This window comes from Aulonocara sp. 'chitande type north' Nkhata Bay, linkage group LG22, assembly GCF_057382095.1.
Source record: "Aulonocara sp. 'chitande type north' Nkhata Bay isolate Kocher_YH1m ecotype deep benthic linkage group LG22, A_spYH_male_GT1.1, whole genome shotgun sequence".
In the NCBI taxonomy this organism is placed as follows: Eukaryota; Metazoa; Chordata; class Actinopteri; order Cichliformes; family Cichlidae; genus Aulonocara; species Aulonocara sp. 'chitande type north' Nkhata Bay.
In genome coordinates, this window is record NC_141364.1 from 30,441,000 (window position 1) to 30,501,947 (window position 60,948).

General features: G+C 42.9%; 1 long non-coding RNA gene and 1 pseudogene across 2 annotated transcripts; both read right to left on the minus strand.

Annotated features, from left to right (window-relative positions):
* Positions 1-38,384: 38,384 nt before the first annotated feature.
* Positions 38,385-46,642, minus strand: LOC147304443 (histone H1 pseudogene; annotated as a pseudogene).
* A 7,234-nt stretch (positions 46,643-53,876) lies between these two features.
* LOC147304444 (uncharacterized) lies at positions 53,877-57,595 on the minus strand. 2 transcript variants are annotated; one of them, XR_015126887.1, is made up of 12 exons: positions 57,512-57,595; positions 57,130-57,293; positions 56,924-57,036; positions 56,802-56,849; positions 56,638-56,721; positions 56,462-56,527; positions 56,214-56,305; positions 55,334-55,394; positions 55,186-55,236; positions 55,051-55,095; positions 54,724-54,832; positions 53,877-54,604 (listed from the first exon to the last, which is right to left on the minus strand). It is a non-coding gene; the product is annotated as an uncharacterized LOC147304444 (long non-coding RNA). The 2 variants fall into 2 exon arrangements; XR_015126886.1 differs by lacking the exon at positions 56,214-56,305.
* Positions 57,596-60,948: the final 3,353 nt, after the last annotated feature.

Here is a 60,948-nt window from a genome sequence, read left to right on the forward strand (position 1 = left end):
AAGAAGGCATAGTGGTGCAAAATAGGCAAATAGTGCAAATGGAGATTTAGTAGTGTACGGTAAGAGATAGTGTAACAACAAAGTCTTATGAGGTAATGGCAGTCCAATGCTCCACAAAGTGACTGGAGCAGGCCAGTGAGTGCGTCAGAGAGTGAGTGTGTGTGTGTGTGTGACAGAGTTCAGTGAGTCCGTGGTGGAGAAGAGGGGAGAGGGGGGCAGAATCGGGAGGGAGTTTAGCTTCCTGACAGCCTGATGGATGAAGCTGTCCTTCAGTCTGCTGGTCCTGGCCTGGAGACTCCGCAGTCTCCTCCCTGACGGCAGCAGCTTGAAGAAGCTTTGCATTGGGTGCGTGGGATCAGCCGCTATGCAAAGGGCTTTTTTAGTGAGACGGGTGCTGTAAATGTCCTGGAGGGAGGGGAGAGAGACACCAATGATCCTCTCTGCAGCTCTCACTATGCGTTGGAGGGTTCTATGGCAGGACGCATTGCAGGCTCCAAACCACACAGTGATGCAGCTCGACAGGATGCTCTCGATGGTGCCTCTGTAGAAAGTGTGCATGATGGGGGCTGGTGCTCCTGCTCTTCTTAGTTTGCGGAGAAAGAAGAGACGCTGCTGTGATTTCTTGGCCAGTGCTGTGGTGTTGTACGTCCAGGAGAGATCCTCTGTGATGTGCACACCCAAGAACTTGGTGCTGCTCACTCTCTCCACAGACGCTCCGTCAATGGTCAGAGGAGCATGTTGGGTGTGCATTCTCCTGAAGTCCACAACAATCTCCTTCGTCTTCTCCACATTCAGAGAGAGATTGTTGTCAGCACACCACGTGGCCAGGCGTCTCACCTCACTTCTGTAGTCGGTCTCATCCCTGTTGCTAATGAGACCCACCACCGTTGTGTCGTCCGCAAACTTGATGAAGAGGTTGGAGCTGTGTGATGGAGTGCAGTCATGGGTCAGCAGAGTGAAGAGGAGGGGGCTCAGCACACATCCCTGCGGGGACCCCGTGTTTAAAATGATGGTGCTGGATGTATTACTGCCGACCCGTACTGCTTGAGGTCTTCCGGTGAGGAAATCCAACAGCCATTTGCACAGTGAGGTGTTGAGCCCCAGCTGGACCAGTTTTTGAGTGAGCTGTTGGGGGATTATAGTGTTGAATGCTGAACTGAAGTCTATGAACAGCATTCGAACATATGAATCTTTTTTGTCCAGGTGTGTGAGTGCTGAGTGGAGTGCAGTGGAGATGGCATCATCGGTTGAGCGATTGGGCCGATACGCAAACTGGAAGGGGTCCAGGGAGGGGGGCAGGACAGTCTTGATGTGTTGCATGACTAGTCGTTCGAAGCACTTCATCAGGATGGGAGTAAGTGCAACAGGACGGTAGTCATTAAAGCAGGAGGGAGATGACTTTTTTGGGACCGGAATGATTGTGGTGGCTTTAAAACATGTGGGGACGACAGCCTGGATGAGTGATATGTTGAAGATGTCTGTGAAGACATCAGTGAGTTCCACTGCACAGTCTCTCAGTACACGACCAGGAATGTTGTCAGGACCCGGAGCTTTACGTGCATTGATCCTGCTGAGGGATCTCCTCACGCTGTCCGGGGACAGAGTCATCACCTGGTCACCAGGAGGGGGTGGGGTCTTCTGTGCAGTGGTGCTGTTTCGGACTTCAAAGCGAGCAAAGAAAGTGTTCAGCTCGTTCAGCAGGGGGATAGTGCTATCACAGGTCTGTGGTGGGGGCTTGTAGTCTGTGATGGTCTGAATGCCCCGCCACAGGCTCCGTGAGTCTCTGCTGTCTTTGAAGTGATGCGATATTTTCCTGGAGTACTGTCTCTTAGCCTCTCTGATGCCACGGGAAAGGTTGGCCCTAGCTGTCCTCAGGCTTGCCTCGTCTCCATCTCTGAAGGCAACATTCCGAGCTTTCAGCAGCCTGTAGACCTCTCCTGTCATCCATGGTTTTTGATTGGCCCGGACAGTTATGGTTTTCGTGACTGTTACATCCTCAATGCATTTGTTGATGTAGGCTGTAACAGTCTCTGCGTACTCCTGGAGGTCAGTGGTGTTGTTGTAGGTGGCAGCCTGCTTAAACATGTTCCAGTCTGTGGTGTTAAAGCAGTCCTGTAAAGCCTCTGAAGACCCTTCTGGCCACACTTGTATCTGCTTACGAACCGGTTTGGTGGCTTTAACGAGCGGTCTGTAAGCAGGCATTAGCATGACAGTGATGTGGTCTGAGGCGCCGAGGTGGGGGAGGGGAAAAGCTTTGTAAGCTCCTCTCTGGGTGGTGTAAACAAAGTCCAGTGTGTTATTTCCCCTTGTTGGAAAGTCTATGTGTTGTTGTATTTTTGGAAACACGCACTTTAAGTCTGCATGATTGAAATCCCCAGCCAGGATGAGAAAAGCATCAGGATGGGCTGTCTGCTGCTCACTGATGTGCTGGTACAGTTCATTCAGTGCCTCGCTCCTGTTGTTGACATTGGAGGAGGGAGGGATGTACACAGCGCACAGTAGTATGGCTGTATATTCCCTCGGTAGATAGAATGGCCGGCACTTAATAACCATAAACTCCAGCACTGGTGAGCAGTGTTTCCAGACCGCAACAGCATCGCGACACCAGGCGTCATTGATGTAAACACAAAGTCCTCCCCCGCGGGTCTTACCTCCCGCGACGATGGCTCTGTCAGCACGGTAGCATGTTAGCTGGTCGAGCTGAATGGCGCGGTCCGGGACACTGTCGCTAAGCCATGTTTCCGTGAACACAAAAGCACAGCAGTCCTTTACATTCCTTTGAGATGAACGTAGCAGTCGGATGTCGTCCAGTTTATTTTCTAGCGAGCGTACGTTGGCCAGAACGATAGAGGGGATGGCGGGTTTGTGTGGGCTAGCCGCTAGCCTAGCTCGGATGCCACCGCGCTTACCCCTCTTCTGCTTCCTCTCACACCGCTTGAGGCGCATCCATTGTGGGCGAAGTGCAGGAGTGGGGGTCGGTGATTGAGTAGGCCTTCGGAGCAAACCCAGATCTTTCAGCTTCTCGATGTCCACAGAGTTTAACTTAAAAAGTTTGTTTCTGCCGATGTCGAGAAGAAGTGTTCGGGCATATCCTCGCTTGCACACAGATAGACGCGACAAAGACTTACAAAAACACTGCAACTTACAGGACGAAAAACACGAAAAAGTAGTTTGTTCGGGAGAGAGAGAAGCCGCTGCGTGTGCACGCGCCGCCATGTTGATGTTAGAGCACATTGCTGTTGTGCTGTTCAGCTATATTTGATGGGCCAAGAATGTATCATACTTGGTTTGCAGCTCTTTTACACCACTGTTGTACTTTGACAACTTGTAGGTATAGTGAAGGCCTGGTGAGGTATTATTTCCTTTTTCCCTGTAAAAACCTGACTTGTCAACCATTTTTTCTAGTGAATATACTTTTAAATACAATCACAATGTAAATTCGATATAAATGACATTGAAAATACACTTAGTTACAGCTGTGTTATAATGTATTACCTAATATTCTCATCACACTACAGGACACCAACAGAATCCCCCAAGTAACCTAGAAGAAAATATAATAGGGTCAGTATCCATGGGTACATTTACAACTGTACAATCTCCTTAAAAATGCCCTGCCAAGTTAGCTCTGTAGCTGGCATGGAGTTTAGCTGCAAACAAATGTCCTTGCATGATTTATGGAGTTTAGCTGCAAACAAATGTCCTTGCATGATTCACCTGCGTGCTCCATCCCCCACAAAGTAGTAGCACACCTTTTTTGGCTGTGTGTCGACAGCCATCATCTCCGAATTCCTCGGTTTAAACAAGTACACGTATTGATTCAAGATCACACACCGAAAGAGGATTTTTAAGGTTGTAGTTAAGCGCAGGGTTCAGCAGTCTTTGTGAGAACATGCACATTGAAAAAAGAGAGAGAGAGAACAACAACAAAAAAAACCCAAAACAGGAAAGACCAGAAAATGCACGAATGGGTATTTGTACTATAGTCACTCGTGTTATTGCATTTGGCAAACTAGAACACTGTGTTCTAACTTTGACATTTCCCATACGGTAAAAAAACATATTTTAAAATACATTTTGAAATATATTTCAATATATACAAAAAATGGCCAAAACATATATGTGCTAAAATACATTTTAAAATATATTTATATATTTTGAAATATATTTAAAAAATATATTTATAATATATTTTGAAGGAGCTGGAGGAGGTGGCTGAGGAGAGAGAGGTCTGGGCCTCTTTGCTTAGGCTGCTGCCCCCGCGACCCGGCCTCGGATAAAGCGGATGAGGATGGATAGATGGATGGCTTCATTTAGCAAACAGATATTTCTGTTTATATAGATACAGATATTAATACAGATATATTTTACGCATAATTTTACCTCTTTTTTCCCCCCTAGATGGAAAGTCTATCCAGTTCACATTACAGTAATGCTAACACCCCCTTTGGTCGTCTCTCCTTACCCTCCAGCATTCATAAATCTGTTGACCTTCTTTGTCTGAGACCAACCACTACAATGCATCATCACCTATTTGTATTGGTAACTTACTTTACAACCTATTTTAATAGTTGCAAAGTAAGTTACTTGTGCTGTATGCAATTTTAGATACACAGAAGTCTTCACTTACTATATGTGGCTGTCATAGTGTCCTTATCAAGGGCAGTTCTTCACTCTGCGCCGATGTCCGTTTTGCTCTGTCCTCCTATAAAAAGCATGAACATTTGAGTGTTTGACTAGTTTTAGATTTCCAAAAATCTGATATTTGTACAACTAAACATTTGAACAATGATATGCTATTGAGAGATACTTTTATGGGTACTTTTTGGTAAAGAAACTGGTGACAGAGGTGTAGGCTTTTTAGAGTACTATTAGCTAACCATTTGAACTAACTTTCAAAGCTGTTTACCTTTTAAATTGCTGTGGATCAAAACCTCCAGTGGGAAGGCGGCCATTAGAAAAACATGCACCATTGAACCTGAAAATAACAAAAACAAACAAAAAATAGAACACTATATGAGAGTCAGGTAGGGTAATAAATCTCTTCTGAAGCAATATAGTTCATTTTTGGTGAAAAACAAAACATTCCTCTAAAATATATTTACTGACATCAGCAATGAACATCATGATTGTAATTATTTCCTTTTTAGTACATCTACTGCTGTGTGCATGTGTCAAGCACTACGACTGTATCTATGCATATAAATTCACCATATATATCCTGCAAAAAGGTTTTGTTATAGTCAGAAAAGGCAAACAAACAAAGGCATTCAATCAGAGGTGAGAAATTAATTGGGAATATCAATTATAGGTGAACTATTCTTTACCTACTAGCAATCAAGCTTCTTTAACCAAGAAGCTTGAAATATTTGAATGTAAAATAAAATAAATAAATAATATAATATATATAGCCCCTCCTGCTAGCCCTCAATGTCTACGAGTATTAAAAATTGAGAGGTGGGAAACGACGCCAGGGGTGAGGTGTACACCCTGATGGCCTTTTGGATTCCGTGTAGCGTGCCCACCCCCAAGGTCCTATATGTATGTGTTATGAGAGTGTGAGTAATGTGAATGTCTAAGTTGTGAGAAAAAATTGAAGCACAGGCAGCCAGAAGGGGACAGAGGGGGGGATGCCTCCCCTGCACCCTGGTGACACACCTTTACCCCAAGGCCCTGCATGTGTGGGTGATTGTGGTGGAGCGGGAAGAGGGAGGCAGCTGGAGATGGGGAGGGAAGGAAGGGAGGGGCAAGTTACCCCTCCCTGGGCCCAGGCCCATCTGGACCGTGGCCCAGTACGGCAGCACAGAGCCCGGGACAGCCCATCCGACCCCACCACAGAGAAAACTGCACCCACCCCGTCATCCACTCATCTTCCAGACTACACAAGACAATAGATGCCCAGGCTGAGATCTTCCTCCACCTCTCCTGTATCTCCCCTCCTGCAGAGTGAGTTCCTGAAGAGAGGAGAGCTCCTGCAAGATGTCACAACCTCCCCCACCAGTTGAAGAGCCCCCCAGGTGGCTCGATGCACCAGCGGCACCCTGCGCCAGGACTGGGCCCCCATACACCCACCCGCCCACAGCCTCGGCAACACACCACCCAGGACCCAAGCCCCCGAGGCCAAGCTAGGGCCCCAGCCCAGAGACGGAGCGCCCCCAGAACCTCACGCCCGTCCCGGACCCACCCAGGGGCAGCCAGGCTACCAGGTCAGTAACCCACGTCCGTCAGCACAGACCCTCCCCTAGCCCTGCTGCACGCAGCCACGAGGAGACCGTCACCTAAGAGCCAACAGAGCCCTTAATAGGCCATGACCGCTACCCCGGGTTGAGCCCTCCAAGGAAGATGCTCCTGGGGAACCCCCCAACGCCCTAAGCCTGTCCCTACCCCCACACCAATCACAACAGCGAAGGTGGGACCAAACTATGACCCCCCACCCCCACTAGGTGATGGAGTTGATCAAAGGTGCCCAGAGCAATTGATCTGATGTGGTGGCAGAGGCTGTATCAAGACTAATGTAATCTAATAGATAATTTCTATATTGGTTAGAATTAAGATTATTTTTATTTTTCCAGTTCATGAGGACTGTTTTCTTGGCTATGCATAGGGCAGTGAAAACCATATGGGCTATATTCTTATCTGTAGTGACATTATCTAAGCTGCCCAACAAACACACTAAAGGGGAAGTTGGAATGTCACATTTCAGACACTTTGATAAGTCTTCACATATCTCACGCCAAAACTTCTGAACTGGTGGACAGAACCAAAGAGCATGGATATAATTGTCCGGTGAATTGGTTTGACAGTGTGAGCAGTTGTTGGTAGATGTAAAGCCCATCTTGAACATCCGATGACCTGTATAGTGTACTGTATGTAGTATTTTGTATTGAATTAATTGAAGACTGGGATTTCTAATTAGATGAAAGGTTTTTAAGCAAATCTGAGACCAGAAGTTTTGGTCTAAGTTAACTGATAAATCCGCTTCCTATTTTGCAATAGGAAGTGATATTGATTCATCTGTTTTAGAAAGCATTCTGTATATTTTGGAAAGTAATTTGGGGGTTTTAAGAGTAAGAAATTGAGCCACACTTGGTGGTGTTTGTAGTTCAACATGACGCAGTTTAAATTTCTTTTTTACTATGGATTTAATTTGTTGATATTCTAAAAATCTTTTCTTGTTGATCCCATATTGTGTAACTAGTCTGTCCAATAAAACAAATTCTGTTCCTTCTAATATATGTTCTAAATATTTGATTCCTTTACCACTCCAATCTGAAAAGTTTATCATATTATTGTTTTGTAATATGTCGAGGTTGTTCCAGATAGGTGTACGTTTGCATGGGATTAATGAAGACGCCGTCAATTTTAGAAACTCCCACCATGCTGTCAGAGAAGAGCTGATGCTGACGCTTTTGAAGCATTCATGTCGTTGGATGTTTGAGCTGATAAATGGTAAATCTGAAATCTCTAGATTATTGCAAAGTGCTTGTTCTACATCTAGCCAAGGTTCATCTAAGGGGGTATGTTTTAGCCATCCTGAGATAAACTGAAGCCTGTTGGCTAAGAAGTAGTGCTGAAAGTTAGGCAGTTCTAGTCCTCCTTTATCCTTGGTCTTTTGTAGTGTTTTTAAGCTTATACGTGGGGGTTTATTTTTCCAAAGGAATTTGGACATACATGAATCTGGAGATCTGGACCAATCTTGTGGCGGTTTAGTTGGGATCATTGAGAATAAATAATTTATTTTTTGTAAGACCATCATTTTTATAGCGGCAACCCTTCCCATGAGTGATATGCGTAGACATTTCCATCTAGCCAGATCGCCTTCTACCTTCTTTAAAAGTGGGATATGGTTTAATTTAGTTAGATCTGCAAGCTTGGGAGAAACATTAATACCTAAATATTTTATATTTCCCGATTGCAGTGGTGCAGAAGAGGAATTATGGAAGGAGCAATTAATCGGAAGGACTGTAGATTTTGACCAATTAATTGAATAATCTGATATTCTTGCAAAAGAGTTTATCAATGCAATTACCCTAGAGAGATTGGTTTATGAGGTTTGGAGAAAAAGTAACACATCATCCGCATAAAGGCTGATTTTATGTTCCACGTTTTTGCATTTTATGCCCTTAATTACTGAATTCTGTCTAATTGCTGCTGCTAGTGGTTCAATAAAAAATTGCACACAGTGAAGGGGAAAGTGGGCATCCCTGCCTGGTGCCCTTCAGGAGACAGAAGCTGGAGGATGTTTGGTCATTTGTTTTGACACAAGCTGTTGGGGAATTATATAATATTTTTAACCAGTTAACCCTTTAAAACCGGTCAGAGTGGGCACGCTCCGTTTTGCTACTATTTTTAAATCCCGTTAGCACTGTAACCACGTGAGCTAGCGCAATAATTTTTTTTGCATATGAAACCGGAGGAATTGTACTTACATCTTATGCCATCAGCTTGTCCTAGGTCACAGTTTCCTTCCACATATAGCTTTGCAAAAACTGCATAAAAAGCACTTGCAGCAACAAAAACATAATATTCCAGAAACACGCTTTGCCGATCCGATCAGCTGTTCATAACACTTCCTACGTCCATCAACACGAACTATCGCACATCCGCCATGACCTGCCCGAAACCGGAAGTGACGTCATTTTCGCGGAAATGTAGTTTTTTTTACCATCAAGGCCTCATGAGCCTATACTGGTGTTTTTAAAAGTTATGTTTGACTTTATGACTTTCTGTGTCGTTTCTGGGATGCTTAGGACTCATATTGCACTACTGGAAATAATTTATTTTGATGCATATGCTGCTTTTTTGCAAATTTGCACTATAATATTTATTTTCATTTTTCCTGCAGTGTATAGAAATTGGTGTATTTAAAAAATAAAACTATGAAGACACTCAAAATAAATTTCCTGTGGTGGTAAACTATTTTGTGCAACTGTTTTGTATTTACAGTTTTGAGGGATAAGCCTCTTAAATTTCTCTAACTAGAAATATATGTTAAAAAACAAAAACGATTTTCAATTTTTTTGTAGTTTATTGCACTTTTTTGCAATTTATGTAATTACTATGCACTTAATGCATGCATATTATTAGGTTGTAGTGGTTGTATTGATGTATAGCAACTTGAAATGCTCCCAAAAATGGCTCTACAACATGTAAAAATATAATATAAGCTCTGGCAGACTTGGTTCTATGGTAGGTCTTAAAGGGTTGAGGAAAGAGGATCCAAAACCAAATTTGTGTAAAGTTGCAAATAGAAATTTCCAGTTAACTCCGTCAAATGGTTTTTCTGCATCTAAAGAAAATATTGTAGTTTCAAGGTTTTTACTGTATGAGTAGTCTATCAAATTAAGTAATCTACGTGTATTTGTTGATGAGTGCCTACTTTTTGTGAAACCAGTTTGGTCGGGAAGAATTAAGAGGGGGGTTATTTTCTCTAGTCTCTTTGAGAGAGCTTTGCAGATTATTTAAAGGTCTACATTTATAAGGGATATTGGACGATAGCTTGAGGGATATATGTGGTCTTTGCCTGGTTTTGGCAGGAGATTAATGTTTGCATAATTCATATTTGATGGAAGTCTGCCCTTTTCTTTGATTTCCAACAACGTTCTCTAAAAAACTGGTGCTAGAATCGTCCAGAATTCTTTGTAGAATTCTGCAGGAAAGCCGTCTGGACCTTGAGCCTTATTATTGGGCATACTTATCAGGGCTTCCTGGAGTTCACCTGATGTCAGTGGGGAATCCAGTGCCATTGCTTGAGTGTCTAATAATTTTGGAAGAGTTATGTTGTCTAAAAACTGATCAATTTCCTTTTTAGACGGGTTTATTTATGGTGAATACAATCTTTTATAAAAATCCCTGATTCCCTAATTTTGTAAGCGTAGTCTTTGTACTAAGAATTTTGATTTTTTTTAATCATATCTCATCCCCCTGACCCACTGGTGTCAAGACAACCATCTCACCCTCAACGTCGCAAAGACAAAGGAGTTGATAGTGGACTTCCGGAGGTGCAGAGAAGTACACACCCCCATCACCATCAACGGCGCTGCTGTGGAGAGAGTGAGCAGCTTCCGGTTCCTTGGTGTACATCTGGCTGAGGATCTTACGTGGTCAGTACACACAAACAAAACAGTGAAGAAGGCGCAGCAGCGCCTCTTCTTTCTCAGGAGACTGAAAAGATTCGGCATGAGCCCCCGCATCCTCAGGACCTTCTATCACTGTGCCATTGAGAGCATCCTCACTGGATGCATCACCACCTGGTATGGCAACAGCACCGCCTACAACTGCAAAGCTCTCCAGCGAGTAGTGCGGTGCTCTGAACAGATAATTGGAGGTGAGCTTCCCTCCCTCCAAGACATCTACAGGAAGCGCTGCCTGAGGAAAGCGGGGAGGATCATCAAGGACTCCAGTCACCCCAGCCATAAACTGTTCAGACTGCTTCCATCAGGAAGGAGGTTCTGCAGCATCCGGTCCCGTACCAGCAGACTGAGAGACAGCTTTTTCCATCAGGCCATCAGACTGCTGAACACGTCATAGACACCTCAGCTTCACTACTGGAACTTCAACATTATGCACTCCACACTGTATATAAATGCCACTTGTTTTGCACATATTCAACTCTGTATATTTTATATATTTTATTATTATTATTATTTTTTTTTTTTTATTTTTTTATTTTTTTATTTTTTTTTTACAATTTAATTTGTAAAAATGTGTATACACACACACACACACACACACACACACACACACACACACACACACACACGTAGGAAAATATTTAGTATACACATCCAGAAATGCATACACTATTATATATTGTACATATATTTATTAGTTTCAGGTTGGCCATTCTTGTATTTTGCTCGTTTGTGTTGTTGTGTTTGCACATCTCTGTTGCTTGTGGGGCTCGCACACAAGAATTTCACTCGCATGTGCTGTGCCAGTGTGCCTGCACATGTGATGTGACAATAAAAGTGATTTGATTTGATTTGATTTGATTTAATTCCAGTTTTGTTTTACGTATTTTGTTTAATGTTTCCTGATCTTGGTGGGACACGTAGGCTTCTTCTAGTGATTTGATTGTTTTTTCTAATTCCTGAATATTTTTGTTTTCTTCTTTCTTTTTATGTGATGAGAAAGAAATTATTTTACCTCTCATCACAGCTTTCCTTGCTTCCCATAGAACAGATGCTGAAGTTCCGGGATTGTCATTATAGTCTAAATATGAAGTCCACTCTTTTTAAAAATATTTAATAAAGTCTTCATCTTTAAGCAGTGATGTATTAAATCTCCAGTTTTTACTTGCCGTAGTATTATTCTTGTGCATTAGTGTTAAAGATACAGGAGGATGATCGCTGACGGCTATAGGGTGAATCTCAGTGTCTGAAATGCCACTCAGCAGTGAGCTGCTGACCAAAAAATAATCCAGACGAGAGTAGGAGTGATGAATATGTGAGAAAAAAGTATATTCCTTACTGGTGGGGTGAAGCAATGCCAGTGCCCACGGATGTCACGTCTCTACAGCGCTTCCTCGGTATGGTTAATTACCTTGGGAAATACATACCAAACCTTAGTGAGATTGCCGCACCCCTAAGGAAACTAACCCACAAGGAGACTGCGTGGTGCTGGTTCCCACAGCATCAGGAGGCTTTTGACCACTTCAAATCATGCCTCTCCAGCCCGCCAGTATTGGCGTATTACAACGTCAAGGAGCCAATCACACTGACATGTGATGCATCATGCTATGGACTAGGTGCCGCATGTTTGCAAAATGGCAGACCAGTGGCCTTCGCCTCGCATGCTCTTACTGACACAGAGACGCGATATGCTCAGATAGAGAAGGAGCTCCTCGTGGTGGTGTTCACGCTGCCCGGTTGAATACACTGATTATGAAATGATGACAGTGAGCTACATTTCCACTGCTCGCCTGGAGGAGCTAAGACAGCACAAGATGATGTGCTATAAGCGCTCAGCACAGTCATTCAGCGAGGATGGCCCAGCAGAGAGAGCCAAGTACAGCCCGCTCTAGCTCCGTTTTTTCTATATAGAGATGAGCTCACCATGGAGGATGGGATCATCATGAAAAGCCACAAAACTGTCATTCCCCAGTCCCTGCACAAAGAGTACATCAACATCGTACACATAGCGCATAGCTACGTGATAGGTTTGTAGCTTGAACCCATCCGCTGGAACGTTGAAGACAATATAATTACACTGCAAAGCAAGACACAAGTAGGCAAAGTTCTTCATGTTACTCATGCATGAGGGAGTCCTGCCTGGAGCCGAGTGTCGTTCCACCACTTGACCTCCGTCAGACTCTCAGCCAGGCTCCCCATAGCACTCCTTTTATTGTGGTTACGTGAATATGCATAGGGTCATTAACATATGACATCTTACATAGGCATACATGTGAACAAAGAATACTGTGTATGTGTGTGTGTGTGTGTGTGTGCGTGTGACGTCAAGGTGTGACCCTGTGAAGACTCCCCAAACGCTAGTGCCAGGAGCGGGTCCATCTGAACAAAAGGCTCTTATACTTAAACAGATATACGTGTGTTTGCTATACCATATATCAGCAAGAGAAGATACGACCTCTCCTAGGAGGTGTGTGATCTATGCCAGAACACTCTGTAGAGGGAGTGAACGCACTCCCCCTTCATGCTACTCAGAGCCGTTACAGACCTCCTAGGATGAGACATTCTTTCAATCTACAAATGATTATACACTTCTAAGCATATGTGGGTAAATATTTCTAAGCATAAATGACAATCAACAATACAAAACCTAACACTAGGAGTGTCATCCTTTGGCCAGCAATGTCAAAAACAATGTCAAAACATCGCAGAAGAACTGCTCTCTTGCACTGTGTGTAACAGCACTAAGATACAGCAGCAGAGAGAACCGCTACAACTGCACCCTGTTCCAGACCTCCCATGGTCAACGGTGGCTGCTGACATTTTTACCTGGCATGGAAAACAATACCAGTTCCTTGTAGATTCCTATTCAGGATGGATTGAGATTGACCTTCTCCGTGACTTGACCACAGCAGCGGTCATCTCCAAGTTAAAGAGACACTCTTCAGTTCATGGCACACCGCACACGCTCCTCACTGACAATGGCAGACAATACACTAGTCAAGTTTATTGATTTTGCAAAACAGTGGGACTTCACCCATTCGACCAGCAGCCTAGAGTTTCCACTGTCAAACGGTCTTGCTGAGAGAGCGGTGCACAGTGCAAAACAGCTCATGGAAAAATCTCACCGAGATGGAACCGACGTGTTTCTTGACCTCCTAAAACTTAGAAGCATTCCCCGTGACACACAACTAGGCTCCTCTGCTGAACGCCTCATGTCTCTCGTCAGACACGCGCGGGCATTCCTGTGTGCAGCAAGCTGTTGGCATCCATTGCAAAAGACACAGGACAGATATGTGACCGGCTTTGCGACAAAAGACTCAGACTGAAACGTCACTATGGTAAGTCCAGTCGCACGCTACAGTCGTTGCAAGAAGGACAAGTGGTCCGTGTCGATGGAAGAACCTACAGGAGGAATTGCCGCCACATCCTCCCAGTGGCAGAACCGCCGCCGCCACCACTCCATGACTATGACCCTGAGTGCCAGGGCAATAACCATTCTACAATGGACAGTTCCACACTCACACCGCAATCACACACACGCTCAGATGAAGATTCACAAAACACATCCTCTCCTCAGCCCCAACCTGCTGTGCAGGTGCCCGGCCAGACCATTGTGAACCAGACACCATACACTACACGTGCAGGTCGCATCTGGAGACCCAACCCAAGATACATGTAAATGGAAAACACTAGGATGCCTTAGGTGTAATCAGTTTGTTGAAATATGATGCTTGCTGGCTATTTGCATTATTCATAATGTTATGTTAAGGTTATGTTAAGGCCTCTGTCAGTGCGCCCCAGGGCAGCTGTGGCTACAATGTAGCTTGCCATCACCAGTGTGTGAATGTGTGTGTGAATGGGTGAATGACTGAATGTAGTGTGAAGCGCTTTGGGGTCCTTAGGGACTAGAAAAGCGCTATACAAATGCAGGCCATTTCAAGGTGTGGGGTTACTCCGAGCAAAAAACATTGTTAAGTTAAAGTTGTGTTAAGAAGCACTGTTTAGAAACTTGTGAGTGAATTAGTTTTGTTAGGTGCTACCAGCTAAATGGGGAGGATGTAGATCATTGGTTAAATGATCACCAAGCAATATTTGTTTGTGCAGACCTGCCATAACTGTGGGGGACGAGTCCAACCGGAATAGTATGGTGGGGGGAGTTTTGTCCTTCTGGTGCGGTCAGTGTGTTTTGTCGTGTGCTGAGTACGCATTAAAGTTTTACAGCGGACTAACATCGAAGGTGATTATTGGCTCGTCGCATCACACGAGAGTGCTACAGAAAAAACCCCTGAAACATTCCAATCAAACCATTGACGGAGAGTGACGATGTTAATTCTGCTATGATATCACACTTAAGATGCAATTTGATACTGGTAAGTTAGACAGATGTTAATGCAAGTTAGTGTGAGTGGATAGGGAAAGAGTGTAGCAGATTCTTATCTGATGTGAAGTTAATACAGCCACGGACTGATGTCGGGGTTGCGGTAAAGTTGTCCGTACACGTACAGCCGGTCCACAGCGATGACAGCGCGGGAGCCCTTCTGGATGAAGCCGTGTCTGATTGGGAAGAGGACCCTGCGTCATTCCAGGATCTCTTTGGGGAACTGGTCGTTCACGCGATGTTCTTGACCGTGTCCTCCAGCAGCTTCAGGTGGGTTTTGATGAAGCTTTTTACCTTAGTCTCCGCGTCCTCTCCAGCGGCTTCTGGAATACCAGAAAATACGAGATTATCACGCATGCCACGAGCTTGTAGATCAATAACTGTTTCTTTTATTTTTTTATTTTCTCTGTTTAGCTGGGTAACATTGTCTGTGAGACATTTCACCGACTCCCTTAGCGTGGCATTTTCAGCAGTGAGTGTTTCCACCTGCTGCTGGCTGAACTCCAGGGATTTTCGCAAGGATTTAAATTCCCGGTGAAGAATCTCCACCAAGGAAAGCCTTGCATCAAAACTGGACAATCGTTGGTCGATTGACTCCAGTATGTCGACAATATCTGTGCCGGCTGGCGATGTTGTGCCGGGGGAATCTGCTGGGCGAAGTCTTTTCGACGACGGCATCTCAGGTTTGCTGCACTCTGGGCCTTCTTCATAGTGATGGGATTTCCGGCTCTTTTTAGGGAACCGGCTCATTCGGCTCGGCTCACTAAAAAGAGTCGGCTCTTTCGGCTCCGAACCGGCTCTTTAGGTTGTTTTGTTGCTTTAATTAATTTGTTATTAACAACAATATAAACTATAGAATGCTCAGACCTCTACATTAGAGAGACCAAACAGCCACTTCACAAGCGCATGGCACAACATAGAAGAGCCACCTCCACAGGACAAGACTCAGCTGTCCATCTGCATCTTAAGGATAAAGGACACTCTTTCAAGGATGCAAATGTTCACATTTTGGACAGAGAGGACAGATGGTTTGAAAGAGGAGTGAAAGAAGCCATCTATGTCCACTGTGAGCGACCATCTTTGAACAGAGGCGGTGGTTTATGACACCAACTGTCTGCCATCTATAATCCAGTTTTGAGATCCCTTCCCAGACGCCTTAACGCCCACTCACATCCTGGGCCATCTGACCTCAGGAATTCGCATGATAAGGTGGGGCCAGGTTTCACAAGGAACTCACCCAAAACTCTGGCTGATTGGGAGCCACACCCAGTTTCACACCTTGGCTCAGTTGATTAGAGGATCATCAGGGGGTGCTTTTGTCCCTCTGTGGGGGGATACTCCCACTAGGTTTATATCTGGGACTCTCCACCATTTGACCTTAGAACTGAAGAAGCTTCTCGGATGAGAGGTGAAACGTTTTCAAGCAACTTAAAGAAGTCCAGACGCTTTTCTTTGCAAGCTCCTTTGACTACGATGACCTGGATGACTGAGAACCTTCACAGAGATATTTGTGAATGATTATTCTACCTGGACCAGCTCTTTATCCTCTCCAGGATACTTGAGGGTGCATGGGAGTTTGCCCAACCAGTCTACATGTGTTTTGTGGACTTGGAGAAGGCATTCGACCGTGCCCCTCGGGGTGTCCTGTGGGAGGTGTTGCGGGAATATGGGGTGTCTGGCCCATTGCTACGGGCCATTCGATCCCTATACAACCGTTGCAAGAGCTTGGTTCGCATTGCCGGCAATAAGTCGGACTCGTTCCTGGTGGGTGATGGGCTCCGCCAGGGCTGCCCTTTGTCTCCGGTTCTGTTCATAATTTTTATGGACAGGATTTCTAGGCGCAGCCAAGTGGCGGAGGGCTTTCACTTTGGTGGCCTCAGAATCTCATCTCTGATTTTTGCAGATGATGTGGTTCTGTTGGCTTCATCGGGTGAGGGCCTCCAGCTCGCACTGGAACGGTTCGCAGCCGAGTGTGAAGCAGCGGGAATGAGGATCAGCACCTCCAAATCTGAGGCCATGGTTCTCAGCCGGAAAAGGGTGGAGTGCCCACTCCGGGTCGGGGATGAGTTCCTGCCCCAAGTGGAGGAGTTCAAGTATCTCGGGGTCTTGTTCGCGAGTGATGGGAGAAGGGAGCCGGAGATCGACAGATGGATTGGGGCTGCAGCTGCAGTAATGCGGACGCTGCACCGGTCCGTCGTGGTGAAGAGGGAGCTGAGTGTAAAAGCGAAGCTCTCAATTTACCGGTCGATCTACGTCCCTACCCTCACCTATGGCCACGAGCTGTGGGTAGTGACCGAAAGAACGAGATCGCGGATACAAGCGGCAGAAATGAGCTTCCTCCGAAGGGTGGCTGGCCTCTCCCTTAGAGATAGGGTGAGAAGTGCGGCCATCCGGGAGGGGCTCAGAGTAGAGCAGCTGCTGCTCCACATCGAAAGGAGCCAGCTGAGGTGGTTCGGGCATCTGACAAGGATGCCCCCTGGGCGCCTCCTGGGTGAGGTGTTCCAGGCATGTCCCACCGGGAGGAGGCCCCGGGGAAGACCCAGGACACGCTGGAGAGATTATATCTCTCGGCTGGCCTGGGAACGCCTTTGTATTCCCCCGGATAAGCTGGAGGAGGTGGCTGGGGAGAGGGAGGTCTGGGCCTCTTTGCTTAGGCTGCTGCCCCCGCGACCCGGCCCCGGACAAAGCGGATGAAGATGGATGGATGGATGGATGGATTATTCTACCTTTCTAATGTGACGTTGTTGTCCCTGGCTCTCTTTCTCTCTCTCTCTCCCTCTCGCTCTGTTCCTGTGCTACTGCCACTGTAACTACCGCCCCTCCCCCCTCTTCCCAGCGCAAGCACAAGGCTCGCGTGCGGAGTGAAGCGGAAAAAAGTGCGAGAGAGGGTGAGAGAAAGAAAAAAAAACATTAAAAAAAACCACGGCTCGCGATAAGGAGCCGGCTCGTGTCGTTCACGTCAAAGATCAGGCTCTAAGAGCCATTTCGTTCGTGACCGACCCATCACTACTTCTTCATCACGAGATCCTGGAAGCACTGATCAATGTAATCTTGGAGAGCCTCTAAACTCTCCCCGTTGTTCTCCAGGGTTTTGGAGATGATTTAGACAAATGTTGTTAGTTATAAGACAATTGATAAGTGTATTTGGTAATACTGAAGCTTAAAGGAATTTGTTCAAATGTAAACTACCATTCGCTTTAATTTACCGCCCAAATTTTCTGGCGTCTGACGTCAGTTACAACATGAGTCGCTTACCTTGTCTGTCACTTCCGTCACTTACCTCTCACTTCTTAAATGTGATTTAAATTAGTGTGGTAATTCAAGATTCAAGAAGTTAATTGTCATCTACACTGCAAAACACAAATGGTTACGCTGAGCGATGAAATTCTTACTTTGCGAGTTCCCTTCACACAACTAAATAAACAACTAACTAAAGAATAAACTTAACTCTAACCATAAAAAGAATAAAGCGGGTGCTATGTACACAAGAGTAGGGTGTAATTAAAATTTTAAAGGGCAAGTAGTTATGCAGCACTGTCACAGTTATTAAGATATTCCAAATGTGATAATTGCTTATATTGTATGAAGTTGTATTAAATGTTCAATAATTGCAAATGTACAGGTCAGGTTATTCAACAATAGTCAGTGGATAACAATTAGTCAGTGATTCATTATGCCAAGGTCCGACGGTACTCACCAGTCGGCCTGCCCGTGATGTTGTGTTCTCGCTCCCTCTCGTTTCTCTCTATATGTTTGTTTACGTCCGAGAGTGAAGCGTTTTCCCGCCAGTCTGTTTGGGATGACGGTGTTCAATTCAATTCAATTCAATTCAATTCAATTCAATTCAATTCAGTTTTATTTATATAGCGCCAAATCACAACAAAAGTCACCTCAAGGCGCTTGTTGAATGCTGAACTGTCTATAATCAGCATTCGAGGATCTAATGTGTCCGGGATGGCTTTTTTGATATGGGACATGACTATGCTCTCAAAACGACTATGACTATGCTCTCAAAACACTTCATTACAGTTGGAGTGAGTGTGATGGGGTAATAGTCATTCAAACCGGTTATGTTGTTTTTCTTTGGGAGGGGCACTATGGTGGTGGACCTGAAGCATGTGGGTACAGCTGACTGGGTGAGGGACAAATTAAAAATGTCTGTAAACACCTCAACCAGCTCTGAAGCACATAACCTCAAAGCATGGAGGTGTTTTCAGCGCCACAGTGAAAGCCTGGTGAGGTAGCATTTCTACCTCACCAGAGAGAGAACAACAGAAAAAACCCCAGCAAAGACCAGAAAAGACAACGGATGGGCATTTGTACTATAGTTACTCATCTTATTACATTTGACAAACTAGAACACTGTCACGGCCCAGCGGCACGAGGTAACAGAGATGGACACAAGTGCAGAAACCAAACCGGAAGCAAGACGGTAAGTGAACAGAAGGTTTATTTCCCCCCACAGTTAAACACCAGCAAAACAACACGACGGCACCACACTAGAGGCACGCAGAAAAACCAAGTTAACTAAAGGTGACCTAGACAACTCTAGGGTGCAGCTGAACAGCTGAGGCAGTGGAGAGGTGGAAACTGGGCTATGAAGTGGCCGGGGCACTGTAATAAGAGGAGAGCACAGTCAATGGGATCCAGCAGACAATCGGCGATCCTCCACAGTTAAACTGAGTTGCCTTACTTGGTTTCAGGTGGAGGGGACAGGTGGGGTGGAAGGCCCGGATGCGGTCGAGGCGTGGGGAGGCAGGCAAGTGAGTGGCGGGCCAGTTGGCAACCTCGTACCAGCAGCAGGTGCCCCAGGTCCAGGAAGGTGAGGATGCTACCTCTGAGGACAAGAAAAACAGGTAAGTTGTCACACGGGTTCTGGACAAAGCAATCACACTCCACTTGACTAACATGGGGATAGCAGATACTCAGGCGATGAACGGTTGAGTGCGCAGGTCTTATATGCTGCCGGAATAATTGCCCACAGGTGGTCAGCCAGGGAGGAGCAGCCGCTGTTGGAGACCTGCAGGTACCCACCCAGACCATGACAAACACTGTGTTCTAGCTGTGTTTCTGAGACCAACACTAGCACTGTCAGCAGATGAAGATCAGGGTGCAACATCACAGCAACAGGCTTTGCATTTTCATTTTTTAAGAGTTGCTAATACACTGAAAAGAAGAACCTAAACATTTAAATGATCTCTTACTGCAGTCAAAATATGACACCAAAATGATCACTAGTGATACAAGTTAAGTTGCAAGTCAGTTAACTAATTTAAAAAGTTCTCTCCTCTGAGGTGTTGCTGTAAGCACGCACACTCAAACTCAACAGAAAACCATGCTAAGCCCTTGGGCATCTTGCTTTCATACAGAACTTTCTACATAACATTCTACTACACCTCTAGCATGTCACTGTGACTGTGATGTGATACTACACTATCATGCTTTATGCTATCAACCTAGAACAGTGTAGGTATAAAACAATATCTTTAGTGATGGTAATTTTTAAAGTCAAATTATAGTACAAATATATGTAATCTATTGGTATCACTTGACTGGTTTTCAACAGTAATACATTGGAATAGTTTTATGGTGATTGTTTTATACTTTCTGTTCTACACTACAGGATACTCCAGTGTACACACAACTGAAGTCACACAATTTTTTTTTCATATTTTGCATGCAAGGAGCCAGACTTTCTTGCAATTCTTAATCTGGAATCTGGTCTTGCGTGACCCTAGCTCAGGGGTCGGCAACCTGCGGCTCCAGAGCCGCATTTGTCCTTTTAGTGCGGCTCCGCATGGTTTGGGAAAATAATTTTTTTTTTTTAAGTATTTAGCTGAAGTGCATTTTATTTATGTTAGTTCTTTTTTAACTTGTTGTTCTAAATTGGAAGATTATTGTGATATTGAAATATAAATATAAAATGATATTCTATTATTTTTTGATCGCTCAAAATAAGCGTCATACTTGTGGAAGCTGATATACCCGCCGAAACGCCGTGCATTTATTGAGACTTTCAACCTCAGGTAAGACAATTCTGGATCTTCGGATCCACATTATGTCAGCAGCTCCACCGTGAAGTATGTTAAAAACAAACACCGCTCACGCCGCTCACTGACAGCTTACAGTCCTGCGTAAAGATGAAAGTGACTTCGTACTGCCCCGATTTGCAGACGCTGTGCACAGAGGTTCAGGAGCAAAAGTCCCATTGTGTCATGGTCCTGAGTCTGCGCAGCCGTGACACATTGTAAACATATCACGCCAGACCCGACGATGTTTCCATGAACATGCTTTTCAGCATCTCTTTATTGACCACTTTTCACACATGGTTGCTGTACGTATACAGCCGGCTGTAGCTTTTCAGCTCACAGCTCGACATACACCAACACAACAGCATAGATAGCACAGACATTAAGGCGGCGAGGCGCAATTGCGGGTGCCGCTCAGGTGCGTCCGCCTCCCCTGCAGCAGCGCTGCAGATCACGCCCCGCCACACACATTAACCAAGTAAAATACATATTTAGGCAGAATATTGCAAATATCTATTTTTCATTTTTCAGCAGCATAGTGTTTTTTTTTTCCCAATTATTTTTTTAAAAGTCAGGTCAAGGCTCCAAAAGCCTGTTTGTTTTCTCTCTTGTTTTTTTTTTTTTTTATCTCCATACAGGTGATTCAGGTGTTTTGCTTGTTTTTCTTTTTTTTCTTCCCCCCTTTCTCACCATCTCTTCTCCCCTCTATTTTTCTTTCTGTCCCTCTCTTTCTTTCATTCTTTCTCCCTGTCCTATTCCCCAGAAATGTCTGTCTCGTCTTTAAAAAACGAAAATAAAATAAATACATAATTATAATAAAGGTCAATCAAATGGATGATTTTTTTTCCATATTAAAAAAAACCACCCTCAAAATGACATATATTGAAATTCCACAAAGGACTGTCTACTTGAGGCAGAATAAAACAAATTGTTAAGTTAATGAATAAAAAAGATTAAATAAATGCAAATACTCTTGCTTAAGAAATTCAAAAGCATGTAAATTCAATATGCATTATCAGTAAAATGATTAAATTAAAAACAAAAAAAAAAAACAACAGGTAGATCAGTAAAGAAAAACTTGCATGACTTAATTATCAAGCTATATATGACGCTATCAACAAATAAGGAACTGTTCAAAGCGAGAGGGAGGAACGGCTGGTGGATAATGTGCAAACTGTGATTGGAGGTTATATCTGACTTGTGTATTGCCAAACAGAAAAGTTGTGACACTGAGTAATATTTTATTACAATATCCCACACAAAGAAAACATACACACACATAGTATAAATAAAGAAAGTAGAAAAATGATGAGTGTGATGCAACTCAACTCAATTCAATTCAACTTTATTTTTATAGCGCCAAATCACAACAGCAGTAGCCTCAAGGCACTTTATATGGTACAGTAGATTGTACAATAATACATACAGAGAAAAACCCAACAATCATATGATCCCCTACGAGCTAGTTATGTGTTGGTCACGAACGAAACGCCTTAGGGCCGAATCTTTCAAGTGAAGGACGCAAGCCGGCTCCTTATTGGGAGCCGTGGGTTTTTTCCTTTTTTCTTTCTCTCACCCTCTCTCTCGCACTTTTTTTCTGCTTCACTCCGCACGCGAGCCTTGTGCTTTGCGCTGGGAAGAGGGGGGAGGGGTGGTAGTCACACTCACAGTAGCACAGGAACAGAGCGGGAGGGAAAGAGAGAGAAAGAGAGCCAGGGACAACAACGTCACATTAGAAAAGTATAGTAATCATCCACAACTATTTTCAGTTGCGGATGATAAAGGATTCAGAAAGTTTATTCATGCAGGTCCATATGACAGAGAATATGCATCTTCTTTTTGTTTTTATATTTTAATTTATATTTAACTGTGTTGTGGTTTACAGTGTTTTGTGTTGTTTCACTTTAAATTTGTTTAAAAGGAAAAAGCTGAACATTTAAATAGTTAAAAGTTGAAATGTAAATAGTTGTTTTTTTTATTATATAATTTATTTATTACATTTTATGTGGAGTGAATACATAAAAGTATATTTACGGTGGCCCCTAGAGACAAAGCATGTACAAACCCCGAAGCATGTACAAACTCCAAAACACGTAAAAACTCCAAAACACGTAAAAACTCTGAAACACCTAACTCTGAAGCACCTAACCTAAACTACAAAACACAACAGAAGTGCTCCAGGATGCTAGGGGCAGTGTTGAGCTTTTGTTACCTAGTGGCTACACAAGCCAGGAAGTACCAACGACCGGATATGGTGTGTGTGGTAGTAACAGGTAAATTAACTTTTTTTTTTAAAAATTACTTGAATATATGTGAGTGCCTGTGTATAAGTACACAAACAATACACATATGCTTTCAATTGTGTAATTTAAGTGATCTAGGTAGCTCTGTTTTGGAAGTTCAGTTAACACTAGAAATGGGTTTTGGAGTTTGTACCTGCTTTTTATCTAGGGGCCACCGTACATATTTATATATAAACATATATAAATAAAACCACATGTTTTTTTTTTACATTAGTAATTCCTTTTGTGCATAATTTTATATTGTTGTTAATAATAAATTAATTAAAACAACCTGAAGAGCCGGTTGGGAGCCAAAAGAGCCGGCTTTTTTTTAGTGAGCTGAGCCGAAAGAGCCGGTTCTCTAAAAAGAGCTGGAAATCCCATCACTACTATGAGCAAGCACTTTGGCAACAGTGGGAAGAAAAAACTCCCTTTTAACAGGAAGAAACCTCCAGCAGAACCAGGCTCAGGGAGGGGCGGGGCCATCTGCTGCGACCGGTTGGGGTGAGAGAAGGAAGACAGGATGAAATACATGCTGTGGAAGAGAGACAGAGATTAATAACAGATATGATTCAATGCAGAGAGGTCTATTAGCACATACTGAGTGAGAAAGGTGACTGGAAAGGAAAAACTCAATGTATCATGGGAATCCCCCGGCAGCCTACGTCTATTGCAGCATAACTACGGTAGAATTCAGGGTTACCTGGTCCAGCCCTTACTATGTGCTTTACCAAAAAGGAAAGTTTTAAGCCTAATCTTGAAAGTAGAGATAGTGTCTGTCTCCCGAATCCAAACTGGAAGCTGGTTCCACAGAAGAGGGGCCTGAAAACTGAAGGCTCTGCCTCCCATTCTACTTTTAAATACTCTGGGAACAACAAGTAAGCCTGCAGTACGAAAGCGAAGTGCTCTAATAGGGTGATATGGTACTACAAGGTCATTAAGGTAAGATGGGACCTGATTATTTAAGACCTTGGGTGAGGAGCAGGATTTTGAATTCAATTCTAGATTTAACAGGAAGCCAATGAAGGGAAGCCAAAACAGGAGAAATCTGCTCTCTCTTTCTAGTCCCTGTCAGTACTCTTGCTGCAGCATTTTGGATTAGCTGAAGGCTTTTCAGGGAGTTTTTAGGACATCCTGATAATAATGAATTACAGTAGTCCAGCCTGGAAGACAGAATTGTTGTCTGAAGACCAACAAGAAGACGCTGAAAAACCAGTTCATCTTCCTTGTTGGCCTTGATGAACTACTTTTTCAGCGTCACTCTGAGACAGGATATTTTTCATTTTAGAGATGTTACGCAAATGAAAGAAAGCAGTCTTACATATTTGTTTAATATATGCTTTGAAGGACATGTCTTGGTGAAAAATGACTCCAAGGTTTCTCACAGTGTTACTGGAGGGCAAGGTAATGCCATCCAGAGTAAGAATCTGGTTAGATACCATATTTCTAAGATTTTCAGGGCCGAGCAAAAAAAAAAAAAAAAAAACCAAACTCTACCTATATCTGAGTTCTCTCCTTGAAAGAAAAAAAAAACAATGTAAAGCTTTTGTCCACATGAAGTCAAAACAAAAATGTCTGTGTAAAAATTGCTTAGTTTGTTCCGGTACATCACTTGGCCAAAAAGAATGCATTGATTCAAATGGTTTGGGTGTTAAAATGCTAATCCTAGCTAACACGGTTAGCATGCAGCATATGAGTGTGGCAATGTGCTAATAAAATATGTAACAAAGTAAAGGAAAACATAAATTGCTTGAATAAAGCCACGACATGCTGCCAGAACAACTACAACTGGATATCCTCATTCATACTTAGGAATCTGTCATATATTTTTTGTTTTTTTGGTATTAAATACTTCTTTCAAGACTTTTTCACTTATATATTGTCATGTTTCGGCTGTGTGGCAGGCAGGAGAGGACCCAAACGCAAACTCACAGAGACATAAGGTAAACTCAAAAAACACAGCTTTATTGCTGGCGTGGAGTGGGACACGAAAAACAATACAAAATAAACTAAACTGGGAAAACTAAAGCACAGGGAGCCACAGGGAAAAATCACACAGCTATGATGGAGACTACGACACTGACAAAGAGAAACACAAGGCTTAAATACACAGAGGGATAACGAGGGAATGAGACACAGAAGGGGAGCAATCAGGCTGGACGAGACAGACGCAAAACTAGAGACACTCACATGAGGCATGGACCTACAAAGTAAAACAGGAAACACACTGACTGAATTCTAAACATGCAAACTTAACAGCAACAGGGGAGACATAACATGGAACACAGGGAAGCCATATGACAAAGCCAAAGAGCAAAACCTAAGATAACCATAACAGATCTAGGGAAACACGAAACAGTACCACAAAGGACTCAAAACATAATCCATAATATAAAAACACGAGATCTCTCCAAAATGAAACAGGAAACATGAGAGGCAGACATGACAACATAAGACAACAGACATGAAACACACGAAGGGCAAGGGAGACTTCACAGGGGTTGAAAACACAAGAGGGAACTAATAAGCAAATGAACATAGGAGACCTGATGAGCTTAACATACTATAAACATCAAAATGAACTAAAACTCAAAACACTGGGTCCTAAGACCCAGGATCGTGACAGAGCCCCCCCTTCAAGGGCGGATTCCAGACGCCCAAAACCACGAAAAACAAAACCAAAAACAACCCACCCAGGGTGGGCTGCGGGGGTCCAGGACGGAGGGCCAGAAACAAAGCCACAAAAACACAATGTCCATCAAAAACACAGGAGCGCAGGGAACAGTTCACAACTCCTCAGGGGGCCGACCCGGAGGGTGACGGTCCAGAAGTCCATAGTTCATTTGATCAGGGGGCCGGCCCGGAGGCCGACGGCACAGGAGTTCATGGTCAAATAGTTCCGGGGGCCGTCCGTGTGGACGGCAACGGCGGCGACATGGAAACAGTTCAGGGGGCCGACCGTGCGGACGGCAACGGTGTGGAAACAGTTCAGGGGGCCGACCCGGAGGTCGAGAGCACCACAGGTGGAACAGTTCAGGCGGCCAACCCCGATGGCAACGATGTCCAGCTGATGGCCCGGAAAGCGGCTGGCGATTCCGAAGGGCAAAACGTGGCGTGGGCGGCAGCAACACAGCCGCAGGACCAGGCGAGGCAGACACAGAAGCAGAGGCTGAAGCTGGACCAGACGAGGCAGACGCCGGACCAGGCGACGGCAAAGCAGGAGCCGAGGCCGGACCAGGCGTAGCAGCAGCACAGGCAGAGGCCGGCGTAGACGATGAGGCAGAGGCGGCCACAGGTGGCGGCTGAACGGGCTCCTCGGGCCCTCCAGCGGAGACGGGTGGCTGAACGGGCTCCTCGGGCCCTCCAGCGGAGACGGGTGGCTGAACGGGCTCCTCGGGCCCTCCAGCGGAGACGGGTGGCTGAACGGGCTCCTCGGGCCCTCCAGCTGACGTGGCATGAGGCCGGACGGGCTCCTCGGGCCCTCCAGCTGACGTGGCATGAGGCCGGACGGGCTCCTCGGGCCCTCCAGCTGACGTGGCATGAGGCGGCGTGGGAGCCGCGGAGTGCTGAGCAGACTGTTGAGCGGTTGGTTGTTCAGATGATTGGGCCAAAGAAAGGGGTATGGGCGACAAAACTGAAGCCTGACCTGGAGACAAAACTGAAGCCTGACCTGGAGACAAAACTGAAGCCTGAACACACGACTGAGCTAACTGAGCAACAGACTGAACTATGGAAAAAATGAGAGGTTGTAGTGATTGTGGTAGTTGTTGCTGACATATCTCCGAGCCTACAGAACACAAGGACAGGGGCTGGATAGGCTCGTCTGAGACTTCAGCGGACACAGGAATGGGTGCAGGCACCCGCCGGACACGAGCCGCTCCCACCCGAGGAGTAGGTACGGGTGCGGAGGTAGGCTGTGCCCTGGCTGGCCTCACCCTGGGAGCCGGGACAGGTGGTGGAGAGCGGAGCTCAGGAGCGGTCACAGGCGTAGGTAGGTTTGCAAAGGCAGTTTCTGAATAAGCTGACTGGTGAGCAGCAAAGTCCAGGGGTGAGGCCACACCCAAAACAGTCACTTGAGGTGCAGGTTGAACTTGGTCTGACTCTAAAACATGGTGAGTGTGTTTGAACATTGCTGGCTGTGGAACACAAAATTCAACTTGATTCATGAGCTCAGTGGCATCAAGTCCAAGTCTTCTAGCCAGTTTAACTATGGTGGGAGGCACTCTGTTACTGTTTACACCTCCCAGCTGAGGCACAGAAAAAATAACTGCCTGAGATACTGGAAGAGCGTCACGTAGAGTCTCAGACACAGGATTGGAATCATGAAGGTTCGGAGGAGCTGGTTGAAAAACTAAAGTGTTCATAGGAGCAGCATGACTAACAGTGGATGAAATAGCAGAAGGTTTGGAGTCAGAATGTGGCAAACAGTCACTTTTACTCACAAAAACGGTCTGCTCAGCTGCTGTGGAGCGATGGCGGCGTGAATGCCGCTTTCTCCTGGAAGAGGGAGGAGACGAGTCGGCCCGCAAATCCTCAAGCGGACTCGTCTGAAAAGCCTCCGGCTCTTCACACAGGAGTGGCTGCTCAGTGCAGACACGCACAGTAGAAACAAGGAAGTCCTGGATTAAAGGGTGGAGCATGCCAAATAACCAGGGGAGTCCAGAGATCATCCGTTGTAAGCGGAGAGCTAGTTCCTCCTGGTATTCCTTAAATGGCAGCGCAAACCACTCCTGGCAGAGAAATTCTACCGTGTAGATCATGTCCTCCTGGAGCTCAGCAGAGGGATTGTGAGCTGCTGGGTCCATTGTCTGGTCGTAGTCTTCTGTCATGTTTCGGCTGTGTGGCAGGCAGGAGAGGACCCAAACGCGAACTCACAGAGACAAAAGGTAAACTCAAAAAACACAGCTTTATTGCTGGCGTGGGACACGAAAAACAATACAAAATAATAGTGATGGGACGTTCTGTATCGAGGCTTCGGAGCGTGTGTCGAGTAATGGAGGGGGCGTTTCCGCAAAGCGCGTATCGAGGCTTGCTTCATTTATGGGAGGAGCTGAAAATGATGACGTCCGAAGCCTCGCTGCCCGGCTGTACCACGTGACTGGTTCATGAAGCGGTTCGAACTTTGCCGCAAATAATCATTTTCCATACTGCCAGCATAAATATACACAGTATACTGCCATCACTACACTATAGGTGTTTTACACACTCCTTTTGTTGTTGACATTTACAGGCTGTGTGCAAAATGCCACACTCTTCAAATTCATGCCAGCTATTATTTTTACGTCCAGTAGGTGTCCTGCTAGAGCAAATGAAGCTTCATGAAGCTTCGCGTTGGGGTGAACCAATTGGATGAAAAGCTTCAGTGCTTCATGGGGCTTCATCTGCCCATCACTACAAAATAAACTAAACTGGGATAACTAAAGCACAGGGAGCCACAGGGAACAATCACACAGCTATGATGGAGACTACGACACTGACAAAGAGAAACACAAGGCTTAAATACACAGAGGGATAACGAGGGAATGAGACACAGAAGGGGAGCAATCAGGCTGGACGAGACAGAGATGCAAAACTAGAAACACTCACATGAGGCATGGACCTACAAAGTAAAACAGGAAACACACTGACTGAATTCTAAACATGCAAACTTAACAGCAACAGGGGAGACATAACATGGAACACAGGGAAGCCATATGACAAAGCCAAAGAGCAAAACCTAAGATAACCATAACAGATCTAGGGAAACACGAAACAGTACCACAAAGGACTCAAAACATAATCCATAATATAAAAACACGAGATCTCTCCAAAATGAAACAGGAAACATGAGAGGCAGACATGACAACATAAGACAACAGACATGAAACACACGAAGGGCAAGGGAGACTTCACAGGGGTTGAAAACACAAGAGGGAACTAATAAGCAAATGAACATAGGAGACCTGATGAGCTTAACATACTATAAACATCAAAATGAACTAAAACTCAAAACACTGGGTCCTAAGACCCAGGATCGTGACATATATACTGTTAGGTCTCTGCACTTTTTATTTATTTATTTATTTTTGTTGTCTTTTTTGGAAAATGACAACCACTGTTATAAATACAAAGATTATTAAAACCCTGGGAAGTAGTTATTTAATATTTGTTTAACTTAATGTTCTGTGATATTTTGCATGAAGACACATTATAATGTTTGCTGTTAGCTCATGTTACTCAGTAGAGTTCAGCAGGCATATTATGTTTAATGTTTACTTTTCTCTCAAGTGAAACACTGCAAATGTCACAGAGAAGTGTTGCCTGGCATTCTTCTTCTTCTTTTTTTTTTTTTTTGCCGCCTGTCCCGTTTGGTTCTTTTGCCATCAGAATTATTGTCTGAAGGCAGAGAGAAGCCCAACGGAATTACTTTACCAAGTGGACCATCCCTGCCTTGCCCTATTGGTCCATTTGATTGACCTTTGTTGTTATTATTTATTTATTTATTTAATTTTATTTTCAGTTGTTACAGACGGGACAGACATGACCGGGGGGGAGGGAGGGAAACAAAGACAGCGGGGAAGAGGAATAGTGATGAAGGGCAAAGAAAAGGGCAAAGAAAAAAAAGGGGGGGGGGGGGCAAAAAAAAAAATTTTTTTTATATATATCACATGGATCACCTGTTGAGAGAAAAAAAAAAGAGAAAACAAGCAAACAAAAACAACAATATAATAAACACAACACCATCGCGATACTCTATGTGTATATAGCAGTAAATATTAAATATTGAATATTATTATGCACGTAAGATTTACAGCACACAGTGTTCTTTGAGGTAAGAGCCAAAAAGGGTGTAGTTTGTGTCTTTGAGCACCCGTGTGTACACCTGTGTGCATGAGTGCACTTGTAATTGCACTTGTGGGGTGGCTGTAGCTCAGGTGGCAGAGCAGGTCAGCCACTAATCAGAAGGTCGGTGGTTCGATCCCAGGCTGCCTCCTGGCTGCATGCCAAATATCCTTGGGCAAGATACTAACCCCGTGTTTGCCTACTGGTGGTGGTCAGAGGGCCCGGTGGCGCCTGTGTCTGGCAGCCTCGCCTCTGTCAGTGTGCCCCAGGGCTGCTAGAGGGTGTGGGGAGCAGCCACCCTCCAAGAACACCCTCCAAGACACCAAGAACCACCAATGCACCAATGTCTGAGGGCTTCTGCCACTGGCAGGGGGAGTGGTGGGGGGAGATAGGCCTCCATACCTTGGAGGGCCTGAGATGTTCCTAGAGAGGTGGCTCTGATACCCAACCTGACATATAGACACAAACAAACAAGCACACACAGATACAAACATCCATTCCCACCCTCATGCTCTCACATGAAATTACTCAACACTCACCCAACGTGGAGACAGACAGAAAATAGACACAGTACACACAATCACACTCCCCAAGCGCACTCTATACCCCAGGTCTAGGTACCCTTGCCCCTGGAGGGGGAAAATGCACCCAGACCCAGGTAGTGTTAATGTTTGCTGTTGGCTCATGTTACTCAGTAGAGTTCAGCAGGCATATTATGTTTAATGTTTATTTTTCTCTCAAGTGAAACACTGCAAATGTCACTGAGGAAGTGTTGCTTGGCATTCTTTTTTTAATTCTTTTTGTTTTCATAGATCCAATTTAACAATAAGCTGTTCATAATATTCCAATTAAAAAAATTCAACAAAGACCCATGACTGTCATGGGCAGCTAAAATCCAAACAAGAATTGGACATAATTCCTCTCAAACTATAGCAACTGGTCTCATCATTTCTTACAAGATTATGAACTATTGTTGAATGAAGAGAATGAAGTGACTGGATTAATACTTGGGCAGGACCCTGTTTGCATCACATTGTAATAGACATGGAACCTCTGACATAATTTCTTGTGACCTCTGTCCACTGTTGTCACTGTGTTGAGATCATCACTCTTGCTGTGATCTTTCCTAGAATTTAACCAAGACATCTTGACATCAAAACCTTACCAATCCTCTATAAAAACTCTTTTGCAGTGTTGTATGATGTATTTGAGTTAATTGCATCAATGTACAGTAATATTGTATGTCTAAAATCTAGGATGAAATTGTGTTCATTTTCAATTACTCCGTAAAAACATGGTGAAATTAACATGGTTACAATCTGTATAACACACAACATAAAAAAGGCTACACATGTGTAGCTTATAAACCTTTGTGTGACGTTTGTTATATATGTAGTAGTTATATGCTTCCATGTTAAATTTGTATCTGTAAATGAAAACACTGCAACCAGTCATGTGTACTGAAAGGACATTTTCTATTGTGGCAACACCATCAACTTGTTTAAAGACGTGAAATTATGAAAAAGGGGGAAGAGGGGAGGAAGGAAATCTGTCAGACAGACACAAATGGCCAAGACAGAGCTCAGAGAGGGACTCAAGTCTCTCAGCCCTTTCAGAGATGCGAATATTAAATATGTACCTCATGTAGGGATCAACGTAATTTTTCAGTCTTGACCCATATTCGGTTCTTCAGTATTAATCAATGTTAGTGTTATTGTTGTTACTTTAGCAGACTGACAACCTAAAAACTATATTCAGGTCTTCAAATAATATATTCAGCCCACTGAATTCCTGTCATGGTCCCTGTGCCTGCCCAGCCGGCCTCACAAGGCTACACTTGTGTTTTTGCTTTTTCTCTCTCTCCCCTACCTCTCTGCCTGGGCGGAGCTCACAGCTGGCTCCCACCCTTGGCTCACACAGCTGTTGGCGATCAGCTGATTACCGATCTACTATTTGAGGCTGGGTCACAGATCCTCTCATCGCTGGATGATTGAGCTACTGACGTTAGTCTTTCTTTTGGTCTTATACCTTTACGCCCTACCTTCGTGATTTGTGAGTGATTTCTCCCTTCCCTATTCCAGTTTATCTTCCCGGACCTGTGACCTCCCCGCGGTACGGACGTGTGTGAGTCGGATGTGAGGACGTGAGCGAGCGTGAGAGAGAGAGCCTTCCCCTAATCCCCTGGAACCCTGGACTTTCCCCGTCACTGTATATAGTATTGCACTGGTGTGTAAATAAATCGTGTTCTGATACGTCAACCTGCTCTGCGCTTGAGTCCCTGCTTTCAGTTTGTGACAATTCTGTTAAATAAATGAATTTATTATTATATTGGAGATGAAAATATATATACCTCAAACATGAACAGAAGCGTATCCAAAGTGCTATAAAGACACATTTACATTACAGGTCTTCAAAAAAGACAGTTTCAAAATGCAAGACAGCTGATGTGTGTTTTATTGTGTTAACTAATTATCCTGGAAAGTCAAAATCACAATGATTTAGGTGTCATTAAGTTGTGTTTAGATTTGGCAAACTGACACATCAATCTCTCCTACATAAGGTGCCTTTATAAGTTGAAAGTATCAGTATTTGTACTGGTATTGGTATCAGCAATACTATTCCTGTATTTACTTGGTCCTGGATAAATGGCTGTATCACACACAACTAGTCTTGATCACACACAAACCCAATGGTGCATTCTGCGTTTTATATCCAGTGTAAAACTGAAAGAGGTTGTGCTCAAGTGATTGGAAGTGAAATGGTCCTGTATAACCTGCAAACACTAGCAAATGACACTTTTACTAAACCACATACCAGCCAAATAGCAATTTAATAGATATGTGATAACAGTAAATAGGACATTTTAAAAATCTACATATCTGTCTATTTATTGAGTCAGTAAATGGCTAATACCATGCATAAAAACTCAAGAAAATGTCATAAAACAATGGTTGTCTGACGTTTTAATACTGAACAGCACCTGTCCCGGCTTGGTCAGAAAACCAATGCAGCTGGGTGTGAATAACCAGGAGAAATGTATACAGTGGAAGTAACCTGAACAAATATACTCTGAAAAAGGACGTGTATAGTATCATACCTTTATTTGAGTAAAGTTCAACTTGGTTGCTTTTGTATTAACTGAATGTTAAACACTGAATAGGAACTTTTTTCAGATTCCACAGATGTCCCTGAGACAGTCCTGCACATAACAGCAGAGTGCAAGATGCTACTGTTAGGGGAATTTACACGGATGGATTTAGTGGCAGAAACACACGGGCACAGGATAGTAGTGATGCAGATTTATATACAATGATGGGGGAATATTTACAAGGGAAGGGACTATATACAGTGACAGGTAAAATGTGCAAGGAGAGCAGAGCTGAAGGGATGAGACGGAGCCGAGGTATGCGGGTGGGCAGATGACACACCGGAGCTACCTGAAAACGAGGGACAAACAAAGTTACGGAGTAACGTCGATAGCCGAGAGTTAAACTAAAGTGGACGGGGAGAGTTGGAGAGCTTACTTGAAACACAGAACTACAGCTGTAGCGGTGGTCACAGACTGGTACGAAGTAACTCTCCGTCACGGATCCAAAGAAGCCAACACAAAGAAAACTAGGCAGGCGAGCAGGCAGCGGGACAGGCTAGAACAAAGGAGAAGCAGGCAGGAGATGGATCCTAAAAACATGCAGCTCAATAGCGTGGAATCAACAGATTCAGATTGCACCAACACAATACCACTTGTCACAGCGACAATACTCCGACACCAGACGTCCGTGACTCAGCTCCATAAAAGCGCTCACTGATGACGTCCGATGCGCCGCAGGTGTGCCGGAATGCCATCAAGCCCCGCCCCGCCTACCTATGCCAAAAAGGGAAACAAAACCCAAGAACAACAATACACCTACCCACCACCTCCTAACAGCTACCAGGCAATGCATACATGTAATGCATAAGTGGCTGGCATATTATACAGGAACATCTGTGCTGATTATGGTCTGAAAGTCCAAATGTCAAAATGGGACATGTCCTCAAAGGTGGTAGAGAATGACCAAGCTAATGACCAACGCAAGGGACTTCCAACGCAAGGGACTTCAATATACAGTGGCTTGCAAAATGGCTTCCACATTTTGTCAAATTACAGCCACAAACATGAATCAATTTTATTGGAATTCCATGTGAAAGACCAATACAAAGTGGTGTACATGTGAGAAGTGGAATGAAAATCATACATGATACCAAACATTTTCTACAAATAAATAACTGAAAAGTGGGGTGTGCGTAATTATTCAGCCCCTGAGTCAATACTTTGTAGAACCACCTTTTGCTGCAATTACTGCTGCCAGTCTTTTAGGGTATGTCTCTACCAGCTTTACACATCTAGAGACTGAAATCCTTGCCTATTCTTCTTTGCAAAACAGCTCCAGCTCAGTCAGATTAGATGGACAGAGTTTGTGAACAGCAGTTTTCAGATCCTGCCACAGATTCTCGATTGGATTTAGATCTGGACTTTGACTGGGCCATTCTAACCAGTGTTGGGTAAGATACTTTAAATTAGTAACTTAGTTACATTACTAGTTATTTCTATCAAAAGTAACTCAGTTACTTCAAGTTACTCATTACTTTCAAAGTAACTAGTTACTAGGGAAAGTAACTTTGGTTTTACTCAGAATTCTCTTGTTAATGTGTTGCTTCCATAACTTTGCCAGTCTTCTAGCATGCTTACTTGCCACAAGTGCATTGTGCCACCTACCAATAGAAAGGAAAAGATAATGTGCATATTTCCACGAGAGAAATCCCACGCCTAGACCGTCATTGACTGCTGCCATGATTCTAGCCTACGTCACAGCGTCATGTGCGCCTTTTACATCCAACACAAAAACTGCAGTCGTGGTGCTTTCGATTGTACTCAGAACTCGGAAATTCTGCCTTCTAAAAAGGAAGATGTAGGTAACAACAGACTGCAGATGAGCTGCATACAGGGCTGGACTGGGACAAAAAATTGGCCCGGGCATTTTGACTAGAGACCGGCCCGCCATTATAGGAAAAATCATAAAGCCTTTGAATGAAAACAAACGCTGTTGTGACAGTGATGTACACTGTCTTGATGGTATATATGTATCAATCTATCAATCGTTTGTTGTAAGATTCCGATAATTATTTTTTAAAAGCTAGACATTTTAAATGAGAATAAGAAAGAAAAGTATTTCTTTGTGCCCACCGCTCCCTGTTAATGCTCTACCTGGCCCCCCTGGCAAAACTTTGCTAGATCCGCCCCTGCACAGTTACCAGCTGTCAGCTACATGAAAAAGGATCCTGGTGTTATTTGTCTCTCAGAAACAGTTCATAGCTTCCCTTCAACTCATTCATGTCATCTAAAAGGTAAACCTGTTTCTCCATCACCTGTTCAGCTCTGATGATTCAGTAAGGACATCTCCTGGTTTCATCTTCATGTTTCCTTCTCACCAGATAACCAAACCGATATCATGACCAGCAGCTTTTTTGCAGCTGTGGCTCCAGCAAACATCAGCTGATACTAGAAATTAATATTAAATAAATTCTAACAACAGCTGATCAAGCTTAAACGTGCTGCTGTTGTTCAGCGCGACATCAAAGTGGGCGATAAACAAACAGGAGAGCCGATCAGCTGATCATTGATCAGTTTTCATGATTGAAGCAGAAACAGGAGAGGGAGGGGGGAGAATGAGAGAAGAAGAGGCAGCTGTGCAGCAAAGACACAGAATAACTCCAGCTTTGTGCCTTTTTGATTGTAGCTGAATTACGGGACAAACTGTTCCTTTTCACCTCAATACGAAACGCGTAATATTTTCTCTGAATACCAGACGGGATGGTTGGCAACTCTAATAACTTATGAACAAAATAAAGTTCAACATCATTAACTTCATAGCACCCACCCAGCTGTATAGAAACTCCGTCATGCTAGCTAGTACGCAGTACGGAAAAGTCAGAATAGCGAAAATAAACTCCACCTAAACTTGGTTTATATCTGACCCAGAGAGACTGCAGGTCATAACTTCTTACCTGAAGTTCAGTTCACACTTGGACCGGCGGCTGCCTCGGGTCTCTTTTCCTTCTGTGTCCCCTTTCCCTCCTCCACCTGCTGGCCTCCACCACTTGCTAATGTTACTGAATCTGTGGAAGCTCCGTGATAGCCACCACACGAAGTAACGAGTAACGACCCTATCTAAATCCCAGTAACGAGTAACGCGTTCCTGATTTTGGCATAATGACTAGTTACCGTGCTCGTTACCACAATAACAACGTAGTTACTGTAACCCATTACTTAATAACGCATTAGTCCCAACACTGATTCTAACACATGGATATGTTTTCTTTTAAACCCTTCCATTGTTGCCCTGGCTTTATGTTTAGGGTTGTTGTCCTGCTGGAAGGTGAACCTCCGCCCCAGTCTCAAGTCTTTTACAGACTCCAAGAGGTTTTCTTCCAAGATTGCCCTTTATTTGGCTCCATCCATCTTCCCATCAACTCTGACCAGCTTCCCTGTCCCTGCTGAAGAGAAGCACCCCCAGAGCAATATGCTGCCACCACCATATTTGACAGTGGGGATGGCGTTCAGAGTGATGTGCAGTGTTAGTTTTCTGCCACATATAGCGTTTTGCATTTTGGCCAAAAAGTTCCATTTTGGTCTCATCTGACCAGAGCACCTTCTTCCACATGTTTGCTGTGTTCCCCACATGGCCTTTTGGCAAACTGCAAACAGGACTTCTTATGGTTTTCTGTTAACAATGGCCTTCTTCTTGCCACTCTTCCATAAAGGCCAACTTTGTGCAAGTGCACGACTAATAGTTGTCCTATGGACAGATTCCCCCACCTGAGCTGTAGATCTCTGCAGCTCGTCCAGAGTCACCATGGGCCTCTTGGCTGCATTTCTGATCAGCGCTCTCCTTGTTCGGCCTTTGAGTTTAGGTGGACGGCCTTGTCTTGGTAGGTTTACAGTTGTGCCATACTCCTTCCATTTCTGAATGAACGCTTGAACAGTACTCCGTGGGATGTTCAAAGCTTAGGAAATCTTTTTGTAGTCTAAGCCTGCTTTAAATTTCTCAATAACTTTATCCCTGACCTGTCTGGTGTGTTCTTTGGACTTCATGGTGTTGTTGCTCCCAATATCCACTTAGACAACCTCTGAGACCGTCACAGAGCAGCTGTATTTGTACTGACATTAGATCACACACGGGTGCACACTATTTAGTTATTAGTACTCATCAGGCAATGTCTATGGGCAATTGACTTTACTCAGGCCAAAGGGGGCTGAATAATTACGCACACCCCACTTTGCAGTTATTTATTTGTAAAAAATGTTTGGAATCATGTATGATTTTCGTTCCACTTCTCAAGTGTACGTCACTTTGTATTGGTCTTTCATGTGGAATTCCAATAAAATTGATTCATGTTTGTGGCTGTGATGTGACAAAATGTGGGAAAGTTCAAGGGGGCCAAATATTTTTGCAAGCCACTGTATTTATAGACTGTTGAGAGATTTTGAGTTTTGTGTTATGTTTATTTGTAGCTTCATTTAAAGGAAGAAGAGCTTGTGAATTGAACAATTGCAGGAAAAGGGAGTGAGACATTGTGTGCAGAAAAAATGTGCTGTGACAGCCAAAAAGCTACATCCTGTCTCAACAGATGAGCTAACGGTCTCTCCTTTCAAGGAGATGTTATAGAGTTCTATACATACCAAGCTACCTCCTGTTTCAACAGATAAGCTAACAGTCTCTCCTTTTAAGGAGATGTTATTTGAGTTCTGTACATGCCACACCTATTACTGTGAAAGCTTGTTTGAGTATAAATAAAGAACGTACTGGGAGCCCCGGCGCGATTCCTCTGTGACACACACACAGTGCACACGTTGGCGCAGTGTCGGGGCATCGCCCATGTACATGTAAAATCTTTGAGTCTGTGTTTCTTTGCCTCCTAAGAGTTTTCTCCTCACATAGACACTGAAGAAGCTTCTCGGATGAGAGGTGAAACGTCTTCAAACAACTTAAAGAAGTCCAGACACCTTTCTTTGCAAGCTCCTTTGACATCCTTGTATGTTTCACCGATGTTGTTTTCTCTTGACTGGCTTCATATTAAACCCAGACTCAAATTTAAAATATTTTGCATCACATTCAAGGTCTTGAATAATCACACTCTATCTTTTCTTAAATACCAACCAAAGGGAGTTTTTAAAATGCATTGTTTGTTTAATCTTCTGACAATTTATTTCAGAAAAACGTAATATTTAATTGTATACTGTAGATGATTTTCAATTTGTATCATCTGCATTTTTTGTGCAATTTATTTTCTAGTATATTTAAAACATATTTAGTTTTTCATTTTGGAAATTAAAAAAAAAATCTGTAAAATATGAAGTTTGCAGTCAATTTTAAACAAAAATTTTAAGCATACACTTCTTCTGCACCACAGACCATTTGAATGCCAAGGCTTTATATTAGTTGTTGCTGGTACTGCTGCTGCAGCCCTGACAGCTAATACGTATGTTTATTGGACTATCTACTTCTAGTTTCTTTTTCTCCTTTCAGCTCCACTGTTTTGCTTCTTCCACACTAAACTCTCGAGGTGCATGAGTGCATAGAGAAGTTGGGGGACTTTCCAGTAGTATCAAATCATCTACTAAAAACCTTGGTCTTATTCTTGTTTTAAACATTATGGTTAGCATATTTTTGCCTTTATTAGATAGCACAGTAGCTGATAGGTTTGTAGCATAAACCTATTCGCTGGAACGTTAAGACAATATAATTACACTGCAAGCAAGACACAAGTAGGCAAACTTCTTCATGGTACTCGTGCACGGGAGAGAACCGGACAGGCACCGTTCCTTCGCTTGACCCCAGTAGCTCTCGTCCGTTCTCCCGTATCACTGTCCTTTTATTGAGGTTACATGAATATGCATAAGTTCATTAACATATGACGTCTACATACACAAAGAGTACCTTGCCTGTGTGTGTGTGTGTGTGTGTGTGTGTGTGTGTGTGTGTGTGTGTGTGTGTGTGTGTGTGTGTGTGTGTGTGTGGACTGCTGATCAAGGGGTCAAACATCCTTGGTCAGGAAGAGGGTAGCCTCCCCCTCACCCTAGATGGTTCATCCTAGATAACACGGTGAGGAAGTCCTGCAGTTCATCTAAACAAAGAGCACTTAGACTAGAACAAACGCAACTACGTTAATCCTACCATAAAATAATAAGACACGGTATGACCTCTCATGCTCCCAAAGTGCTGTCTAATACACACAAAGTTTGCAGACTATCAAGGATCAAAACCTCTACCAATCTACAACTAATTACAAAACTCTAAGCATATATAAGTAAATATTTCTAAGCATAAATGACAATCAACAATACAAATCTAACATTTCCCCCCTTTTTGACCTTTATGCCTGAAAAGTTCCCAGGTATGAATACCTCATGTCTAACAGTTTCAATGCAAACATTTTTATACTCAGCATATGTCAAATCACCCTAAATTACTGAAAAGGTACACAGTTTAACAAATGTATTAGCAGTTATCCCATTCATTGAGCTCATCTCATGGCAAACTGCATCTTACGAGCAAACAAAGAAATTGTTAATTTAATAGTGAAAATAAAAAAGTAACATTTTCAAAAACATCTCAGCTTGGTAATGCTTCCTCCAGGTGTGCTAATCACATGTCTCTCTGCAGAGTGGTTTGAGTTCTGCAGGGCGTCATGAATGTCTCTTCCAGTTGTTTCCATCGTTGTCCATAGGACCAGAGTCCAAATGTATGTAGAATAAACATTCAAACATACCAGTTGGTTTTGTTGTTTGTCAACATGGTTCTCAGCTATTTCCAAAGCTGCAGACCTCTCAGCACTCTAGTTTTATGGCCTCCCATTACCTCACTTCAGGCCTTCGTCCTGTGAGGGGGATATTTATGACTCCTTCATTGTCCTTCATTGTCCATACTCTGCAGAAAACACCTCTGTGGAAAGGGTGCAGGGTTGTCTTACTGCTATTATGATCCCAGCAGCCTTCAGAGTGTCATCGTATGCACAGTACAGTGGCACAGCGTTAGGTGATGTTCATAGGAAACTGCTGTTATCACCACCATAGCTTCTGGTTCCTGTGCTTTCACAGAATCATGATGTCATCCTCGAACTCCTTCTACGCTGTCGATGGAGCTTGGCACGCTCCTCATCCCCTGAGTGTTTATGTTCCAACGCTGCTGAAGGTTTAAGGCAGAGCACGTCGTACACCTTAGTCGTCTTCCTCAGCGTCAATATTGAATCTTTCATTTTATTTAAAATCTCCTGGAAGCTCAGTAGCACAGCTCTCTGTGTGAGGTCTGCTGTGCTGAAGATGATCTCTGATCCTCCTGAAGCCTCTCTCCTGGCCTCAGCTCCCATCTTGTGGACGATCCTCTCCTCTATTTTGCAGGCAGTTTCATGGTCCTTGCTGTGGCTCCAAGGTCTGATTTCATGATGGGCCCCAATCAGCTTGACCTTTGACCTCAACCACTGCCTGGCTGTCAGCTATGCCTGGAATGGTTCACGCTTCTCACTGGGTCTCTGAAGATTTCTCAGGAGATTACTGCTGCACCTGTATTTCCTTGCTAGGAAGACAAACTATTTGGAGAGTATGTCAACAATCATCAAACCACATTCTTTAGTTCAGTGAACTTCACTTATAGGCCATCAAAGCCTCATCTGAACATGGGTGCACCACTTGCATAGGTTTAATACTTGTAAATAAACGGCTAATCACACAAATCACTGCAACAATAATAAAAAACATTGTTTAATGTTAATCCTTGGACCCCTCCTCTTGACGCATGGACACACCCATGCGTCAACTCACCAAACCTGGATTCCAGTCTTAAAGAAAAAGATTAGCTAGATCATATCCCAGGCAACATCAGGGCATCTCCTCCCCTGGAGCAGCACCACCCTGGATCTATAATCCTGCAATAAAATTTTAGTGTGCTTTGCATATTAAGTTTGCTTAACACCTGGCTCTCCCAGGAGCCTGCATACACACCATCATGGCCTGGAAAACAAAATCTGGAAGTAAAATCAAACTCCATACCTGTAAACAATTGTATCATAAGGACAAGAAGCATTCAACATCAGCAAGACAAGTGTCATGTGCAGGTTTTCTCAAATCAGTAAACTACAATTATTTTCATAAGTCGCCTCAGACATGGATCATCCCATGTACTCAGGCAACATTAATGTAATCGGTGACTGCTCTTAAGCAAAGTCACTCCACTTATATATTACTATGGGCTCAAAAGTGGCCAGCTAATGAGCCCATATCAAACTATCCCAGAAACACTGTATCTCTTATTTGTTTTACTCATGTCACTTGTCCGTTTCAGCTGAATCTTCCACAGCATTCTCAAAGAAACTAACATTAGCAATACACATTGACTGTAGTCAGACAGAGGTCAGACACAGGTCAACAGGTTCCAGAGGTGCCATAAAAACACCATAAAGTCAACCCTAGCTGTGGAAAAAAGTAACACCAGTTCTCAACACAGGAAATTTCACACAGGTTATTCACATTATCAAAGTAACCTTCACATTTTCCCATCAACACAATGCAACAGCATCATCAATTCACATGAAGAACTGGCATGCTGTAAGAAAAGAAAATGCAAATATTAGCGCTTGCGCAGGCATATGCATACTTTGTCACAGTTATCTCTGTGAGCAACTCAAGCCTATGAATAACACACCTGATAAATGCACAGACACAGAAAATGGCATTTAAAAGGTTAAATCATCATGCAACCTCGAGTGTTGCTGTCATCTTTCTGCTCCTGTAAAAGGAAACACATGGGTTCATCTGCACCTTTGTCAGGTGGGGGTTAGCTTCACACAATCATGTTCAGTCAGTCAGTCAGTTATTTTAAAATTCTTACTCATTCACTCAGTGGTTCCTTCTTTTGCTAATTGTGGAAATTATCATCACATTCGTTTCCACGCTCAGCAAAACGACGTTATTTCAAAAAGAAAAATAATTTAGACTGGATTTCCTCGTTGAATCCTTTTTGGGGGGGACTCTCATTTCCTAATTGTCCCAAATAAGTGGCTTTCTCCTGAACCCATTTTAAATGTGGAGAAACTCACTTGCAACAATTTTCTTGACGACGTGTAACGCTTTTAATTCCCGACTTGCAGATCTGCTCAAAGAAAAGAAATTCACAAGCAAAAATCAGTGCTTGTTCAAAAATGAAAAATAAAAAATAACAGAGATTATCAAACCAAACTCTCAGTGCACTGTGAAAGTATCAAAATAAAAAGGCCTTGTTAAGTCATGACACAAACTCCTCATCATCTTCACAACAGGAGAAGAATCATCAGCTAGATTCACTCCAAACCAACCATCAACTGCACAACACACAACATAACCCTAATGTCATATTAGCTATGAGTTTAATCACCCGGTCTGTGCTCTTCACTCATTTAAGCCACAGATCTATTTTATTCAATTTTTCCTTTTTCCCTTCATCATAAAACATGTGACATGCTGTCATGCACTTCACAAAAGACGTTTGTTCTGATGTATTCAGAGTTGTGTATCTAAATACAAGATTCACTCGCACATCAAAACAGGAAACTCAGTGTTTTAGAGTCTCCACTCAACACACAACAACTCCAACACATCTCATTCACTCGTGCTAGAATTCAGTCACCTTTCATTAATCTAAAACCGATCAACTAATTTGCATATCAGCTATTAACCCACTAAGTTGACAGGACAACAGAAAAGCATGTTCAAAATAGTATCACAAAAGACAATTTCCCTCATACAGTAAATTACATGTGCTGCCTCAATCAAGCAGGAAGCTTCTCCCAATTTACCATTTTAACAACTAAATTTATTGTCTGATCACTGGTTGGTCAAACCAGGATCTTTTTTCCCACAAAAGTTAAACTGTTGTCCTGCAACCTGGAGAGTCAATTTTTTGCATTGGATACATTCAGTATTTAATAACAAGTGTCTGCTAAATTGACACTAATTTAACACTGATGAAAGATAACAAGCTAATTTTCATTGCATGGGTGTTTGTGTTATTAGGCAGGTCAAATGCATGTCTGTGGAGCTGCATCTCCAGCAGAGCATGTTCTTAAAGCTGCCTTTTCTACACATTTCTCTGCTATTATTTAATCATTTCTTAACTAATGTGCTATGAGTCTTCATGAGTCATTTTGTGTTTGGAATTGTTAGTAGGGTTAATGCATGTTCTGCTTGTGTGTGTGTGATTTTGTATATGTTTCTATTTTCGCAATGTTTCAGACTCCGTCTCAATTTTCCAACTTAAGCAGTCAGTTTTCTTTTCCCCAGGTTTGCTAACCCAAATTTTGATTTCCCACATTAAATAATTCCTATATGTTCTCACCTAGTCTTCTCACTCTGTTGTCCTCTCACTCTTTTGTCCTCTCCCACTTCAACAGTCCCGGCAGTTCTCCTTCAGCTTTGTCCTGTCTAGTAGCTGAAGTGCTGCTGCTGCCTTCTTGGGCGACTTCTTAGCAGCTGCTGCCGGTTTCTTGGCTTTGGCCGCGGCGGGCTTCTTGGCTTTGCTCTCAGTAGCCTTGTTCATCTTGAAGGATCCGGAGGTCCTGGTGCCCTTGGTCTGCACCAGAGTGCCCTTCGCCACCAGGCTCTTGATGGCGGTCTTGACACGGGCCTTGTTCTTGTCCACATCGTAGCCTCCGGCAGCCAGAGCCTTCTTGAGAGCGGCCACGGACAGGCCGTTGCGCTCCTTGGAAGCGGCCACGGCTTTCACAATCAGCTCGCCCACGCTGAGGCCGACCTTCTTGGGCTTGGAAGTCATCGTCTTCTTCTTCTTGGCCTGAACCTCGGCGCAGGGCGCAGGGCGTGTTTATGATGGAGCCTTTCCCACCACAGCGCTGGCACGTTGAACGCATCATGAAGGGTCCATTTCTTTCATGTCGCTAGCCGCATGTGGCTTGCCCGAGTCACTCAGTCCTTTTTGAGCATTTCAACATGCTGCCGCCGCAGACCCTGGCCTCAGATCCAGCAAGTTTAGCGCGCTGATCTCCAAAAAAAGTCCCGAAGGCCAGAAAGACGTCAAATAAGTGTCTCGTGCTGAGAACTCAAACAAAAACTCCTCTTCACGCTGCCATCTTGCTCGCCCCTCCGTGAAATTCAACCAATCAGACAGGAAGATGGGTTTGCTTTCTTCTTCTGCTGCTGTTTATCCACATTGCTGCTGCTTTGCTGGGACTTTTTGTGCTCAGGACTTGCTGCTGTCTCTTTATCATGTTATTGCTTTGGAGCTGCATTCCTTATCTTCAGGGAGGAGTGAGCTCGCTTGTGAGGTTGAGAAACACATGGCACTGTAAATAAGTCAGCCAGAAACTTGGCCTGCATGTTTCCAATGATGTTAAACTATAACTTTCTTCCGACTGTTGCATGTGGAAAATTGATACAGGTCTGCTTTTCACCTGAAAGTGACAAACTAAAACATGTTCATTATTATCATCACTGCTTAATCAACACACATCTCTCTCTCTCTCTCTCTCTCTGTGTTTGTGTGAACAATCCTTTCTTAAAAGCAGAAAATGACATTGTAGTTGTTTTTCGGCTGATCAACACAAAACCTTTTTCCTATGATTATTTCTCTTCGTCTACAATGTAGTAATTTGTCTCTTTTTCACTCTTTTTTTTTTCTTCACAATAGCTGGTGGTCTGCAAAATCACCGCTCTCACTCACAATCAAAGGCAATTACTTTTGCACAGTGCACAAAAACACTGTGATGTCAGACACATTCACACTCACTTTTTCATCTGCATAAATAAACCATATGGCTGGAGATATGTGCCATGGTGATCCATAAGCATGATCACCAGTTTATTTAATTATTTTTAATCCAACAAAACAAATAAACAAAAACATGATGCTGATGCTACACACACACGAGTCAAGGTGCAGAAAAACTGCTCATGGAAACGCTGCACACTCTCTGTTTCCCTCTCTTTGAGTAGTTCTCAGACAGCTCTTGATCTGATAATGTGTAGCTTGCTCATCAGCTCAAAAAACAAAAACAAAACTGCAACGCGACATCACACAGTAGTTGCATGCTCTGCCCACAGTGGCAAAGTCTTAAACTTACATATTCAACACAGCTTCTCCATCATGTATTTTTAGATGTTTCATACAGGGTTGAGCATATTAGTTGTTTTCACAGATGTGCTCTATATCTCAACAATGGCTCATAATAAGACGACCGTCTTCCACACAGGTCAAGTGCCTCTATGCACTTCATTAGTTTAAATATTTACCTATATCACTTCACCTCACATGTCATTGTACTGAATTTAAGCAACCACAAGCTTAATGTAGATTACTTTTAACAACTATCCACCTCAATTAAATCTATGGTCTGGCACACAGGCTGCTGTCGATCAGGGCAGGCTAAAGAATAAACATTGTGTCAGCAAGGGGTGGGGGGAAAGCCATTCACCAGAGCATATCTTAAGTGCTGCTGATGTGGGCTGGCCTTCTCCACAGCTCTCCAAGGCTGGTGTGTTTTCTGAAAACTTCTAACATTTGAATCTCTTCCATTTATAAGCCTGCGATTAACCGCACGGCTCAGGTCCGCGTGACCGCGCTCGCGTGAACCCGCGCAGCTGTGGAGCCGTCGCTCTCTCTCTTTTTTACATAAATACTTTGTGCTGCCAGGAGCAAAGTCCAGCACAAACGTCTGTCTCCCTCCGACTCACTCTTGGTTGCTTAGAAACCCATGATAACAACAACAGTCGGTGTCACAGACCACATGTTCTGCTCCGCACACACTCACACACAACAACAACAACAACGACGACGACAATGACAACAACACAAAATAGGCCTACTGTCCAGCACAATCTGGACCCCGCGGAACTTCTCAACACCCCACTGAGCGGTGGAGAACTCACCACAGTACCCCACACAGCGGTCTGTATTTCGCCCCACTAAGACGGCGAACCAAAAAAAAGTTCGAACTGCGCAACTCTGCGACTTAATGCTTCTGTACAAAAAACCCCACTGAGCGGCTTTGTACATCGCCCCACTTAGACGGCGAATTTTAGCCCCACTAAGCGGCCACGGACAACGCCCCACTGAGCGGCGAAGACGTACAGTTATAGAGTTGAACTCTAAACTTACTCGGTGTTGCTTAGCGTGTAATATCAGCCTCGAATCCCGCCAATCGCCATTCATCGAGGAGAAAAGACATACAGCGAATCCACAGGAACTTCCTGGCTGACGTCAGTCTTTCAGCGTGTCCCTCCTCCCCTCGGTGAATGCGATTCCAGGGCTCCGGCATCGAAGGACCAATTAATGATAGGTTTGTAGCATAAACCTATTCGCTGGAACGTTAAGACAATATAATTACACTGCAAGCAAGACACAAGTAGGCAAACTTCTTCATGGTACTCGTGCACGGGAGAGAACCGGACAGGCACCGTTCCTTCGCTTGACCCCAGTAGCTCTCGTCCGTTCTCCCGTATCACTGTCCTTTTATTGAGGTTACATGAATATGCATAAGTTCATTAACATATGACGTCTACATACACAAAGAGTACCTTGCCTGTGTGTGTGTGTGTGTGTGTGTGTGTGTGTGTGTGTGTGTGTGTGTGTGTGTGTGTGTGTGTGGACTGCTGATCAAAGGGTCAAACATCCTTGGTCAGGAAGAGGGTAGCCTCCCCCTCACCCTAGATGGTTCATCCTAGATAACACGGTGAGGAAGTCCTGCAGTTCATCTAAACAAAGAGCACTTAGACTAGAACAAACGCAACTACGTTAATCCTACCATAAAATAATAAGACACGGTATGACCTCTCATGCTCCCAAAGTGCTGTCTAATACACACAAAGTTTGCAGACTATCAAGGATCAAAACCTCTACCAATCTACAACTAATTACAAAACTCTAAGCATATATAAGTAAATATTTCTAAGCATAAATGACAATCAACAATACAAATCTAACAGTAGCAAATAGACAGGAAAGTGGGGAGAGAGTGGAGGATGACTAACAGCAAAGGAATCTCGAACGTGGAACACAGCATTTAGCTTGTGGTATATGGTCGCCTGCTCATGCTGTGAGCTAAACTGGCGTCCAAACATTGGATTCATCATGGACCATCATCTGAACTTTGAAGATTATTGAGTTATTTTCCCCTTCATCTATAAAGCACTGCAAAACTCAGACTATTACTACAAGAACAGCATCAGAGAACACTCCCTCCAAAGGGCAAGGCCTTTACTAAAACTTGGATGTTTTCTGATGTTTTGATGACAACATGCAATGTCAGCCTGTTGGAAATCTATGGCGTTATTTTAGTGCCTCTATTCTGAGCCTATTCAAAAGTGAGCTTTTGAGACATTAGAGCCTTTATAGTGCCTATATTCCTTTGCAAGCGCAAATGTTACATGTTCAGGAGAAAATTATTGAGAAGTTACAAAAGTTTAATTTAAGCGAACAAAATTCATTTCTACGTGCAAGAAAGGTATTTCAATGTTTTCGATTATCCATATACACACAGAATAACAGCCCCTCTGGCTCAGTGTTATTAGGTTGACTTTTAAAATGTATTCCACTACAGATTACAGAAAACACGCCCCCAAATGTATTTTGCAACGTATTTCATTACGTTACACAATGAGAGTAACATATTGTTAGGGAGTTTTTATTGTTTTATTTGCTTATGCTTCAAAAGTTATGTTATACATATTTCACCAGACAGTTTTCTTTTGAAACAGGAAGCTGACCCTGTGACACTGACAAGAGACCAGCACAGAAATACATATCCGCAGAAGTTGACTTGCATTATATTATTCTTAGAAATTGACCTGCAACACACATACTCTGTGACACACACACACACACAGCTTGCATGCAGACAGACATCAGGACCTGCGTGACAGGAAATGTGATTATATTTGCATATTGACGATGTAACCTATAAAAATAAACGAATACTGCAGTTCGGTGTGATTTGCTCTGAGCTTTTCACCCGTGCAGCACGTTAACCTACACAAGTGTCTCATTGTTGTTTATTCACCTGACTGTTTGTTAACTGTAAATCTCTGACACATATTCTGAATACTTTGGATTACTTAATATATTATAATGCTGTTTAAACTACATGAATGTACTATTGCTGTGTGATTTATTACTATTACTGAAGGTTACTTGCCATACCAATACCAACTAGATTTTTAAATCTTAATATAAAATGAGTAACAGTAGGGTGGACATTAGGTAAGGCTGCACTTTTTACAATGATCTCACATAGAAAACCATTCTGCACGTATATAAAACAGGTCTGCAGCTCTGAACCGTAGTAACGGGACCTCTGGCTAATACGTCGGGTTTCATGTTGGTCTCGTAGCCAAAAACTAGCTTTACTTTGTTGTCTGGGTCAACTTTGTTAGCAAGAGACAGAGAGAGTTGTTGAAAGGCTGCTCCAACAGAACTTACGGTTTCGGAGGAAAACGCGAACACAGTGTACAGTTGAGTCTTAATAGCTTACAACTGGGCTCGTCAGGCACATTTTTTTTGTCATCCTCCACATCTCTCTGCTCTCCATTTTCCGCTCTTCATCCCCTGTGTGACCTGCATAGCCGCTACAGGGTTAAGCAGCTGCGCGCGCTCCCGCGGACGGCAATCACTTTCTGCCCTACGATCACTTTTTGGTACAACACCTGGAGCTAGGGGCAAAACAATCGCATGAGTGCTGCTGTTTGACTGAGGAAGAATGAAGTAGTCGTGGTAAGCCAATCACATGACCACGTCAAGATGACAAAGCAACAAGGTGATATATATCAGTTTTTAAATTGTGTTGATAGGCCACGTAAAACCAGAGTCATGATAAACAATATATACGCTGCGTTTTTTCCTCAATTGTTTCATCACGTTTACTGTCTAAGGACAGCTCTAGCACGCACTTCCTGCTTGAAAGTGCATTCTATAGCTCAAAAAAACAACAAAAAACCAGCCCTTTCATGTTGATGAAAATGTACCATGTCGACCAATCAATTATATGGCAACATGACATTTGGTTGTTTAGGAAGAGGGGGAAGTTTTAGAAGTGACCCCACGCGAGAGAGAGAGAAACACAGCAGAAAAAGGGAGAGAGCGAGTTTTGAGATTTGTGATGTTTAGCGTGTTTGGAGTGTGTAGTTAATATGTTGTCTTGTGTAGTTAGTGTGTAGTGTTGTGGATAGTTTTGTGTTGTGTGTTAGAACAATGATGTGACTGCTGTCTCCAAGTAGAGAACAAGAGTGATACACCTGTTGCTGTGATACCTGCAGGTATCAGGCCGTGATGGTCTCCTTCATAGTGGACAAAAATATTTGGAGTAAATGGTAAATGGCCTGCAGGAGTGGCACAAATAATTTGTGTGGCATCTTATTGAATGCAGAACAGCTGATTGTTATGTAAATAGTTTGAAATGGTTATTAAAAAAAGGGGTAAAAGATAAATGGCTACAAATAACTTTGTTGTTTGCAAAACCTGTGCATATGATTTTAAAATTGACTATTTATATTTGCATTTCAAGTTATATCTCTATCTCTATAATATCTCTATAATATCTCTATAATATCTCAGATAGATAGATAGATAGATAGATAGATAGATAGATAGATAGATAGATAGATAGATAGATAGATAGATAGATAGATAGATAGATAGATAGATAGATAGATAGTGTAGGAGTGTTTAGCTTATTTTAGAGTTTAGAAATGTGTTAACATAGAATGTAGAACTATTGTAGAGACATTGACACTGCCCTCAATATAATAAAGGCTTCACTGTGTCGTGAACTTAGGAGTAGATTGGAGACCCCTCCCCCACTTGAACTGTGAAAGTAAAACAGAGAGGAGTTAATGCTGAGTGGAATTTCCCTAGAGGATGTTTGGGTGGGGGTCTCAACATTTGTAACTGGATAACTGTGGTCTGGAAGGGAGATGGGTTTTATGACCTAGGGAGTCACCTACACCCACAGTGTTTTAACTGTCACGCACACACATCCACACGCACACTCACTCATGTGCACCCACACATACACACAGGTATGCATACACAGTCACACACGAGCACTCACATAGACACGTGGGAACGCGCACATGTAGGCATTCATGTGCTCGTGCACATAGACACAGACACAGAGTTTGCAGCACACCGTCAAGAGCACCTGCAGCCACTGTGGAGCTCCACAGTAACCGGATACACGTGACCTCCACACTAACCGGAAACACGTGACCTCCACAGTAACCTGAAACATGTAACTTCAGTTAAATCGACTTTGACAGCGAAAACTAAATTGCGTTTTTGTTACTATTGATGCTGCTGAGAAATAAAAATGGTTTTAAGTGAGGGGTTTTTAACACTCTGGGTTTGTTCAAAAAAATTCACCATCCCCTAAATTGTTCGTGGCCAAAAGTGTACAGTGGTCCCTCGCTATAACGCGGCGCACCTTCCGCAGCACTTGCTGTTTCGCTGATTTATTAATTTTTTTACAGTACATCGTGTTGTGCGTTCTGATTGCTGTAGACCATTGTCAATCAATCTAGTCCAGTGTCTCCTGTACAGGAGTGGTCCTTAATAGGCCCACGGACCGGTCCCGGTCCGTGAGTCCTTTGGTACCGTTCCGTGACAGTTGATCCTCCGGTGTGAAATGTATGGTTGTAGTTGTGTGTCTTATTTTGAAAGAACTATTTACGCGTTACCATAGCGACCAGAGAGCATTAAGAAGCAGAGAGGAGGATCTCACTGTCATTGTTGTTGGCACACAGCTCAAGTCACATTTATTATTATATTTACAAAATACCACAGTTTCTTTTTTTTAATTCTTTTGTTGTATTTATCCGCGACACCTTAAAGGTCGTTCCCTGAAAATATTGTCTGACATTAAAGTGGTCTGTGGTGCAAAAAAGGTTGGGGACTCCTGCTGTACAGTACAGAATGCGTTTAGCTTGTCGAATTTACATAAATCTTCGATCGCTAGCAGTGTAACTCTGAAGTGGTGTACTGTATGTTTGTAAGTTTTCTCCCAAACAAACACAACAATGCCGACGAAACGTTTTGCACTGGACTTATGTTTCTACGAAGGTTTGAACTCTAAGAGTGTTTAAACAAAAGAGAAAAGTGTGAAAATGTTCATGCCTGTCTGAGAAAAGTGTATAAAGCATGTAGTGAGGGGTTTTACAGTCTTAACATCTATAATAATTGTAAAAAATAAAGTTGGCTACTTCATGGATTTCACCTACCGCGAGTTATTTATAGAACGTAACACCAGCGATAAACGAGGGACTGCTGTATTATTAATAGTAGTGTCTGGGACATCTAATTGATTAACATCAACATTGATTATTATGCACTATTATTTTTGTTCAAGGAGAGCAAAAAATATAAAACTCTCTCTCAGCTTGTTTGTTGCCAAAAATGGCCACTTTTTGTGTATGTTCACAAAATGCTATAAAATGTATATTTCTTAAAACATTTATCTACTTTTACCGACGTGACTCTTTAAGTCATACAGAATAGATATCAGAGCCTTAAACAGGCTGGCTTCACAACTCCAACAGAGTGACTCTAGGAGCCTGTGGCAGGGACTAAGGACAATAACGGACTATAAAGCACCAACAACCGGTATGACGAACGCGGCCGTGACTCTGGCAGACGAGCTGAACACTTTCTATGCTCGCTTCGAGGCTGCAGCTAAGGACTCCAACAATCCTAGTGCTAGCGGCGCTAACGGCTGCAGACAGGAAGATACTGCCAGCACCGGAAACGTGCTCGTCATCTCCGAGCATGAAGTAAGGAGAGCCTTCAAAAGAGTGAACACCAGGAAAGCAGCAGGACCAGACGGCATCCCAGGTCGTATCCTAAGAGACTGCGCATACCAGCTAGCTCCTGTGTTCACTGACATATTCAACATCTCTTTATCTCAGTCGGTGATCCCCACATGCTTCAAAGAGTCCATCATTGTTCCTGTCCCGAAGAAACCCCACCCTGCTTCTCTCAATGACTATCGCCCTGTAGCCCTCACCTCAGTAGTGATGAAGTGCTTTGAACGCCTGGTCAGAGACTTCATCATTTCTTCACTACCAGACACACTGGACCCACTACAGTTTGCTTACCGTCCAAATCGTTCCACAGACGATGCCATCTCTCATCTCCTCCACACATCACTCACTCACTTGGACACTAGAAGGGGGAATTATGTTAAAATGCTCTTCATAGACTACAGATCTGCATTTAACACCATAATTCCACCATAATTCAGACGCTTGAGAGACTTCTAACTGCCCTCCAAGGTGCTCAGGAACTTTTACTCGTGCACCATAGAGAGCATCCTGGCGGGAAACATCTTAACCTGGTTTGGGAACAGCACCATGCAGGACAGACGAGCTCTACAGAGGGTTGTGCGATCAGCTGAGCGCACCATCCCGAGCTCCCTGACCTGCACTCAATCTACAGCAGGCGGTGCTGAACCAAGGCCAGGAAGATCGTGAAGGACCTCAGCCATCCCAACAACAGACTGTTCTCTCTGTTGAGGTCAGGAAAGCGATTCCGCTCCCTGAAAACCAACACAGAGAGACTGAGGAGGAGCTTCTTCCCGCAGGCGATACGGTCTCTCAATCACACCACCACACAGTACTGACCCACACATATAGTTCTTACACACACACTGGACATTCTGGACATTGTTTTCACTTCATCACTTAAATCACTTTAAGCATATTTGCACTGCACAAGACATAATGTGGATTGCACAACACTGGTCACTATATTCTTCATTTCCAGTTAATATTTGTACAGCTGCTGTTATTGTGTATATACTTATTTATATTTCTTCATACATTCTTATATAGTTCTATATTGTGTATTTTGTTGTACAGTTATTTTATTTTCAACTTTAATTTATATATTTTATCTTTTTCTTTCCCAGTTAAATTTACCCTTCATTCTAATTTGTGTTGTACAGTTATTTCCTTTTTAACCTTAATTTATATTTTATTCCTTCCTAGTTAAATTTACCCTTTTTAATTTTTCATATTTATTTCCTATCTTATTCATAGCCTTTTCCCTTTTTGTTTTCTTTAGGTCACGAGCAGTTGTCTAAGCATTTCACTACATATCGTACTGTGTATGACTGTGTACGTGACAAATAAAATATGAATTTGAATGTGAATTTTCTGCTAAATGGGTCAAAATGGGCAGAAGTACATTTATTTTTAGGTCCATTCTGCTGCTGATACATACAAACCGGATTGCAAAAAGGTTGGGACACTAAACAAATTGTGAATAAAAACTGAATGCAATGGTGTGGAGACGGCAAATGTCAATATTTTATTCAGAATAGAACGTAGATGACAGATCAAAAATGTAATCCGAGAAAATGTATCATTTCAAAGGAAAAATATGTTGATTCAAAATTACACGATGTCAACAAATCCCAAAAAAGTTGGGACAAGTAGCAATAATAGGCTGGAAAAAGTAAATTTGAGCATAACGAAGAGCTGGAAGACCAATTAACACTGATTAGGTTAATTGGCAACATGATTGGGTTAAATAGCACCAGTCCTTTTCATCAAAATCAAAATTGTATCTAAATTTTTTACTCTTTATAGCCAGTTAGGTTATATATTACCATTAACTTTTCAGATAAAACGGTGATAAAGTCCTAATGTTTCATTAAACTTCCTTTTTTCCCCATCTGAGCATCGGGGAAAAGGCTGTCTTGCAATTGTTGAGATCACTAGTGTGTGCCCCATTTCTTCCAGGATCACTCTCTTTATAGGTTTTAGTGGACTCCTAGTACTGCGAAGTGGTTTCATGGTACAAAGGGATTGTATTCCAAGATCTGGGAGACTGTAGAAATGAGCAGTGATGCCCTTCCTACCATCTTTCCAGAAAAATAAGTGATCTGGAAGCTGTTAGGCTTACTTACAGCAGCAGCACTTTCTGCACCTGCATAAACTCCAGGACACATTTACTAATGGTGTTTGTTGCTGTATGTGCTGCAGCTTTGAAGTTTTTAATAATATATATTTTGTTAATATTTTGGCTATGGTGTCTTGTTATGAAATGTACAAGAGTAAAAGTGTTTTTAGCATGTGCTTCAAAGCTAAGTTTGACTGGGAAACTCAAAGCTCAATAGTCTGTATCAACAGAAATTCACTGCAGCCTATGTAATATTTCATGCGTCATAATTTATTCTACTCTATCTTGCAAATACATATTTGTGTGGCAATGTCATGCACAACACACACAACTATTAGATCCTTAAGATCAAACCCGTGTCATTCTTTTGGTCCACTGCAGTGCAGTAGTCAAAAAAAAAAGAATAAGTGAAGTGTCCACAAATGGCCAGGATAGAGCCCAGAGTGTTAATGTTTAAAATGTATAAAAATATTATTGATTACAATTCTTTACTGTTAATATCAACAATAAGCTTTTTATTTTGAAATTACAAGTTTAAAAAAAATGCTGTTACATTTACATTTAATGCTGTTACACTGTAATCCTTTATTATAAGTATGGACATAGAATCAAGTGAACGACATTTTGAAATAAATTTAATTGGAATTTTGTACTATGCAAAAACAAAACAAAAAACAACAACAACGACATATTAAACAAACAAACACAGCCAGTGCCTACATTTGTCCATTACATGTCAAACATAGCACTGACCCTTAGTCCCTGCTCATCAGCACATGCTTTCAAAAAGAGCTCCATGTCCTCTGCAAACTGAAAAACAAAGAGGAACAAGTCCTCCAGTGTCTTCTTCCTCTGACATGTCTCTTAAGACCCTCTGCTGGTCCCCTTGATTTAAGGACAGATATTTTGGCATTGTTCCATGTCCACGGAAAAGTGCCCTATTTTGGACAACCCACTGCACAGCAGGATGCAGATCTTCAACAACTGCTGGCTCCTGTGTCAGGCAAATGGGGATAAAAACATAGTTATTTCTCTGTTGCAGAACAGTTTTTTAACAGTCATTCAAATGTCACTAAACATGTAATTACACTACTGTTTAAAGTGAATACTGACCTGACTGACTTCCTGGAACTTGCGCTTTTTCAGTCTGAAAATGGGCACGTGTTGTCCTTCAAGCACAGCTTTGGCTTCCTCTCTCCAGTGTGCAAATAGCTTGCCAGAGCTTAACAGAAAATGTTGATATTGTTAAGGTGTGTAAACTTTGACACAACATATAACGGAAGTCAAAATATAAATACAACATACAATACAATACAACAGCAAGCACCACCATTTACGCAAGTAGGGCATGTCTGACTGTAAAATATTAATATGAAACATATTTAACAACTTTCAAAAGATTCAAGACTCCATTGCTGTGAAAGTAAATAGAATACTTACTATAGTATAGTCAAATGAAGCATCCTGTGCCATGTACAGAGCAGACTATTTGGAAGAAAAAATAAAAATGTCATTTTTTTTTAGAAGCTTAAATTAGCTTCTGTATGAATCTCAAGAAGAGAAAAGAAAAATTACCATCAGCATGAAGATCCCACAGTCAACTCCATAGTCTTGGCTTGGAAAACCCTGTATTACATTGAAAATAAAGGCTCGTTAATAAAATCCCTTAAAAGAAGACTAGTGTAATTCATATTATTCACCATACACTTAAACTAGCACATACCTTCAAGTCAAAGCTCTTTTTTTCTGACCACTGCCCGGGAATGATCTTCACTGCAAGATACCTTTTTTTTTTTAAAGACAGTTACATTCACAAGTTAACAGATGTCATGATGATGGGTGTGAAATGTTTATTGCCAATAGCACCAACTGTAACTACAGGCCTTAGGAACACGACCTCAATAAAACAGCATAACAAAATGAAAAAGTACAGTCACATGCTCACAGTTGGTCAAAATAAAGCATTTACAGCTTTAAGTTAAGGTTTGCATATTTCATAAACTAATTTTTAATGGTGTTTTATGTTAAACTAAAACATTGGAAGACCCTATTTATGTCTGAAACTCATCTAAAGACAGCATCACTGACTTGATCATAATGTGAAGATGAGAAATAGAATAAAATGTTGAATCATCATGCTGATATATCCATCCATCCATCCATTCGCTTCCGCTTATCCTTTTCAGGGTCGCGGGGGGCGCCGGAGCCTATCCCAGCTGTCATAGGGCAACAGACTGGACAGGTCGCCAGTCTGTCGCAGGGCCAACACACAGGGACAGACAACCATTCGCACTCACATTCATTCACACAGTTACACCTAGTGGCAATTTGGATTATCCAATTAACCTATCCCCACAAGCTGCATGTCTTTGGGCGGTGGGAGGAAGCCGGAGTACCCGGAGGGAACCCACGCAAACACGGGGAGAACATGCAAACTCCACACAGAAACTTGCTGATATAGTTTATAAAAAAAGCATGTGAGTGTACTGTATGTGTGAACACTCAAGATCAGCAGAACATGATCTGGGATGCACTTAACCTGGAACACTGAACAGGTTCCTGAAAACTCCGGAACAAACCAAAAATGCTTATAAAAATGTGACCTCAAAAGTGAAACATATTGTTGGTCACCAAATCCTGCCTTGGTGTATAATGGGTCAAGAAAGAGGATTTCTCTTTTAGGTGGCTTCAGTACCTAAAAGACAGTTAGCCATGACTTCAAACCTGAAAACAATGTCATTGCAAGCGATCACAATCAAAGACTTTTGAAACTGCGTCATAAAAGCTTGAATACATCTCAGACACATAGCAAAATTCTAACAGTTTGTATGTGTCAAAAAACAAGACTTACACACAACTGGAAATGACCAGGTGTCCAGAGAGGGAGAACTATGATGTGCATCCTCTGAGCATCAGTCTGAAACAGAATTGTATTTTTAAGTATCCTGTATATGAACTCTCACCAAAGTTATAAAAAAAAAATCATTTTGATTACTTGCTTGTTTCTTTAAAGGACGGTACACTTACAGGAAAGGACTGCAATGGATCACAGCCATAGGGTGCAAGCCAAGTCCGGGTGACATACAGATTTTCTATGTAAATGCTTATCCCCTAGAATGTAAAAAAAAACCATTTAAAACAACAACTCTTTAAATTAAAGCTTGACAATCATCATATACAAGATACAGTACCTTTGACTAAACAATTTTAGTGATAAGCTCAAAACAGCCATTTCCAATCTGAAACAGAAAAAATCATGAAAAAAATGAATTTACACTTTATTATTTCATATTCATAGAAAAAAAATACTTACAGTGAATTCCATTTGTTTGTTTAAACCCAGTGTCCAAAAATCTGCCCACGTGAGGCATCCAGAAGACGTTTCAACATACAGCTCATCTTTGGGTCTGCTGATGTCCAGTTGAGCTAAAAAAAACAGATGGTGTCATAGACTGTGGATGACAAAATCAGATAAGCACTAAAAGTTGCACTTTGCGACATCTGAAAACTTTAACATACAAGCTGTTGTTGGCCAGGGTGCGGTACAAAACACCATGATGAACGGCTGGCCAAAATGTTCTCAGGCTTTGTCAGAGCTTCGCACGGTGGTCCACACAGGTCAGGAAAAGTTGCATCTGTTGACCTTCTATTGGCTTTCTTGTTGTCAACTCTTTCCTGAGGTTCTATAGAGATTTTAACAGGTTTCAGACAAAACACTACATAGAATGCATATTAAATGCATACAAATGCAAGAAAAATAACCACTATCTATAGAAGGAAATTCATTTGAAACAGCATGTAACAAATTCGTTTATGAGCCATCAACTACAACAAGATAATGAATGCAAGATTATTATTTCACCTATATATGACAATCACTATTCAAAATAAGAAATTTTACCAGTGTCACCAGACATTGAAGGTGCTGGGTTCAACACCGTTTCTGTGATTTCTCTGGGTTTATTGCACACCTGTGGGGCTAGGTACACATAGAAAAGAATATACACACACAGATAGGAACAAATCTAACATGTAAACAATGGTAGCGTTCTGGTCATGAGACAATGCATGTACTTACCTACGACAGCTTGACCCAGTGCCGACAATGAGATATTGATTTGTGTGTTTCTCTGCCATGGAGCACGATGAAAAAACATTAAAATAAGAAGGAATGTTGTTGTAACGCAAAAAAAGTGGCAATATGATCTGTCATGGTCCTGGGCCATGTTGGCCCAGTGTTCTTAGTTTTCTTGTATGTTTGTATTTTGTTCCCTATTTAGGCCATGTTTCCTGAGTTGCCCTGTTGTGTTGTTCCCCAAGTGTTTTCCCTTCGTGGCTTTTACCCCCTGTGTGCCCCTCTGTGTATTTATGAGCCCTTGTCTCTCTTTGTGTTTTATTCTATGTTTTCCCCAGCCCGTTATGTCTGTGTTCTCCCCGTGCTCTCTCTCCTCCTGTCTGAACCTCTGTACTTCCTGTTTTACTTTGCCCGTCTCCCGTTAGTGTTGTGTTCACTCCTGCCATGTCTTGTTATGATTATCAGTGTCACCTGTGTTCCCCGTGTGCTCCCACTTCCCTCGTTAACCCTCTGTGTATTTATGTCTGTGTCGCGTTCTCCCTCATAGCTGCGTGGATTTCCCTGTGTCTCTCTGCAAGTGTTAGTTATTGTTCCCGGTTTAAGTTTTGTATTTCTTGTGATCTGCCTTCCAGCATTAAAGCTGTGATTTTGAGTTTATCCCCTGAGTCCGTGAGTTTGCATTTTGGGTCCTCATCCTGCCTGCCACACAGCTATAATGACATGATCATTGTAAGAAAACTAGAATTATCCTAGATATATGAAATCACTAACGGCAAATGTATTTAAGAAAGACTCTGTCCCAACCTTTGCGATCAACTTGCAAGACTTCCACGGTATCCATGCGTGTTTACGGCTACTGTGGAGGTCAAGTGTTTCCGGTTACTGTGGAGCTCCACAGTGGCTGCAGCCAGACCCTTCTCCACACCGTAGGGGGTTTTATGATGGGGACGCCGGCTGTAACAAACAAAGGGGTGAAGATTTTGGAGAGGGACACACCGGCCTCGTCTTCCCTTCTAGAAGTGCATGCTTAAATGAAGATGAATAAAGGTTTTGTGAAATGACTACTGAGTTCCGGTGCAGTCTCTGGAAGTTTCAACGAATAAAAGAACCATAGATAGATAGATAGATAGATAGATAGATAGATAGATAGATAGATAGATAGATAGATAGATAGATATCTTTTACTAATCATGGCAGCACAAGAACAAGCTCTGAGTACAAGATCCATAGAGGCTGGGGTCTGTCACACCAGGCAAGACCCCAGGTGCAGGCTTTGTAAAGATGCCCCAGAGACAATCCAGCACATAACAGCAGGGTGCAAGATGCTAGCAGGCAAGGCATACATGGAACGCCATATCCAAGTGGCTGGCATAGTATACAGGAACATCTGTGCCGAGTATAACCTGGAAGTCCCAAGGTCAAAATGGGAGATGCCCCCAAGGGTGGTGGAGAATGACCGAGCTAAGATCCTGTGGGACTTCCAGATACAGACGGACAAAATGGTGGTGGCTAACCAACCGGACATAGTGGTGGTAGACAAACAGAAGAAGACGGCCGTAGTGATCGATGTAGCAGTTCCGAATGACAGCAATATCAGGAAGAAGGAACACGAGAAGCTGGAGAAATACCAAGGGCTCAGAGAAGAGCTCGAGAGGATGTGGAGGGTGAAGGTAACAGTGGTCCCCGTGGTAATCGGAGCACACGGTGCGGTGACTCCCCAGCTAGGCGAGTGGCTCCAGCAGATCCCGGGAACAACATCGGAGATCTCTGTACAGAAGAGCGCAGTCCTGGGAACAGCTAAGATACTGCGCAGGACCCTCAAGCTCCCAGGCCTCTGGTAGAGGACCCGAGCTTGAAGGATAAACCGCCCGCAGGGGCGTGCTGGGCGTTTACATCTATATATATATATATCTATATATGTATATATAGATATATATATATTAGGGGTGCAACGATACACAAAATTCACGGTTCGGTTCGGTTTGATACTTTGGTGTCACGGTTCGATATTTTTTCGATACAAAAAAATGTTCATGCATTTTTAATTTGTCATTTATTAAAATTATAAATATATATTTTAACTCAAAAGTACAGTTTTTAAATTTAACCCTAACCCTTGTGCGTGTTTTTTATTTTGACAGCGAATGCGCACCTGCGGACCACTTATGTGCAGCCCTGGTTATTTAGCTCGTCATATCGCAGCCACAGAAATTCTTTTGTCCATGAAACCATAAAGCTGCACTTTCTTTTTGCCTTATAGTCTGATTTGTCATAACTTTTCCGTTTTGTGGTAAGCTTTTCTTTGGCTGTCACTTCTTCACCCTGACCTGTCTTATTTGGCTCAGCAGAACTGAAATGCTTTTACACGCTCACTCACATAAGCTCAGCGATTCTCTGCGCGATCAACCTCTCACATGTTTAAGCTTGCTGCGGGAGATTTCACTTGTCATGTTTGCATAGTAAGCTAACGATTAATAAGACGATGTCAGAGGAATTGGTGCACAAATTATCATCACTCACAGATCAGTGCTGTCGCTCTCTATACACAGTTCGCACAAAAAAACAAGCGCAAATTCAAACGCGATTACAATATGTCACATATTGACAGTGGCTCACCAATGCCAATGACATAATTACCCAGCTACATTTCTGAAAGAATGCAAAAGCATTGACATATATTTTTCCTTCCTACAATAGCCCGACGGGCAGGGAAGAGATAGATTTTGGTAGCCCGACTGGAAAAATCGCTAGCCCCAGGACATCGGGCTAGCGATATTGCAAGCCCTGTATCTGATTGAGGAATCACTCATCTTTGGAAAAGAGAGTTTATTACAGAGAAATGTCTCTTTCCAAAATAAAAGCTATACTATCCGCTTCTTCTGGGCTATATTATCAGCAGCATAAGGAGAATCATGTGCTAACAGCTGTCTAAATGACTCAGCTAAAGTTAGTAGCATGCTTGTTGTTTTTGTCTTTGCACTAGGATGATGTCGGCGTAAATGTGCAGTCATATTCGTTGTGTTCCCACTAGTGCTTTCAGGTTGATCTCGTTGAAATGACCTTAACGCCACAACACGGCAAATCTCCGTTAACGAGCTACCGCCATTATGGGGCTAGACGGCCAACACGTTAACGAGCTAACTGCGCTAACACACTAGTTCCCACCCATGTAATTGAGCATTGCATGGCACATCCAACATACTGTTTTACTTTAGTCCATGACTCGCTTACCTTCAGGGTCATACGTCACATGAAAACCAAAA